This window comes from Phaenicophaeus curvirostris, chromosome 5 (genome assembly GCF_032191515.1).
Source record: "Phaenicophaeus curvirostris isolate KB17595 chromosome 5, BPBGC_Pcur_1.0, whole genome shotgun sequence".
In the NCBI taxonomy this organism is placed as follows: Eukaryota; Metazoa; Chordata; class Aves; order Cuculiformes; family Cuculidae; genus Phaenicophaeus; species Phaenicophaeus curvirostris.
The window spans coordinates 2,377,408-2,444,880 of record NC_091396.1 but is presented as its reverse complement, the minus strand read 5'-3'; the positions used below and the strand labels follow the sequence as shown (position 1 = coordinate 2,444,880).

Below are 67,473 nucleotides of genomic sequence, written 5' to 3'. Positions count from 1 at the left end.
GACTGGAGAACAGGGGTTATGAGGAGAAGCTGAGGGAACTGGGGTTGTTTAGCCTAGAGAGAAAAGGAGGCTAAGGGGAGACCTCATCACCACCTACCTGGAAGGAGGTTGTAGCTCCAAGCCCCATCCAACCTGGCCTTGAACCCCTCCAGGGACGGGGCAGCCACCACTGCTCTGGGCAAGCTGGGTCAGGGCCTCCCCACCCTCACAGCAGAACATTTCTCCCCAAGATCTCATCTCCATCTCCCCTCTTGCAGCTTCAAACTGTCCCCCCTCGTTCTGTCCCTCCCCAGCTTTTCTGGAGCCCCTTTTCAGTCCTGGAAGCTGCTCTAAGGTCTCCCCAGAGCCTTCTCTTCTCTGAGCTGATCAACTCCTTCAGCCTGGCCTCGTGTGGCAGGTGCTCCAGCCCTCAGATCATCTTTGTGGCCTCCTCTGGACCTGCTCCAACAGCTCCGTGTTCTTCCCATGCCGAGGGCCTCAGGGCTGGACACGGGGCTATTTCAGTGCTAGATACACAAGATTTGGTCCTCGTGCCCCCTCTGCTAGTGCTCCTAGCGTAGAAGTGTCTGTAGGCTCAATGCCAGACGGAGGGTCTTAGGGTGGTCCTGGCAATTCTCCTGCCCCAGATGCTCTCATCGTCCTCTCATGAGACCTTTAGACATGGCTGCAAACCCCCCCAATGTTATTTTTCCAAGACCACTGCACTGTCCTCACTTCACCCAAAAGTTGGATGAGTTCTTCGTTCCTTATTGATTTTGTCAGCTGGTATTCAGCAGGTGGCCTCACAGAGGGGAAGGTCATCAGAGGCAACGGGCAAGTCGCCTCTTCCAGCCCCAGCTGCGATTCTGATGCAGAAAGAGCAAAGGTGTCTCTTAACCACGACTGACATACATGTCCCTTGGCACGAAGCACCTTAAATGGACTCTAAGGTGATTAATGGAGCAGAATTAGCACAATGAGCCAGGGCACTTGGGAACAAGAAGCCGTCCTTGAGCCAATACCGTGTCTACACCTGCCAGAAGCAAACCTGCAGTCCCAGAACTCAGCGGGAGCATAAACAGCAAACCCCAAGGAAGTCTCTGGTATTGCACGTTGAGTTAAAAAGCTCATGAGGTTTCCGTGTGTCCGTGGGAACATCACTGAAAGTGCTCTAAGTAGAATCATAGAATCACCAGGTTGGAAGAGACCCACCAGATCATCGAGTCCAGCCATTCCCATCAATCACTAACCCATGTCCCTCAGCACCTCGGCCACCCGGCCCTTAAACCCCTCCAGGGAAGGGGACTCAACCCCCTCCCTGGGCAGCCTCGGACACTGCCCAATCACCCTTTCCATGAAGAATTTGTTCCTAAAGTCCAGCCTGACCCTCCCCTGGTGGAGCTTGAGGCCATTCCCTCTCGTCCTGTCCCCTGTCCCTTGGGAGAAGAGCCCAGCTCCCTCCTCTCCACAACCTCCTCTCAGGGAGTTGCAGAGAGCAATGAGGTCTCCCCTCAGCCTCCTCTTCTCCAGGCTGAACCCCCCCAGCTCTCTCAGCCGCTCCTCTTCTTCTCCAGCCCCTTCCCCAGCTCCGTTCTCTTCTCTGCACTTGCTCCAGAGCCTCAACATCCTTCTTGTGGGGAGGGGCCCAGCACTGACCCCAGGATTCGAGGAGCGCTCTCCCCAGGGCCGAGGCCAGAGGGAGAAGAACCTCCCTGGCCCTGCTGGTCACACCGTGTCTGATCCAAGCCAAGACGCCATTGGCCTTTTTGGCCCCCTGGACCACTGCTGGCTCATGTTCAACAAACATCCCCAGGTCCTTCTCCTCCAGGCAGCTCTCCAGCCAGAGAGAAGCTCTCCAGACTTCTCCTAGTCTGTGGCACTGCTATTCCTTGTTGAGGAGGGAGGGGTTAGTCTCTTTGGACACCTGCTGTCAAGAAGATGCTGAAGTTCCTTTGTTGCTTGGCCAAGCTCCGTGCTGCCCTGGCTTTGCAGCTGCTTTACCACAGTTCCTTGTGGCAAACGTCAACCTTTCTAGAAGCGACCTCACTGTCCGCTAAGCCCTGCCTGCTTGACCACATCACAAAGCAGATGATGGATCACTTTGATCTTCTGCTTGACCTACAGGCATGCAACCAAAGCATTCCACCAGCGACCAAAATGTGAAAGGTGTCATTACAGAGTAAGCAGGGTTAGAAGGCATCTTTTTGTCCAACTCATCTCTTGCAAACGGGAATTACCCCACCGGGGGCCTGATCTGGCTCCTACAATCCCACAAACGTTGTGTAAACCAGCACAAAGTCTACCTGCCTTAACCGGTCCGGTAAAGTCAACCTTTCAGCTCAGCCCAATAATCCTTGCACAAACATGGAAATATCGACATGATAAACAGCAAGAACCTGACCTCTTGGCTCCCAGCAGCAGCGGCACCACGGGGGCTGCGCCTACAAGGGACACGTTGCCTCAGCAGAGCTGACCAGCCCCAGCATTTAGAGTTACACCAGGACATTGACTTCTTCCTGGCAAGACCACGCTCCATGAATTTCTGAAATGACTGGAATTTTCCCCACGGCTGGTGCAGCGCTGCCTATTCTGCGGGAATCCTTGCTGACTGGATAGATTTGTCATAAAGGAAGGTGATCTTGAAAGCTTTGAGGTAGCTGACCCCTTTTCGAGGCCACCTGCTTACCTTCTCCCTTCTCTTTGACCGCACCAGAGGCAAGCAAAATCTTTCATTTGTTGGTTCCTGGAAGCATAGACCTCGGCGCACGTGGGTACAGCCTGACCGATGGTGCAAAGAGCCTGGATTACTTTGAGTAACTGTGAAGAAAGGGCAAAGGACAGGACCTGCTGACCCAGGGAACTGCCATGAGTAACCCAGTCTCCAAGTCCCTTATCCTGCATCCTCTCCTCTTGCCATTCCAAGTGCTATTCGTGCATGGTTAAGTGCAGAATCTAAGGACCTAAAAGCATCTCATTGTGCACAAGGCTAACCTCCACCAGAGATGTAAATCATCCCTTTTCTCCTCCAAACCCAAGCTGCTTTGTGGTCCAGGTTAAGAGCTCTCATTCAGGACCTGAAGATCTCTGTCCCTCCCAGGCACAATTGCTCAGAGCTCCACATACAGATAAGCTTCCACCTCTTATCAGTCTTCCTAGAGCTCTAGATAGAAGCCTCCAGGAAAGCCAATGCTTCTCTTGATCAGGGAGCACAGGGACAGGACGAGGGGGAACAATTTTAAGCTCAGAGAGGGGAGATTGAGATGAGATCTTAGGGAGAAACATTTTCCTGTGAGGATGGTGAAGCCCTGGCCCAGGTTGCCCAGAGAAGTGGTAGCTGCCCCATCCCTGGAGGTGTTTCCTAAGGAGAAGAGCACCCAACACCCGTTCCCATTGCAGTGGGAAAAGGCTGCAGAAATACCCCCGAGAAGCAGGTGAGATGCCTTCAGAGGCAGGAGCAGAAGCGAGGAAGGACCCTGGAGACTCTCCAGGCTCCTAGGATGGACAGAACAGTCTCTACCTGGTCTGCCTGTGCCCTCTTGCGGCTGCCTGACCATCCTGCGCAGGGTGGGAGCAGAGAAAGAGAGGAGATGTTCCTCTCCATTGCAAAGAACCAAGGGTTTTATATCAGTTTACACTACAGACTGCAGGATCCTGAAAACAACCCCAAAATTAGTATCCCAGGCTGAAGGCAGCTCTCAATTCAAACTTAAACTGCTCATCCAGGACAGGTGACAAAAAGCACAGAGCAACTCTACAGTCAACTGAGCGCACACAGTCCACGTGGGAAAGGAACACGCAGACGGAGCTTTAGGTTTGACTCCATTCTGTTTGCTGGTGGCCCTGGCAGCTGCTGACCATCTCCTCCTTGAAGCCCCCGTCCACCCAGGGGAGCCTGTCCCGTCTCTGCTCTCCCCTCGGCTCCCATCCCTGAAGGGATGAGCAGGATGAGCAGACACCACCAGCTGGTTTCCCTCTCCGTGCCCAGACTCGTCCTGTAACATAGAATCATAGAATCACCAGGTTGGAAGAGACCCACTGGATCATCGAGTCCAACCATTCCTGGCAACATGGCAACACCTTTTGAAAAATGGAAACATCATTTTAGAGAAAGGCACAGGACCTTCAGGTAAGCATCACTGCCACCTGCTGGGGTTTCTCCACATCAAAAAAGGTGACACCCCATCCCTGCAGGCACTTGATGGAACCGAGATGCCTCCAGTGCCACCCTTACTGGCAGGCGAGGGAGACAATTCTGCTCTCGTGAGACCTCACCTGGAGTCTTGCATCCAGCTCTGGAGTCCTCATCACGGGAAAGACATGGATCTGCTGGAGTGAGTCCAGAGGAGGCTGCAAGGATGATCCGAGGGCTGGAGCACCTCCTGTACAAGGAGACCTGGGGTTGTTCAGCCTGGAGAAGAGAAGGCTGCAAGGAGAACCTTAGAGCAGCTTCCAGGACTGAAAGGGGCTCCAGGAAAGCTAGGGAGGGGCTCTGGATCAGGGAGTGCAGGGATAGGACGAGGGGAAGGGTTTCAAGCTGAAAGGGGAGATTGAGATGAGCTCTTAGGAAGAAATATTTTGCTGTGAGGGTGGGGAGGCCCTGGCCCAGGCTGCCCAGAGCAGGGGTGGCTGCCCCATCCCTGGAGGTGTTGAAGGCCAGGTTGGATGGGGCTTGGAGCCCCTGATCCAGTGGGAGGTGTCCCTGCCCGTGGCAGAGGGATTAGATCTGGATAGGCTTGAAGGCTTCTGACTCAAATCCTTCTAAGATTCTCTTGGCTCCCAAGCACACACACCCCAACCAACCCAACCCCAGAGCTGCAAGCAGACCTTTTAAAGAGGTTAATAACAAATATTTATTTTCCTTTATAGAAGAGCAGGGTGCAACCATCCTGCTGTTAACGGAGTGACTTCGTATTAATTCCCAAATCGTTCTCTCTGCTTTGTTTTAAAAGTAAGATGACCTTATACAAAGCACTTCTCTAATCCCTTTCATCTCAAAGTGCTTTACAAAGTGACACTGGGCGGGGGGAAGAATCCCACAAACCAAAACAACCCCCTGCACAGAGAAATCACCTCATTCCCAGGGCTGCAATGCAGCAACGTAGCAGCTGATGACACAGGATGACATGTCAGGATGAGGGGGGAACGGATACAAGGAGAAAGAGCCAGGATTAGCATTTACCCAAACTGAAATTTGCAGCTGGGAAAAGATTTCTACTTTCTCCTCTAGAAAAGCAGATGCCAAATTGCCACAAGCCTGCAGACAACACCGAGAGCGATGCGGGTTTATCACCAGCTCAAGACCCAGTCAGGTTCCTACCCAAAGATGTATCTTCCAGGCTTTTACTCCACATTGAAGCACATTGAAGAGTAGCAGATGCGTGCACGCATCGGGTTAAGGTGAGTATGAGTTGGGGCACTTGGTTGTGGGAAGCGAAAACAATGGGGTGTTAACAGCTCAGATTGGGAGGTCAAGCCTTTCTGAGCTGAAGGTAGTAGATTCAAAGCTAGTACGGGTTCTCCCAGCTCTGGGGATGAGGACTCAAGCTCCACAGAGCTACTAAACCTTGGCAAACAATATCAGAATAGCCATAAGGAAAGGAATTTCCTGAGGAGAAAAGCCTCCTGAGGAACAACTCAACGGGACATTGAGTGTGCTCAAGGAAAGCCTTGCTCCTGGGCATCTTCTACAGGAAGGTTCTCAGATCTGCTGTGAAGCCGACCTTGTATTAGGCTCCAAAACAAGATTTTTGCCTTCCCGCTGTATTCCTCCCTCTCCTGGACAAAACCACAGCAGCTCAGTTAGTTTTCTTCCACTGAAGGTGCAGCTTTCCTACTGTGGCATCTCTCAGGAGAGGATGGAACTTAACGGAGCAGGGGATGGTGATTTGGTTCCAGGCACCAGCTTGCTAAGGTGAGAGTTAAGATGATGGCAGAGGTGACAAATCAGTCAAAAGTGCAGAAATGCTACGTGAAATTCCCAAGGTGGGTGGTGGTCAAGTTGATTCCACAGTCAGTGGAAAAAAAGGCTAAATTGGCTAAAAAAAAAAAAAACACTGTCATGGCTTTAACACAATTTTTTACAGACAAACCCAGGCCTGAGTACAAGCTATGGAAAACCTCCACTTTACAACAGCTTTAGTAGCTTCCCAGCACAGTTGAGGCACAGAGGAACCACAGCTACATCCCCCAGGTGCACAGAAGGTGTCTCAGCCTCCTCACTGAGGACGGCAGTCCAGAAGAAGCAGGGCTTCCCAGTGGATGTGCATCTCTAGGTCTGATGCAACACTAGGAAGGAGATTTCGGGGCCTCAAGACTGTCCCCAGCCTGGGCGTGCTCCTTCTGGAAACGAACCCAGCCTGGGACTGTGGTTTTGATCGAAACAGCGAGGCTGGTACTGCCCAAACTACCCTGAGAGAAGGAACAGCCCACAGGCATCAGTCCAGAGTGAGGACTGCATCTATGAGCACCACGGGGAACTTCTGCACCAACGACTGTCACAGGGCACCACCTGCCAAGGTCTGCGTCTGCCCCCGACAACTGCAGCAGCTTCTCTAGACCAGGAGAAATCATCCTGCGCCACCTTGCAGCCAAGCTGCAAGTTAGGCAGCTTTCCTGCTTGCTTTTTTCTCTACCAAAGGCCCCAAGTGCACGGCTCTGGCCTCTGCTCCAGCTGTTCCCCCAGCCTGGATTTCCCAGTGCCAAATCGCAAGCTAAAAACAGCAACAAATCTCTCTTTGTGACTCAGTTAGCAGAAAGTTTCTCTTGGGAACGGGCTGTTCATGGCTCTCCATAAGATTATTGTGCATTGCTGGCATTTACAAGGCTGTTCGGGGAGCAAGCGGTCAGCGGGGCCTTGGTTACAGCTGGGCACAGCATTTTCCACCCCAAAAAGTGGGTGGAACAGACGGACAGACAGCCAGCATCTATCCAGAAAGACTTGAGAAGGTCCAGGTCTCCTGCCTTGCACGGGGCTGGCTTAAAACTACACCAAAACAGACTGCATATAATAAAAACGAGTTTAAAAAAAATGAGTATACACTGCATATAGGAGATTCCATCGAGGACAGTTTGTAGACGGCCACCTCGGAGCAGCCAGGGCCAGCCCAGCTCAGAGAGAGTAGCTCGGCAGCTGCATTCCAGTCACGGTTGGAGAAGTGGGACAGCTGAAGGTGGAACTTGTGCTTCTTGCTTCTTCATGAGCTTCAGGCAGAGCGAGGGTGGAAAGGGAGTACGGCCCATTGCAGGACAGGCACTGCGTTCATCTGCTTGGCAGACTCTGACAAGCTGTTCATACAGGAGCAGTTTCCTTCCACGGTCAGGCCTCTACTTATATCTCACTGCGATAAAACCCAAGTTTGGCTAGAGACATCTCCTTCCGGAGCCGCATGACCTCCCAGTACATCAGCTCCACTGCAAAGCAAAATGAGGGCGGGAAGAGAAGGAAAAAACATCAGAAATCAGTAAGCAGGGCACAGCTGGACACAACCACAGGTTGTGTTGGGCTCTCAGTGCAGCCCAGCCACGATCATCCCCAACGTGAGAGAAGCAGAAATGCAGAAGAGCCCCATCAGTTCACCCCTTACCAGCTCCACCTCAGGGGAAAGCTCCCAGGAAGCTGATGAGCAAGGAATGGATGCATCTATTCCTCCTGCTCATGCCTCTCCTTTGCCATTTAACTGTTTCTCAAGGAAATAGGGAGTTCAGGGTACCCCAAAAGCTGGCCCCATTCCTGTTACGCTGACTAGGACCTCTTAATTCCTCCCGCTGTCCCACAGCCAGCACCCCACCGCAGCCAGCTTCCAGCCCCTCTTACCGTCCTGCCTCACCAAGCCCTGTTGGATATAGCGGATGTATGTGAAGAAGTTGCACACCGCGGTGATCTGAGGGAGAGAGAGAAAAAGGAGTCAGCTCCAGAAATTCTTTGCCTGTCAAGACCTCATAGGTTCAGCACATGAGAAGCAGCACCATATACAACCAGACAGGAAGAAGCTGCCCTATCCATGAGACACACTGTGCAGGGACTCCTGTCTACTGCAGATCTGAGACGTAAGTGATCATTACTTAACGTGGGAGCAAAGTCTGGGATCTTCCTTCAAAGAGCACTGTTCTCTAATGGAACAGAAGTCTTTTGAGTTAAAGCGTGTGTGCAGGGGGGCAGGGGCATTCATGATACATTCAAGTACTTTAGTGCAAGTGACAAATAATTTTTGTCATTAAAGTCCATGCCAAAAGCCAAGTTTTTGTCTCAGAGTTGCAAGGGACCTTAAAGACCATCCAGTTCCAAACCTCCATGGGCAGAGACACTTCCCACTGGATCCGGGGCTCCAAAAGCCCCATCCAGCCTGGCCTTCAACACCTCCAGGGATGGGGCAGCCACAACTTCCCTGGGCAACCTGTGCCAAGGCCTCCTCACCCTCACAGAAAAGCATTTTTTCCCAAGATTTCATCTCTACGTCCCCCTCTTTCAGCTTTAAACCATTCTCCCCCATCCTGTTCCTGCTCTCCCTGATCCAGAGCCCCTCCCAGCTTTCCTGGAGCCCCTTTCAGTCCTGGAAGCTGCTTTGAAGTCTCCCTGGAGCCTTCAATTCTCCAGACTCAACAATCCCAACTCTGTCTGCCTGTCCTTGGATGGGAGGTGCTCCAGCCCTCGGATCATCTCCACGGCCTCCTCTGGCCTCACTCCAACAGCTCCATGTCCTTCCTGTGCTGAGGACTCCACAATTGGATGGAGGTGAAAGGGTCACATGTCTCAGGATCAGCTCTTCTGAGACACAACTCAGGAAAGCATAAACTTCTAAAATGCTCCATTGAATCAGAGCCCCAACAGCAACAGGAACAAACCATTCACCTTCTCCCTTTCCTTTCAAAGAAAGCACAGCTTGTTCTCATAACCATTTGAGTCATTGATCTCTACCGGAACAGTAACAAAAGCCAGCATTTAAAGAGCAGAAAATTACTGTGTTTCACAGAGGAGAATTAAAAGATAATAATAAAGCAGAACAATCAAAGCCTTGTTCTGCAACAAACCATGGAAAGCGAACACACTGAAGACAGGATGCCTGAAGGAACCTGAGCACTGGAGCATGAGGCCAGGCTGGAGATCTGCACCCTAACCACCGACCAAGAGCCATCCCAACTTCAGGAACAAACATTCTTTGTCAGTTTGAGGGTTGACCCTCACGAGCTCCTCCATCTCAGAGCTTGGAACAGTTTTGGAGAGTCTAGGGGCCCCGGGAAGGTGGAAGACTCACCCTGGCCCTGCAGGATGGTGAAATGTAGTAGTAATTCCCAGAATCCCCCAGCATGATGCGGTGCTTGCAGGTCCTGGGAAGGCCGCTCAGAGCACATTTCCTGCAGACAATGAAAAAAACCAATTTGCCTTCAGCAATCCGGTGGCAGAGCAGAACACAGCAATTCAACAACCTCAAGACTATCCCCAAGAGATGGAAGAGGGAGCTCAGAACCCAGACTTGTGTCAGTCATTATGAAGAAATAAAAACTCATGGCTGATACAAGCCTTTTACTCTTAGAAAGATTCCATAAGTGGCAAGTTTAGGAGACCTTAGGCTAAATATCTGGAACTGAGTTATTCCAAGCCCAAGCAAACCAAGGCTGTACCAGTTTCCTGGGAGGAAACCCAAGATAAAACCACAGAAAACATTCAAGTAGTGAGACTTTACACCAGGCACCTGTTAATTCATTTGATCCCGATTTGAAGTTACCCAATTGAAGCTTTGTACTGACTTTAGGAGACGTTGGATAAAGCTTGCAGGTCCTAAGAACAAGCCAATCCCTTCTTATGCAGACAGGGAAGAAGCTCAGCTTCACAATTGTATGAAGATTTCAGACTGAGTGAAGAAAATGGCCTTTTCAAGACAGCTCAGCTCCAAGGGAGACCATCAAAAGGTGTCATCAGCAAGAAGTCTCTATTTTCTTGCCATTTCCTTCTGTTATTTGCAAGACTAATGGTTCCCATCACCCACCAGTTGCCCTTTCTTCACTATCCCTTAAAGCAGTGAAGTAGAATTTTCTGCTGCACAGTCATCACCGCACTCCCTGGATAGTTAGTGCCTGCATGACGGGAAGAGGGACATCACTCCCCAGCTGCAAAAACATCGCTCTGTGGGCCATGGAAGATGACAACACATGAGGGGAAGATGTTTCACAGAGCTTCTGAGCACATCTCTGGGCACAGACAAATACGTCTGGTAGGTCCCTGCTTGAGTAAGAACCCCAGCTTTCTCCTTTCTGGTCCACAGCATATCCAGAGCTGCCGTAAAAATCAGTGTTTTGCATCTGGGAAACAAAGGAGAACAAATTCCTTTTGGGTCCTTCACAGCCTTTTATTCCTTACCATCTCATCTAAGTGGAAATTAAACAGGGTTAAGGAGTTAATTTAGTTCAGCTCTATCCTCCAAGCTGCTAAATTGCACTGTGTTAGTAACTTGTTAATGGATTAGAGATCTTTGATCGCTTACTAAAAAATAAACACTTACGTTACAATTTGTGACCGGAACCCACTGTGAAGACAAAAACAATAAATCAAAAGGAAACGGGTAAGGATAAACACAGGATGGGTTGTTCTTGGAACAGGCCTGACACTTACTCATGGAGTAATTTGCCTAGACATGACAGAAAATGAAGAAGAGAGGTAGGAAACCTCCACAAAAGGAGTATTTACCATTACAGGAACACCTTTGCCTAGAAGGTGCTCTGCTTGAATGTAAGGAGGGGAACAACAAAGAGGGAGAGAACCCTGAATGAACTTGAATTCAACAGCTGAATAAAATCCCCTATCTTAGTCTGGAAGATCACTTCACTCCTGCCAGAGCTCCTCTTCTTCAAGGCAGCCTCAACTTGTCTGTCACACTGGATAATCTCACACCACTCTGGAACAGCCATAACCCCAGTTCTGATAGAATCACAGAACGGTTTTGGTTGGAAGGGACCTTAAAGACCATCCAGTTCTAAACCTCCATGGGCAGAGACACCTCCCACTGGATCAGGGGCTCCAAGCCCCATCCAACCTGGCCTTGAACCCCTCCAGGGATGGGGCAGCCACCACTGCTCTGGGCAACCTGGGCCAGGGCCTCCCCACCCTCACAGCAAAACATTCCTTCCCAAGATCTCATCTCCATCTCCCCTCTTTCAGCAGAAAACCATTTCCCCTCATTCTATCTCTGCAATTTCTGAAAGAGAGCCCCTCCCCAGCTTTCCTGGAGCCCCTTTCAGTCCTGGAAGCTGCTCTAACATCTCCCCAGAGCCTTTTCTTCTCCAGGCTGAAGAACACAAACTCTCTCAGCCTGTCCTTGGACGGGAGGTGCTCCAGCCCTCAGATCATCTCTGTGGCATCCTCTGAACTAGCTCCAACAAATCCATGTCCTTCCTGTGCTGAGGACTCCAGAGCTGAAGGCAGGGAGGGCTCCAGGTGGAGTAGAGGGGGGAGAATCCCCTCCCTCCCTGCTGGTCCCACTGCCCAGGACACGGGTGGTTTCTGGGCTCTAAGTGCACACTGCCAGCTCATGTTGAGCTTATCATCCACCAGCCCCCCCAAGTCCTTTCCTCAGGGCTTCTCTCCCAATCCATTCTCCGCCCAACCTGTATTTGTGCTTGGGATGTGTCAAAGAGTGCCAGGTGAGCTCAAAAGGTACAAGAACATGAGATAACGCGGCTCTGACTTAATCCTTTCATCCAAGGTTGTGCACAAAAACCTTAAACTAGTTGCAACTTTAAGGGGGGGGGGGAAAAAAAATCCACCCTCTCCCAAGCCAAGGGCACTAAGATATCACCAGGTTACCCCCAAAACAGTCAAGTGAGCTGAGCTAATTCCTTTTCTCACGTGAAGAGTTGATCTCAACCACCCCTGGTCACAGGCCAGGAGCCCCTCAACGGAGCCCTTTGAACCGTTCAAATCAACTGACTGAGCAAGGCCAGGCCAAACTCCGTTCGTTAGGACGACAAGACCAGTAACAAGAGGACAAGAGCGCATAAATATTATTCCTTACTTCGGCCCACCGCACTCTTCTGCTGACATCTTCACCACATGCAGTGTCTGCGAAGCAACGGGCTCAATGGTGAGTGTGTTCTCCTCTACAGCCACTCGCACCAACTCCGACAGCTGCAACAAAGAGAAATGAGTCCAGATACGAACGTGCAAACGTCACCTCTGTGAAGGTGCAACTTTGCTGCTGCTAGACCGACCACATGGTTTTTGTCTTCCCTTTCCAGTGCTCACCTCCTGCTTAGTGAAGTCCAGACAAGGTCCTATATCTTCTCGATAAATTCTGTCCAGGAAGGAGGAGGATTTATCCAAAGTTGGAGATTCCTTCCAGGCTTGGAACTCAGCAAATAAAATGGAGTCGACCTGCAGCAAGCGTTCAAGAGGAGTGGGAAGAGGGAAGGTAGGTGGATCAGAAGGTATCTGCTACTACGAAGGTAACCTGACTGCAAAACATCTCCTTTGGCATCTAGAAAGCCTCAGGTATCACAGAAGGGAGGGTCTGCTTAAAGATCTTTCTCCTTCCACGCACTGGCAGTTCTGTGCCAGATTGACACAGCCATACTGGGCTTGTTCTGCGAGAAGCCCACAGGCTCCGCTCTATCTCATCTTCCCCCAGGACAGCACAGCACATCTGCTGCTGGAAAGCCACCACACCAACCACTAAATACATCAAGTGCTCATGTTAGGAATGAGAGCAGCTGAATAGCAAAGCGCAGTGTTGATGGCACCCAGGACACAACGGGGAGAACCCTCCTGTAAGGAAAGGATTGCTATAGTAAAGGATTAATTAGGAAAAGCTATTAATAAACAGCCATCAGTAGCTGTTCAGTGAGCCCAAGTAGGAGCTCACAGGGGATGCCAGCCCTTTAAAAGCAACTCTGAGCCCAGAACTCCATATCTGGGGAGTTGTAGAAGTAATGGGAACACTGGGCAGCCACATAGACTTGCAGAGGCAAGCTGAGAGTGAGAAAGGTCTCTCAAATGGAGCTCAAAGAGTAGGAACATTTCTCCACCTTAATATCTGCTCCTTGCCTTCTATAGATGGGCTTGCAAGCATTGTCACTGCTCAGCACAAAAGGACCCGGGACAGAGCTTGCTTCCATCCCTTGAGCCAGCAGTGAAGTTGCTGCCTCCATCCCTGCTTGGCTGAAAAGACTTCAGGCTCTGGAACCTAATATTTAAACCCCAGATGGATCATTAGCAGAACCACCAACCTGACTGACAAAGCATCTCCTTAAAAGGCCAACAAAAAAGCTGCTGAAAGGAAAAACAAAACTAAAGAAACCCGGCTGAGCAACACAAAGAACAAAGCTGAAACACTTGCTCTACGCTACAGAGACTGCTCACCTGGTACCCGGACACAGCTTCAGAGCCACGAGATGGAAAACAAATGGAGAAAGAACACAAAAAATAAAACAAAAAAAAAAGGATGTTAGCATGAAAGAAAGCTAGGACTGAAAGGCTGGAAGCATGAGAGGTGGATGGGTCCAAAAAGGTTACCTGCCGCAAGGATGAGGAAGATTCTGCCCCCAGGGCCTGCCAGCCTGGTTCGTAGGTGATGTGAAGAGCCTTCCCGGGGATGAGACAAAGAAGCAGAGAGAGGAGAGCAGGTAACCCAGACTTTTAGGGCAGAGGAAGAGACAGATAGTGGAGGAAAAGGTTTAGAGAGACAGTCAAGACAGAGGTAAAAACACAAGACAAAACAGAAGATACAAAGAAAGGCTCCAGCCCTCCTTTCCAGGGAACTGAACGCGCTGCTCAAGACATCACGAGGCCACACGTCACACTTATTGACTTCAGTTTGAGAAATTCTGTCATTTTTAGGTTCAATTTAAGACAGAGCACATCTTTTCCATGAAGCATCAATTCTCTGAGCACCAGATTCCCCTTTCTCACCTCTCACACAGGCCATGAAGGAATTCAAGAGACAGAAATGAACAAGTTAACAAAAAAACCACCTTATCTTTGATACATAGAATTATTACGTCACTTTGGAAGCTACAGCCCCAGGATTTTAAACTCCAGGATAAAGGGTTGGAGGACACCTACACAAAGAAATTGCAGGTCCAAATCTTTAACAAGCAGGTCGTTTACAAGAGCCAGCATTTGTCTAAAGATCAGCAACACAAGCTTTGCTGAGACCGAGTCGAGAACAGGAAAATGAACTCCCCAGTAAGCAAAAGTTATCATAGTATCATAGAAAGGTTTGGGTTGGAAGGGACTTTAAAAATCATCCAGTTCCAACCCCCCTGAGGTGGGTAGGGACAGCTTTCTGTAGGCAGAGGGCAACTTCTACAGGGCAGTCGGTCGTTCACTGAACTAGACTCTCGGTTTGGAGCTCCTCCATTGTGACTGGAAGAATGGTTGACACTGGAAAAGATCTCAGGACCTTCAGAAAATTAAAACCATTCTTCTTAGCGCTCAAAGCAACCTCTAGCTTACTGTGACTCCATCTTCCAGCATATCTGGACTGCTCCCTGCTTGACCAAGGGAAACCAGTGTAGCAGACCTTTACAGTTTCTGAACTGATTACTTCCTTTTGCTTTACTTCTGACACAGCTTTTGTTCCTCTCTGCCTGTGAACAAAGGTAAAGGTCTTCATCCCTCGCTGTGACTGCTGTCTCAGGACAAAGGCTACAGCCAGCGTTGCCTGAAGTGCTTCAGCCGAACTCTAGCAGCAAGAGCGCTGTGCAGAAGCTGATAAAACACATTCATTGAATCCACAGCCAAAAGCAGAAGTTCCCAGTGTCACCAACACAGTCCTGCTTGTGAGAGTATTGATTTCACAAGCAGCCCTTCCTCATACCTTCTCACACAAGCCAAGTGACCAGGTGCCTTTGCATTCCTGCAACAATTCTCCCTGACAGAGGCTGCATTTCCCAAAAACTCCCTAGGGAGACATATTCCACTCTGACATTTGCACTCATTTTGATTCATCCTGCCCAAGCTCCATTTCTAGAGGAAAGCTCCCAGACAGAAAGCTCCTGATAGCAGGAAGAAGAGCTCCTCCCCAGCTTTATAGGCCCCTATAGACACTGAATTAAATATAATTAAATACATGCTTTGCAAAGAAGAGGAAGAACAGTGACGTGCCCAAGAGCACAAGTGACAGAGACAATCTGATGGACGCATCCTGGTGTCCAAGCCAAACTAGGTAGAGAGAAAAAACAACAGTAAACCATGCCAGGACAGGCAGTGGCCTCAACTGCCCAGAGCAACAAACAACTGGATTCTTTTCACCAACTCTTGACATATTCTGTCTCAGCACTGGTAACTCCTGGTCTGTCTGTGCCCTTCAGGGATCCCTCAGCTGCTTCCTCTAGCAGTTGTCCTGACGCAGCCTTCAACGTGCTTCCCAGAAGAGGAAATCTCCACAAACAGGAACCCTCCAGAATCTACCTCAGCACAAATTTAGGGAACAAGCCACATAACTGCTCAATCAGCTTCTCCCAACACAGCAACCACAGAGCTCTCCAGGAAACCAAAGTCAGAAGCCCTGAGCACAGCAATAACAGCGGCTCTGAGGCCAATGCAGTGAACGGCCCTCACCCACCTCTTTGCACTCATGGCTGACTGGCTCTGGAGTCACATTCTGGCTGGCAGCTGACACCATTGCACTGCTGGTGCTTTTGTTTCGTCCGTGGCCCTTCCTGAAACCAGCTTTAGAAGGACTCTGGAGCTGAGGGTGCAGCTCCCGGTTCGGAGAGGAAGGTGTGGATGTGATCACCAGCGTCTTCAGAGCTGTTACCTCTGCCTGCAGCATGTCGATCTGAGGAGACAAAGCTAGAGTCACCAGCACCTTCAGCACCTCCTGAGCTCAAGTTCGCTGCACCCCACCAAGCACTAAAGCCACAGGGAACCAGCTATGAGCCCAGTCACGAAGCCTTCTCCCCATCCTCCCAAATGCCCACCAGCACCTCGAATTTTAAACAGGGCTAAACAGCAGCTCTTTGAGAACCCATCTCTCTGCTCTTCAGTGTGATCACATTTTCCCCCAGGCCCTTTTTTGACCCAATAACAAAGAAGAAATGTCTCTCTCCTCAAGAAGGAACCCATTGAACAGCCCTATGGTACAGCCTTGTCAAGAAATTCCAACCCCCCAGCTCCCTGCTCTAACCATCCCCACCACTGCGGCAATTAAAGAGCGTATCGCTCCTCCGCTGTTCCTCTTTCTCAGAGGGGAGCTGGATCAGCAGCAGACTGCAAGGATGCCTTTCCCCCCTCAATCAGTGTCTGCTGGAAAGGGAACAGAGTAAACACAACATCCCAGGGAGATTGAGCTGCTGGCGCTTTGTTCTTCTCCAGCCAACGAGCCAGCTGGGCATGGATGGCACCAACCTAACACAGAGATCAAGTCACAGAGAGCGTGGTTCTCACCTTGCCCCGTGCCTCCCTCAGCTGTTTCTCCGACGCTGCCTGTTTAGTGTTTGCTTCTCTCACCATCTTGTGCGCTTCCTGGACCAGAGAGAATTTTAGTCTGCCTGTTCCATTCCCAGTTCATAAACTCACCAGGACAAGCCAAAGCTCTGCTGCACCACATCCTCTGGGCCACCAAGCAGGGGGACAGAGATCAGGGCTGTATTTAAGGGTTTTACTGTGGAAGAGCCTTCTCCTAGAGTCCTCCAGAGGTGGCTCTCAGTGCCAGGGCCTGGAGTACACCCCCTTCTAGGAGTCTAGTTGGCTAAATTGAAGTGTTTAGTTGATTAAGTCCAAGGTCACCTTGTTCACTGATACGGGCTGCTGTGAAGGAAGCCAGAAGCAAGGACCTGCCCCTCCTTGCACCTGGGAATTACTTTAGCTGAGGCTTTAACATCAGCACCCATGCAATTGGGTAGCAACTACATTTGTGCTCAGTCCAATATCTCCGCGACTCTGACCTTGTCTCAAACCCACCAGCCCTGCGCTATCACTGCAGACTGTGCTGGTTGATCACTGGTTTTTGACCCCGATGGCTGCCTGCAGCACAGATCCTGATCCAGACTTGCTGCTCCACATCTTGGCTCCTCGCTGGTGAGGTCACTGCTCTTGCCTGACTTGTTACTGCACTTTGCTCCCACTTCTCTTGTGGGAACAGCCAGGCCTCAGCGCTCCAGGCACGGCTGTAGCACAGCGGGAGCTGGAGCTCACGTAGGGGCCACATGGTAGAGCTGAACTTAAAAGCATCTCCCACAGGAAGAGAGGGGCAGTGTGATTTCCAGCTGGGATGGAAGTGCTCTGTCCAAGGCCAAAGGAAAGGGCAGCTATGCTATCTCTAAGCTCCCCCTAAGCAGCCAGATCTCCAAGAAGGGGATGCTCTCCTGGCCCTCACACTCAGCACCAGCCTGCGTTTCAAAAGAGATAGGCTCCGGCTTTTCTTGCTGACCAGTCAGATCCAGACATTAAAGCTGCTGGTAAACGGGATTTTGCCAGGAAAGAGCTTGGCAAGAATCACATTACAATAAAAACAACAACCCAACCAACAGGCCTTCTGAACGCTCACTGGAGCGGAGCATATGAGGACATCCAGCTTGTTCCCGTGCCAAACAAGGGCGGACACGAGCCAGGGACTGATCTCTATTACACAGCAGCTGCCGTCCAGATGACGGAGCAGGCACAGGAGAGGGACAGGGAGCTATCTTGACCTCCAGCTGCAGGCATCCCCACATCTGGTTTACCTACCAGATGTAAAGACCCCTAACTGCGGCGCTCTTTATGCCACCCCAGAGCTGATAGAAAGAGAAAGGAATGCATGGAAATGCTCCCCAGGAGCAGGCACCAGCCCTGCTTGGAGGCTCTGCCTGCAGCACTGCCCAGCTCTGCTCCTCCAAATGGGAAAAAGCAACAGGGAGAAGGAGGAAACTGTGGGAGGAGATGGCTGGAAGTTCAAGCAAAGCCTGTCTGAAAGGAGTTGGATGTAAGCTTAGCTTAAGAAACTGATGGGAAAAGGAAGAGGGTGGTACCTCAAATAGGCTAGCTGTTAACTCCTCCAGCTCCTGCTCCAGTTGTTCTCTGACTTTTGACAGTCTCTCACATTCTTTGTCCTTCAGCTTCAGCTCCTGTTGAGAAAGCGGAGAGGGATGCACAGGCTCATGGCAGGCTCCAGCATCACTGATGCCTTCCCACCCCAACCATCAATCACAACATCTCCTCCCCACTACAGGATGGATCCCCAGCTTAAAACTCTGTCACTTAACTCCATACCATGCATGCCCTGTGTCACCAAAGGCCACCCTCCATGAGCTGCAGCAGGCTCTTCAGGCTGGAATTGCTCATTTTCCATTGCTCAGCAGAAAGCTCAACGAAAAAACCCACTGCTCAAATCTTTGCCACCGTTCCCAGGCCTCCTCACAAACACTGGGCTTTACCTTTTGAGCTCTGTGCAGCTCTTCCTTCAGGAACTCAGACCCTTTTTCACGGATCTCCACTGAAGAGCTGCGTAGCCGTGACACGTTGAGCCGCTCGGTGGACTGGGTCTCATCCACACCTCCACCATCCTGGCATCCAGTCTCTGGCTCCTCCTTGCTGCCTTTGGATGGCATTAGTGTTTTCCAGTGTCCTACAGCTGGTTGTTCCTGGCTGTTTTCCTCAAAATTGGCCTGGCTTTGGGGAAGCAGCACAGAGAAACTTTATAAGGGGGGAATTCACAGCCTCTAACCTCCACCACACGTCCACCTCCAGCCTCTCCCAGGCGCTGAAGTGAGGCAGAGAGGGTGATGGTGCACAAAGACGTCAGGGGTGGCTTAGAGGAACCTGCTTTGCATCCAGCAGCAGCAGTTCCTTTACCCTGCATGCAGGCACCGCCTCCCTATGGACATCCTTCATCTTTTTGGCACGGATTCCTTCCAGATCAGCAACAGAAGAGGAGATGACAGTCTAAAATAAAGACTCTGAGGGAAACCTCCGCTTCTGTTCTGGGATCTTTAAGAATCACAGAATGGTTCAGGTCAGAAGAGACTTTAAAGATCACCCAGTTCTAAACCCCTGCCATGGGCAAGGACACCATCCAACCTGGCCTTGAACACCTCCAGGGATGGGGCAGCCACCACTGCTCTGGGCAACCCAGGGCCTGAGAGCCTCCCCACCCTCACAAGAAAACATTTCTCCCTAAGATCTCATCCCAATCTCCCCTGTTCCAGCTGAAAACCAACCCCCTCATCCTATCCCTGCACTCCCTGATCTAGAGCTTTCCTGGAGCCTCTTTCAGTCCTGGAAGCTGCTCTAAGGTCTCCCTGGAGCCTTCTCTTCTCCAGGCTGAACAACCCCAACTCTCTCAGCCTGGCCTCGTATGGGAGGTGCTCCAGCATTGATTATCTCCATGGCCCAGCCTGCACTCCTTTTAAGAAGGGCTGGTTTCCCAACAGTGAGTACTCCCTCGCAGCTCGTTCTGGACGCACAAAACTTAAGAGGCAAAGCAACACTACCAGTAACTCCTGGTTTGACCCTTGTGAACTGGAATGGACCAAAGGCAATATATTAACTCCAGATGAATAGGAAAACAAAGGCATCTGGTCCAGGAATCCTGTTCTCACCCACTTTTGGAGAGAAATAAGTAGAGACGTACTAGAAGAGGTACCCAAAACACTGTTTCCCTGGTGCTCAATAGGACTTTGTCAACTGTCACCAGACAAACAAACCCTGAAAGAGGCTGATGGATTCAGCTGATGGACTCAATAAGCTCTGCAGCTGCTGGGGGTCTTAGGAGAGGAAAACATAGGCTCGAATGCTCGCATGACAGGGCACTGCAACCAGAGTTTTGCCTGGAGTGCATGCCTCATCCCTTCTCCACGCACTGAGCTGTCCCCATGTGGTCATCAGCCAGTTGAAGCCACCAGGACCATGATCAAGCCCAGCACACATGGAAGCTTTCTATCATGCCCAACAGGAGGCAGGACAGACACAGGACAGACACACCGCTCTGCAGATTAACCCTCTGCCACTTATCTCTGGGTCACATAGCTGAGCTGTGCTGCTCCCCTCTTCCATGCACAGCAGCAATCCCTCCTCCTGCACACTCCTGGCTGCTTCTTCTTGCCTACTTACTTCTCCTGCAGAGAAGCTACCACCTTCTTTTGATCAGGTTCGCTTTCTCATCTTCCCTTTTCCCAGTCTCTGTATTTTCCTCTCCGGAATTTGCCCTACGTCCTGTATTCCAGCCAGGCCACGTTCTCCCCCTATCGCTCCAAATCCATCCCCACAGCATGACAGACAAACAACTGCAGAGGAACCACGAGGCCCAGCTGCTGATAGGCCTCGTTCTCCCCGGTTAGCATGATGCCACCACCTTTTCTCCTCAAATTACCCCTGTCTCGCCTCACAAAGCTGACCATGAGCAACAGTTGTTTGCACTCATCTTCCAAAGAGGAAAAGAAGCTGCAGCCACCAGCTAATTCAGCTCAAGTACCTTAGGAAGGCACAGGGAAAAGCATGGAAAACTCTCCGAAACCTTGGAAGACCAAAGGGACAAGACCAGCCTTGATGTCATGCCAACTGGAGAACATTTTGACTACCAAATTGGGGATGGGGGACATCAGTTGGCATCACAGATTTTGCTGACCTCTCTCTTGAGCAAGAACATTGAATCATAGAATGGTCTGGCTTGGAAAGGACCTTCAAGATCATTCAATTCCACCCCCCCTGCCATGGGCAGGGACACTTTCCATGGGATCAGGGTGCTCAAAGCCTTCTCCAACCAGGTCCTGATCACCTCCAGAGATGGGGCAGCAAAAGCACCAGTAAGGTGGTCACAGAGCAGTGCTAAGAAGGTAGGGAAGAACAAGAACAAACTGGCGTCCCATGGACTTCATCCAGCTTTACTGAGCATCCACTGGGAAGATCCAGAAGGGGAGGCTTATCCTGGTGACGCTGCTGAATTTGGAAGCGTGGGAAACAACATTAAAAGGTGTCTCGGGGAAAGGGCAAGAAAATAAACGAGTTTCGGCCAGAGGAGAAAGGTCACACAGTGCCTCCAAGCAAAGATAATTCATCTTGAGGTACACGGCACCCTGGGACCGCTTGATAAAAAGCAATATGCACAAACACGGAGGGATACGCCTCGCTGAGCGAGCCACAACCAACGGGAACTCGCATGCTGGGTAGGCATCTACAGTTTGAGGTGCTAGAGATCACACAAGTGCAAACTACACAGTGTTTCGAGTGCACAGTGCCTGCTCCATCCAGTTGGGCTGCTCTGTTGGTGTGTTTCATTAATCAGAAGAAAGGCAGAACAGCACAGAAGAAAGAGAATGGTAAAAAAGGTCAAGATTAGCTAATACGGATCATTCACCTAAACAAAGACTTCGCTAATGGGATGAGGAGGTCTCCAAAGGGTTAAACGCTATGGAAGAGGAGGGATCAAGGGTGGACTTGATCTTAAAGCTCTGTTCCAGCCTTCATGATTCTATGAATGAAACCCATTCCAGGATGGCGGGGATGTCATGAGACCAATTCATCCCTGCCACAGAGATCTGGGGAGGTTCTCTGCACTGGATTTGCCACGGAGCAGGAGAAACACACCAAACAGAGGTCTGTTTAACAGTTAAACCTTCTCTCAGGTGGCAGAGTGGAAGTCCTCTGTTGTGGACTTTTGAGATTAGAACATATCTCTCCAGGTTCTCCTACACAAGAGAGGAAATGCATCCAAAGGGCTTCAGCCAGACTGAGCACTTCTAGAAGGAAAAAAAAACCCACAGTGCAGAGGAAAAGCTAGATTCAAACCCAAGCAGTGAGCAAAAGAGCTTCCCAGCCAAACACCTATCTCCTCAAGGCTGGAGCTTTGAAGCCCACCCCATCAGAGACCACCAGGAACAGCTGCACTCTCTGGGACTGACTGATGGTTATCTTCCTTCAAAAAACGCGTCATATCCTAAAGGTCCCATGCTGACACAAAAAATGCCAACTTACACAAAAAAAAGAAGAAAAAAAATCCACATCCCTCTAAAGTTTCTGTAGAAAAAGCACAAAAATGTGCAGGATCTGCACTTTTTCCAGCGGGCCCCGCATGTTTCCTGCCATGTTGCTCCACCAGGGTTATTTCCCGTGTGGTCTCTCCAGGTTCAACTCTTGCCACTGGGTTTGCAAAGCGGTCCTGACTTTTCCATCTCACCCCAAACAGCTGCCCTATCGCAACGTCACAGACCAGCATCGGTCCAGAGCTCGCTCAGCACCCTCCAGCTCTCCAAGGCTTCGACAAAGCACGTGTTCTGCTCTATTATAGCCACATAATTCCTATTTTGTGTCTTTTGGTGCCATCACCCACCTTATGCCTGCGGGTCACCAGTGGACAAGCCACCTCCTTAGTCCATCTCCAGCTCTCCAGAGCTTTGGGAGCTCTGGATATGGAATTGTGGTCAGGAGCACCCCAGCCCTGAGGCTTTCTGCTGCCAAAATGCCAGCAAATAAACTCTCTAAGGCTTGTTTTGGAGTTTTGAAAAGGCAGGGAGCCTTCTCCATCAATGCTGTGACAAGAGCTGCGGACAGAATATATTCCCCATTCCCCTGCATATGTATAATTTGCCCAGAAATCATATGCTTATTCTACTACTTTCCAAGGACTCATTTTAATGGTATTATGAACTTCACAACAGTCAAATCTCTTGGTAATTTGGAGCTTTGGAGCCAGCTCTGTCTGATTTTGCTTTTGAGACAGAAAGACTGCAAACAAACAGAGGGGATTTGAGAAGAAGACACATCTGCTCAGCACAGATCTTGAGCACAAGGCGTAACAGTGTCTGGAAAAACACTGCTTGAAAAAACATGCTATAAAAAAAAACATGTGATCAGAGGGAAATTCTGTCTAGCTTTCAAAAAACACAGTTACTTGGATGAAAACTTCACTCTGCTTTAGCTTAAGTCAAAATATTTTGTACGAGTGACTACTTTTTGTATCACTTTCTCCCCTCAGGCTGCGGTTTGTGGGCACAGACATCTCCAAAGTATGAAAAGTGCCTGGAAAAACACTGTTGGAAATAAAACACGGTGTCAGGGGGCATTCTAGCTTTCAAAAAATACAGTTACTGAGATGAAACTTCACTCTACTTTAGCTTAAATCAAAAATATTCCACTTTCTGCAATAGGAACTACTACTTGAATCATAACAGTGTCCAGAAAAACACTATTTGATCAAAAAACAGCTGTAAAAAATCCATTCAATCAGAGGGACATGCATTCTAAGTCTAAAAAAATACAATTATTGAAATAAAAAGTAACTCTACTTTAGCTTAAATCAAAAATATTTCACTTTTTGTAATAGGAACTGCTTCTTGCATCGTAAGTGTCTGGAAAAACACTATTTGCACATAAAGATGCTGTAAAAAATATGGTATTGCAGGGAAACTCAGTCTAAGCCTTAAAAAAATACAATTATTGAGATGAAACTTCACTCTATTTTATATTAAATAGAAAATACTCCACTTTTTGTAATAGGAACTGCCACTTGTATAATGAAAATGTCTGGAAAATCACTATTTGAACAAAAACAGGCTATAAAATCCCATGGTATCAGAGGGACTGCCAGTCTAACTTTCAAAAAAAATAGGGTTCTTGAGATGAAAGATAAGTTTCATCATTCATAAGTAGTGGGTCTTTTCCAACCTAGTGATTCTGTGATAAATCTACGTTAGCTCAAATCAAAAATATTCCACTTTTTGGAATAGTAAATACTTCTTTTATCCTAAGTGCCTGGAAAAACATTATTGGAACCAAAGCATGCCAGAAAAAGACGTGATATCAGAGGAACATTCAGTCTAAGTCTTAAAAAATAGGATTATTAAAATGAAACTTCACTCTATTTTAGGTTAAATCAAAAATATTCCACTTTTTGGAATAGTAAATACTTCTTTTATCCTAAGTGCCTGGAAAAACATTATTGGAACCAAAGCATGCCAGAAAAAGATGCAATATCAGAGGAACATTCAGTCTAAGTCTTAAAAAATAGGATTATTAAAATGAAACTTCACTCTATTTTAGGTTAAATAAAAAATATTCCACTTTTTGGAATAGTAAATACTTCTTTTATCGTAACAGTGCCTGGAAAAACACTACTGGAACCAAAATACGCCAGAAAAAGACGTGATATCAGAGGACTATTCAGTCTAATCTTAAAAAATAGGATTATTAAAATGAAACTTCACTCTATTTTAGGTTAAATCAAAAATATTCCACTTTTTGGAATAGTAAGTATTTCTTTTATTGTAACAGTGCCCGGAAAAACACTATTTGAACCAAAACAGGCTACAAAAAGACATGATATTAGAGGAATATTCAGTCTAAGTCTTAAAAAATAGGATTATTAAAATAAAACTTCACTCTATTTTAGGTTAAACCAAAAATATTCCACTTTTTGGAGTAGGAAATAATTCTTATATGACGAAAACGTCTGGAAAAACAGTATTTGAACAAAAAAAATATTAAAAAACCCGTGATAGCAGAGAGACAGTCAGCCAAACTCTTAAAAAATACAATTATGGAGATGAAATTTCGCTCTATTTTAGTTTAAATGGAAACTTCAGGACAGTTTCTCCCCGGGAGCATCAATAACCGAGCCCCCCCCCCCCCGCCCCGCTCCGGTTCCTCCGCCTCCCCCCCCGGCAGCCCCGAGCCCCCGCACCTACCCCCGCCGCATGGTGGGCACCGGTGGGCACCAGTGAGGACCAGTGAGCACCAGTGGGGACCGGAGCTCAGCGCGGAGCAGCCCCCGCGACCACCGCCATGCCCGGAGCCGCTCCCCGAGGCGGCGCCCCGGGACACCGGGGACCACGTCATGGCGGCGGGGATCACGTGACGGCGGCGGGGGGCTGGACCACGTGACGGCGGCGGAGGGTTGGGTCACGTGACGGGGCCCGCGCATGCGCGTTGTGGCAATGGGGGGGCCCAGGGGTGGGATAATGGGGGGGGGGGCACAAAGTGGAACTGGGGGTACTGGGGGCTATGGGAGGGGACTTGGGGGTGCTGGGGCAATAGGGGGCACGGGCAGTGGGGGTAATGAGGGGGAATTGAGGGTACTAGGGGGCACAGGCAATGGGGGTGCTGCGGGGAATGGGGAGTTGGAGGCAATGGGAGGGAATTGGGGGTACAGGCACTGGGGGTGCTGGGGGTGGAACTGGGAGTAATGGGGGCAGTGGGGGATTGGAGGCAATGGGGGGAAATTGGGGGTACTGGGGGGAAATTGTGAGTACTGGGGGAAATGGGGAATTGGAGGCAATGAGAGCACTGGGGGGGATTTGAGGGTACTGGGAGCAATGGGGGGAACAGGCAATGGGGTGACTGGGAGCAATGGGGTGACTGGGAGCAATTGGGGGACTGGGGAATTGGAGGCAGTGAGGGCACTGGGGGGAGTTGGGGGGACTGGGGCAATGGGGGGGCACAGGCAATGGGGTGACTGGGGGCAATTGGGGGACTGGGGGGACTGGGGAATTGGAGGCAGTGAGGGCACTGGGGGGACTAGGGGCAATGGGGGGGCACAGGCAATGGGGTGACTGGGGGCAATTGGGGGACTGGGGGGAATAGGGAATTGGAGGCAGTGAGGGCACTGGGGGGGATTTGAGGGTACTGGGAGCAATGGGGGGGCACAGGCAATGGGGTGACTGGGGGCAATTGGGGGACTGGGGGGAATGGGGAATTGGAGGCAGTGAGGGCACTGGGGGGGATTGGGGGGACTGGGGCAATGGGGGGGCACGGGCAATGGGGAAAATTGTGGGTACTTGGGAGAATGGGGAATTGGAGGCAATGGGGAGGAATCTGGGGTACTAGGGGCGGAGGGGGCATAGGCAGTGGGGGGACTGGGGGGAATTGGGGATACTGGGGGCAGCGGGGGGGCACAGGCACTGGGAGTAAGGTGGGGGACAATGGGAGGTGGCACAGGGGACTGGGAGGGAGCATTGAGAGGGGGCACAGGGGACTGGAAGGCAGGGATAGCGGGTTGCCCAGAGCAGTGGTGGCTGCCCCATCCCTGGAGGGGTTCGAGGCCGGGTTGGATGGGGCTTGGAGCCCCTGATCCAGCTGGAGGTGTCCAGGAAGTGGAACTGGATGGGCTTTAAGGTCCCTTCTGACCCAAACCATTCCATGAATCTAAGATCTAACGGATCTAAAACAGCTCTGTGAGCTCTGTGAAGAAGCGTGGGAGGGTGAGGAAATGATATATAGGAATGTGAAAGGAGGGAGGAAACCTCACCCAGGGGAGAAACACTCTGCTCATTAGTGTTGGGCAACAGTGGGACTGGACTAGGAGGTTTAAACCCAGCGTTCAGGGAAAGCACTGGGCTCTTGCACCCGTACATGAATGACAGAGGTTGATCTTGTTACTGAGCTTTGGACTTTGGATGCTGTGGCTCTGCTTTTTAGCTGGCTCGTCCTTGCACTTGCTGTCTCCAGGAGGCTGAGGGAGCAGGGCACCTCTCCCCGTAGCGTCTGCACTGATTTACATCCTCTCTGTTCCCCCATACTCCTTCACCTCTGCCTGGAGGAGCCCCTTTCCCCAGGGCATCCTGAAAGATTTCTCCTCTGCTCTGCTAGAACAGAGCGGGGGGAAAGAAGGATCAGCACCAGGTGGTTCCTGGGGCATTTGGAATTCACACATTCCACCCCGGAAATCTGGAGGAATTGGGGGGTACAAGTTCATCCTCTCACTGGGACATTATCTACAGGCAGAGAGCCTGTGGGGTTCCCACCTCTCCTCCAAGTGTCCCTGTCCTTGGGGCACGTCTGCCTGCTCGGAACCAATGGGACAAACCACTCCTGCTGATCCCACAGCAGATCCCACAACCCCCTCTGGACTGAAAGCACTCGAGTTTTTGGACCATAAACCACACCTGCCTTCGCAGGCAACCCTTGAAGTGTGTTTTCCAGATCGATCCTTCCCCACGTTTCCCATTCCTTCCCCACGTTTCCCATTCCTTCCTACCTCGTCAATGCCCTGGGCGTTCCTCCAGGCAGCAGCATCCCCTCCAAGCCTCCACAAGCAGGATCAGCTCCCACCTTGGTCTCGGCTGCTCCATCCTCTGCCTCGTTGCCGGACACAACGTCAAAGTCAGGCAAGTTGGACGTGGTGATCCTTGAATCCATAGCAAACCGCCGCTGTCGATATTACATGGGAAGCAACTCTTTTTCCCAGCTTCTCCTTGGTGTCCGTGTCATCTCCAGCCCTGCCCTGCTTCATGGCCAGGATCCATGGTGACAATAGTGGTCAAGCCCATGCTCTAAGTTCTCACAGCAGAGCGTCCAAGAGGTTTGTGTGGATGTCTGTAACCTTTGTTATCTTCTAGGAACTTCTGGAAGGAGGGGAAAGATCTTCAGCTTTGCAAGGCAGCACCAGAACTAGTTAGTCTTTGTAATTATTAACTCCCAAGGCCTGGTGGGCAGGGATGGAGGGTCCTCAGATTAGAAAGGTAGAACTTCCAGGATCCAACAAAGGCAGGAAGAACGAGAGCTGATAATGCAGGCAGGAAGCGTTGAGAGAGGATGTGTTGGGACTCCCAGTTATGTGCAAAAATAACTGGTCATGAGGTGAGAGTGGCACAAGCTCCCCTTCAATCCCAGCCCCAAAGGACAAGCAGAGCTGTTGAGGAAGCCTGGACAGGCCTTGGGATTCATCCATAACCAGATGAACAGGAGAACTCGGTGCACACCACTCCTGAGTGAAGGGTTATCAAGCAAGCTGCCTCGGGGCAGGAAAAGTTGCTGCCTTTTCCATGCGCTCCGCACAAGGCTGAAGCATCAAACCCAAAAGCTAGTGAGACACAGACCCAGCTCCCACCTCTGGGTTAAAGAGAAGCCAACACAACCTTAAAGTCTCAGTGCAGCTGGAAGCTCTAACCCAGCACCCTCATCCCACACCATGGAAGAACCTTTCTCTCCCCTGCATTATTTCCCATTTATATTGCATGGAAATCGCTGACCGCTGGGTATTGAAGTGTCATAAAATCCACTTTGTCTCCTGCAAGTCTCCCAGCAAGGCACATACTTGTTGTGGAGGCCCTGATGTGGTACCTCCCTGCTGCCACAGCCGTTCTTAGTTAACCTTTTCCCCCCTCATATCTTCCCAACTCGTACGCACTCACCTCTGCTCCTCTCGCATCCCTCCTGCGGATCCACCTTGCCGAGCTGCTGACCTCCTCCTTGACTCTTCATCTTACGTTTCTCATCCTCCCTCTTCCTCCAGGCAAAGAAGCACCTTGCTAGACCTTTCTGTATCCTCATGAGCCAGTTCCAGTCGAGTTCCTTGTTCCCCACAGCTCTTTAACCAAGGAAAGCTCCCACAAAGTCCTTCTTCTAGGCGCTGAGGGACATGGTTTAGTGATTGATGAGAATGGTTGGACTCGATGATCCAGTGGGTCCTTTCCAACCTAGTGATTCTATGATTTTTAGACACAAGGACATGCTTGTGGTAAACCCATTGGGTCCTGCAGAGGCCACCTAACCCAGCTCTGCATCTTCAGCCTAGACACCTCCTCCAGCACCCTAAGCAGACCCCTGTCACTTCTGGAGACCCTCCACACCATTCCCTGGTGACCTCCTCTCAGCCCAGGCTATGTGAGAATAGATATTAATGTGCATGTACCGAGCAATGAAGGGACCTCCCTGGTCCAACCGGAGAGTCCCATTTAGTGGGATCTGCTTCTGGTGGTCCTATTTGCCTCCTGTAGACAGCAAGCTCTCTGCCTCCACACCACAGAATCAGATCAAAGAATGGTTTAGGTTAGAATGGACCTTTACGAGTCATCCAGACCAACCCCCCTGCAGGAGCAGGAACATCTTTAACCAAATCAGGTTGCTCAAAGCCCCATCCAACCTGACCTTGAATGTGTCCAGGGATGGGACCTCCACTACCTCCCTGGGCAACCTGTTTCAGTGTTTCCCCACCCTCAGCACAAGAAATTTCTTTCTTATATCCACTCTATCATCCTGATCCTTCATATTCCCTCGCGGAGTGCCCACATCTTCCTCTGAATGGGTCACAGATGAAAAGCAGGACTCAAAATCCTGAGTTTGGTTCAAACAAGGTGCAAGAGCAACCCACGGAGCCAAAGCAGCTCTCAGCTAGGAGATGCTTCCCAGCCATGGGAGAGGGCTGAAGCCTCCTCCAGGTTGCCTTGTCTGCTCATGGATTCAGATCCTACTACAATTTAAAAGAAAAATTAAAAAAAGGTGAGGGAAAGCAGATACAGGCTGGGAAGGAAAGGAGAAACAGGGATTATTTTAGAGCTTGGAAAGCAAGACTACACCCCTGACCCAGCAAATCCAGCCCGGATGTTATTGCCTTGAAAAAAGGAATGAAAACAAATGGCCTAACCTCCCGGCTTCATCCACCCACTCCCTCCCCTCCCTCTGTCCTGACCAGCTGGGCAGCGTGTTTGCTCGAAAACTGGCTGGAAGGGCTTCAGCAAGAATCCTCTGGGATCACTGGGTCTGAGATCTCCGATTTCATGGAGAGCATCTGCCTTGACCACCCAATAAAATATAACGCCCGTTCCAGGGCAACAGGGTGAAAGGAGCAGATGGAAGAAACGTCGTGTTTGGATGCTGAGTTCAACCAGAAGAGCACGAGGCAGCAGGGTGGATGCTGCAAAGAGCAGGCACAGTGTGGCACTGAGCAGAGATCCCCCCAAACACGGCTCTTCCTCAGAGAATCACCAGGTTGGAAGAGACCCACCGGATCATCGAGTCCAACCATTCCCATCAATCACTAACCCATGTCCCTCAGCACCTCGTCCACCCGGCCCTTAAACCCCTCCAGGGAAGGGGACTCAACCCCCTCCCTGGGCAGCCTTGGACACTGCCCAATCACCCTTTCCAGGAAATATTTTTTCCTAATGTTCAGCCTGACCCTCCCCTGGTGGAGCTTGAGGCCATTCCCTCTCGTCCTGTCCCCTGTCCCTTGGGAGAAGAGCCCAGCTCCCTCCTCTCCACAACCTCCTCTCAGGGAGTTGCAGAGAGCAAGGAGGTCTCCCCTCAGCCTCCTCTTCTCCAGGCTGAACCCCTCCAGCTCTCTCAGCCGCTCCTCTTCTTCTCCAGCCCCTTCCCCAGCTCCGTTCTCTTCTCTGCACTCGCTCCAGAGCCTCAACATCCTTCTGGTGGGGAGGGGCCCAGCACTGACCCCAGGATTCGAGGAGCGCTCTCCCCAGGGCCGAGGCCAGAGGGAGAAGAACCTCCCTGGCAGAGAGCTCAGCAGCATCCTTTGAAGGAAAGACTCAGCCTGAACCCAGGTGAAGAGACACCAGATGGAAGAGGAAGAAGAGCAGCTGGGAAACTCGGAGAGAAAGGAGGACTGTTCCTCAGCATTTTAGGAAAAGCTGCTTTTCTGTTAGCTGATTTGGTCGTTGTTTATGCAGCCAGAAAGTTCTCAGTCCTGCATCCTGCCTGCATCTGCAAGGGTGTCAGACCATCCCTAGAAGTGATGTCCAGGACCAACACATTTGGTGCATCCTTTGGAACCCAATCCCCACCGTGGTGGCCAAGGCAAGAAAAGAGAGACCTTCCTAAGGTTTCTTCCCTCTTGTCACATCTGAATTATGCAACATCAGAGAGAGATATCACCCTCCAGGCTCCTTAAAGTGGAAATGCAGAGGGTCAGGCAGAGACTGGAGTTAAAGAGAAATGCAGAGATTGGAGTTGAGGGGAGATTCAGAGCTTGGCATCGAAACCTCAAAGCAATAGAGGGCAAAGACACATCTAGATGTGTCAGGGAGGGATAGAAAAATACGGGCTATGAGGAACAGCGAATCTGTCCATGTACCGAGCTGTTGGGCCAGGATCTGGAGGCATCTCCTTAGGTATTTCCCACTTTGTTTTCATTATTATTGGTTTTCATTTCATCAAATTCCAGGGAAGACTGGCAGAGTGAGAGACATCCCAGCCACCTCTGCTGTATCTCAGCACTGAAACTGGAGAAGGGGAAGGGATTTCACCAAGTTTTCGCCCCTGAAGGAAGTACTTTTTATTCTCTAGGAGGACGCCGTGCGTGTTCAGAGACAGCTGAAGCACAGAGAACGGCTTTTTGGATTCCCAAAGCAGGGATGCACCTCCCATCCCTGTAATGCAGCCTCTGCGTGTGTAAAATAGAGAAAATGAGAATGATTCACAGGCTGTGAGGCTCAGGGTGGATCTCAGCACCTTCTTGCTTCTGTGCAAAGCAAACTTTCAGACCCAGATCTTCCTCAAGGCTTGCAAGAACTGAGGCCACAGGGGACATGAATAAAGATCTGAGCAGCGCTGCTACGCTGGTAGCCCCCAAGTTATTGACTTTCATGCTAAATTCCACACATATTTCATGCTGTCCCAACAGCAGCTCTGAACCACGCCAGCTGCCAGCTGAGCTGCTCTCAGAGGAGGGCAGCAGAGTCCCCCAGATGCCAGCACATCCCTCCACAAAGAGGGGGACACTTGAGGTTTTGCTAGTTGGCATCTGAAGAGCTCTGGCGAATGTCTCGTCCAAGCCATATCTGTCCACCTGCCACGTAGGGGAATGAGGGCTCAGACACTGAGACCCTCAAGAACTGTCTCAGCCTGCCTGACCACTAATTCCTTCTCCCTGGATACCTCCCCAAAGGGAGGAGGACTCTTTGGCAGAGCACCTTGCCTTCCGAGAAGGTCCATACCAGCTCTTTCTGCCATTCACAGAGCTCTTTGGTGTCCTGGGAAAAAAATTTTCACGGAAAGGGTGATTGGGCAGTGTCCGAGGCTGCCCAGGGAGGGGGTTGAGTCCCCTTCCCTGGAGGGGTTTAAGGGCCGGGTGGACGAGGTGCTGAGGGACATGGGTTAGTGATTGATGGGAATGGTTGGACTTGATGACCCCGTGGGTCTTTTCCGACCTGGTGATTCTATGATTATCCTGATCCTGAACCACTCGGGGTCCCTGTCCCAACCCTTTGATCCCAGCCAGGAAAGAGCCCTTTGGGAGCAGCCACAACCTAGGAGCAAAGGTTCAGGGACCTCACAGCAAGCCCAGCCCCGTAACAGAGCAGCTAATGAACACAATAAGGTGCAGCTCTGAGGGACAACATTGGTACAGAGCCTCAGAAAGACCAGGGCATCCCACCTCCTGTCTCAGACAGATGCCACTCGCAGGAGGGCAGTCATACCAGGGTCTGAAACGGCAGCCCTGCCTCGCTGCTCACCCAGGGCAAGGCTTCAGGGAGAGGACGGTGTGATGATTTGGTCCTGGTGGATGCTTCTCTTTCCCCATGAGCTTGCAGGTGCTGCTCATGACAGCAAGCACAAAGCTACGTGCTCCTTCAGACGAGTTTGCTGCTATGGGGCCAGGGAGGCAACCCTGTGCTCATGAGCCTCTGGCTGCTGATAAGAGCCCTTATCTAGTTCCACACTTTGAATGCGAGGCTCTCCCAGTGGCCCACAATGTGCTCCTGCTTCTCCTGCCAGGTCTGTATCTCACCCCGCAGAAGAATTGACCTCCCACCTACCCCAGAGCAAGTCACCCCTGGTAGGGGTGCTCCAGGGCCAGGAATCATAGAATCATAGAATCACCAGGTTGGAAGAGACCCACCAGATCATCGAGTCCAACCCTTCCCATCAATCACTAACCCATGTCCCTCAGCACCTCGTCCACCCAGCCCTTAAACCCCTCCAGGGAAGGGGACTCAACCCCCTCCCTGGGCAGCCTCGGACACTGCCCAATCACCCTTTCTGGGAAAAATCTTTTTCCTAATGTTCAGCCTAAGAGCTGCAGCACATTCAGCGATCCAGAGCATTCGTGTAGGAAGATCCTTGGTAAGACCAAGTGCTCCAGGTCCATCCCTTCTCCTTGCAACTACACCCACTCTCCTAACGCGGTGTGGCAGCCTCCCAATTACATGGCCAGTAATTTACACCCAGGAAATGCGTGTCCTTGTCCTTCCACATATCATCCAGAGCAGCTCCTACCCAGACATGAGCAGAAGTCAAGAGATCTCCATGGATTGGGTGCCAGGTAGAAGAAGCAAGAATTATTCCCTTCATTTAATCAAAAAGGAATCGGGACCAGCAATAATCCAACACTCTACAGCCCACATCAGGATTAAAACCTCAGATGCTAAACCTCAGATTAAAACCCCGAGTCCCATATTTTGAACTCTCATCTTCCCACCATTGACAGCAATTCCCAGGACTGCACCAAAATCTCCACCTTAGGCAGATGCTTAAGAGCAGCAGTGAAACACCATCTCCCTCTTTCCAAACACCATCTCCCTCTTTCCTAGGCTCAACACACAGATAGAAGAAACCTACGGTTTGGACAAATTAATCCATGATGACGATGCTAAACAAGTGTCAAAGACACAGGCACGTAAACCAGCATGGGAGAAGGTAGGTTGTTACAAGAACTAGCTCTTCATTTCATTTCACTGGAGACTTTTCTGCCTGCTAGCTCAAAAGAGCAGCTAAAAACCCATAGAACCTCACTGAGGAGCTCAGATCTCCAGCTGCTCTTACCTGCAGGGAGCAGGTCTCCTCCCCGGTGGGTCACAGCTGGATAAATGATGGAGGTCAGGAAGTTCAGAGCTCCCTTAGGAAGCTGAGCCCAGGAGGTGAGACGCAGCTGGGGCTTGGCTTGAGGTTCAGAGGTTCTTCAGGTCACTGGATGTTGTAGCAGCTTGGCCAAAGCTGACTGGAGGAGATATTGGTGTCTAAAGGGCAGGTGCTGTTACCTTGGAGAAGAGCTTCCCAAAGGAGTGAGCAGCGAGGAGGTGGAAAGACATGGAGTTCTCATGAAGAACCGAGGGCTACCCAAAGTCCATCCTATAGGCACACGGTTGCTGCCCAGGAGCCCTCTGACAGTGGAGGAAAACTGATTTGGTAAGAAAGGATCTTGACTCAGAGGCTCGTGGTGGGGGAATGTCTTAAAGGTTTGACTGGAGAGATTGCAGGAGGTGGTGGAAGAAGAGGGTGGTCACAATTGTGAGGGACAGCTTGGGAGCAGAAAAAGGACTGAGGAGCCTGGAGAGACAGAGGCAAGGAGTTCTCTGGCCTGAGGACAAAGACAAGGAGCTGTGTTTCCCAGGGTGGCACTCGGGGAAGAGCAGGGACAACCCCCAAGCGCTGCTGGACAAGCAAGTGGAAAAGAAAGGGAAAACTTGGAAAAAGAGTCTTGGGGAACAAGTGATAAGAGTGGAAACCCCCAGCATCCAAACCACAGCTGGCAGAGATGGGAAACTCATCCAGGGTCACCAGAGACAGCGTGGAGTTAGAGAGGAACATCCTCCGAGAGCCCAGGAGAGCGTGGACCAGGTGTTTCACCAACCTAAGGAGCCAGGAGCTTCCTCGGGGAGGAGAGGGCTGCGCAACGCCAGGGGGGACACATTTTATAGCCTTTATGGAAAATTCCAGCCCTACTTAATCTCCTGGGGCTCCTGTAAGATTGTGACACGGAGAAAGGGACCAAACAGGAAAGAATTAGAGGAAAAATGCCTCTGCTCTGGCAGCCACCATGGCTGTGCCAGGAGTTGGGAGCAGCAGCTGCGGAGCAGCCAGCCCTGGCTCCCCCTCCTCCGGCCGCCTCTATAAACACTCAGGGCTTACTCAGAAGATTAGAAGGGAACGGGGCAAAAGACAACAGAGTCTCTTTTGTAATGAGGAAGGATTACGGCATCAAGTGACCGGCTGCAGCTCCCAAGCGGGTTTCAGGCTCCTTAGCACACCCTGTCTGTCAGGTTCAATCCCCCCACGAGCCAAGGGGGCACGAGGAGGTGGGACGTGGCGTGGGCCACAAAGGACCCAGCAAGGACACGTGCGGGACCAAACCTCGCCAGCCTCCAGCACAGCTCAGGAGCCCATGACTGTAAGTAGCCGGTCCTCCCAAGAGCGGAGAGATTCCTTCAAAGATCTATCTTCCTGCAGCTCCGTGACCTCCTCTTGCTCCATCCCTCCGCTCTACCTGCTTGTTCTTCACCTTTGCGGTCGCGGCCGGAGTCTGTTTGCCATCTCACGTGGTGGGTAGTGCACCTGACACACTCTTGCTTGTGGTGGGATCTTGGTTGCTGTGGAATCCCACCGCTCAGTCGGTGTCGGTTGACTTCTAGGTGCAGTGGTTAGTCCAGAGGGATCGGGGAGGTGGATGCAGGCAGGAGCTCCACGGCGAGCAGGCTGCGTGGGGTTGGTTCTTCTTCCCCACACCGACTTGCTGCCTCAATGAGTCACCTCCCACCACGTACCTCAACCCCAAACGGCACGTTGAGGGTGCCAACCACCAGGTGCAGCCCTCCACGGGCTGGCAGGTGGGCAGGGAAGTGCCTTCACCATTCAGAGCTGGAGGAAAAAGCACTGGGAAAGGCCCCATGTCGCAGCCGAACTGCATAGAGGTGGGTGACATCCATTATTTACATGGTCAAGAGCTGAAGTTTTCCATGTTTGGTAAAAAAAGCGAATCTGTATTTGAATTACGCAACAAAGAGTCTCCCTGAGCACTGTCAAGACCCAAAGCGTAGAGAAAGCAGCCAGCTTTCTGCAAGCAGCCCCCAACAAATTTATGGGTGTTTGCTTCTCTCCCATCCATACAGCCCACGCGTGGGCAGCTAAAAAAACCCGTTCCAAGTCCTGTGCACTGGCCAGGAAATATGGAAATGGCATGGAAGTACACGAGGCTCTGCTGAAAGAGGTGTTTGTGCAGCTGGGAAACCCTCAGCAGGGCAGGGACCAGCTCTGCTCCTCTAATACGACTTGTGAGAGGGGACTCGAGGAGAGTTAGGACAGGGAAACCCAAAGGAGGAGCGGCACCGAAAAGCCAAAGCCAGGACAAAGGTGCTATTTGGTTGAAGTAGCCAACAAAAGAGTTTGCTGGTTTTCTTCACAGCACGAGCCCGCTGGGTCCAGAATTGTCCCCACATAACTGTAGATCTTCCATTGAGATGCTCCAATGAGGAGCGTGGACACAAGCTCACCTGCTTTCAACTGCTGCTGCAGAGCAGTAAGGTCTGAACTGTCCCTTGAAGAGCTTCTTTGTCCCCATCATTCAGGGAAGAGCCTGTAACTATTAACATTAACGCCTCTGCGGAATGTCCTGGTAGCATGTTTTGATTTAGAAATACCACAAGTTTTCACAGTGGATAATTATTTATGAACCGAGGGATCACTGACCAATCCGCTTGGCACGGGTTACACTGCTTTGAGTTTTCTTTTTTTCGACAAATTTAGGTTTATATGAATGTGAGTTTGTTTACTAATTGATGATAAAGAATTATTTATCCAGGGTTAGACTAGCAGTGCAGCGGGGATGCTGCACGGTTGGGAAGCATTTCGTGAGCCTGAATGCCTTTTTTCATCCGGAGTGATTTATTGTGCAATGTATGGTTGAGGGAGAGGGGAGGTGGAGCTGCTGGAATTTGTGCTCCGTGAGCCTGGGCAGACTCCATCCCTCCGTTCTCTAACAGGGAGGGCTGTTCTGACTGCAGGACTGGGACCACCAGAGCCCAGATCTGGCCCTCAGCCCAAATTTAAAGACAGCTTTCCTTGTTGTGCAAGGGCTACAACAACTGTCGGACCTCCTGGGGTGCCTTCACCCGGATCAGTACCAAGAAATCTCTTCTTTCTGGGCTTTTTGCTTTCCTTTCGATTCCTTTTTTTTGCTAGCAGTATTCCAGGAAGATGCTCTCCAACAAGCAGATTTACAGAAACAACATATTTAAAGCAAATACTACAAGAAAAAAACAACTTTGGAGCTTGTGACCCTAGAAATTAATCTTTAACAACTGTTTTGTGGAACAAAGTGGCACGTGGGCTCTGTCCTGTTTGACCATCAGCCGCGCTTGACTGCTGATAATCAAACTCCAGAAACCAAGGCGCCACCAGAAAGTACTTTCCCAATTATCGTAACCAGCTCACGCGCAGCTCAGAGAAAGGAAAAAGATGGCAAGCTCATCAAATTAATTGCCTACCATAAATTTCCTGCTGCTTTTCTATGTCACTGGCTTCATCTTACCTGTCTTTTGATCTCCTCTCATTGTTTCTTTCTCTCTTTCTCCCATCCTTTCATCTTTCTGGGACACCTCTGTCTCCTCCCTCTGTTGCTGGCAGCTTCATCTGCACATTTTCTGTCCCCGCTAGGATCTGCGATGACAGTGACGTACACCAACCGCGTGGCTGACGCCCGCCTAGGCACCTTCTCGCAGCTCCTGCTCCAGTGGAAAGGAAGTATCTACAAACTCCTCTACTCCGAGTTCCTTATTTTCATCTCTCTCTACTTCACCATCAGTCTTGTCTACAGGTAGGAATCCTCACACGCCGACACCAACGCAGCCCCTCAAGCAGCCTTCCCTGGAGCAGGACAACCGAGCATCACAGAGCTCAGCACAGGGAGGACACGGAGCTGTTGGAGCGAGTCCAGAGGAGGCCACAGAGATGATCCAAGGGCTGGAGCACCTCCCGTATGAGGGCAGACTGAGAGAGTTGGGGTTGTTGAGCCTGGAGAAGAGAAGGTTCTGAGGAGACCTTAGAGCAGCTTCCAGGACTGAAAGGGGCTCCAGGAAAGCTGGGGAAGGGCTGCGGATCAGAGAGGGCAGGGATAGGATGAGGGGAAGGGTTTGGAGCTGATAGAGGGGAGATGGAGATGAGATCTTGGAAAGAAACATTCTCCTGTGAGGCCCTGGCCCAGGTTGCCCAGAACAGTGGTGGCTGCCCCAGCCCTGGGGTCGTTCAAGTCCAGGTTGGATGGGGCTTGGAGCAACCTGATCCCATGGGAGGTGTCCCTGCCCATGGCAGTGGGTTGGAACTGGATGATTTTTAAGGTCCCTTCTAACCTAAATCATTCTACGATTCTATGACCGGGACAGTGGTCCTGATGAAGAGGAGCTGGCCAGCCACTCACCAGCCTCTGTCCACAGGAGGAAAGGAAATGTCCTTCCTCACTGCTCTGTTATGGCTTAGAAGCTGATAAATCTTCTGTCCTGGGAAGTAACACAGCTTCTATTCCCTGGGACAAAGAGTTGCATTTGATGATTACCTGCAGAAGAATAATGAGTAGATCAGTAGAGACCAAGGCTGGAGATGTCCCACAGCGGGGAGTTGTAGCAAGAGACTTGCCCTTGTTACACAACAGGCAATAATTTAGGTACATTTGTGAGAGCAGACAGCAGCTCTGGGAGCACAGACGTGTCCTAAGGCTTCTGCACTCTGTGGCTGGTCTGGTTTTGGTGAGGAAAGACAGAGAGTTCCCCTAGCTGGATCAATCACAGATGCAGCGCAGAGGCAAGAAAGCAGGTAGGAGGCAAGAACTCACATGAGAGCAGAGCTTGGATTAAATTTTGTGGGATATTAAGCAAACTGTGGCTCATATTGTTTAGCCTGGAGAAGAGGAGGCTGAGGGGAGACCTCATTGCTCTCTCCAACTCCCTGAGAGGAGGTTGCGGAGAGGAGGGAGCTGGGCTCTTCTCCCAAGGGACAGGGGACAGGACGAGAGGGAATGGCCTCAAGCTCCACCAGGGGAGAGTCAGGCTGGACAGCAGGAAAAAATATTTCCTGGAAAGGGTGATTGGGCAGTGTCCGAGGCTGCCCAGGGAGGGGGTTGAGTCACCTTCCCTGGAGGGGTTTAAGGCACGGGTGGACGAGGTGCTAAGGGGCATGGGTTAGTGTTTGATAGGAATGGTTGGACTCCATGATCCAGTGGGTCTCTTCCAACCTGGTTATCCTATGATTCTATGATTCTATATCTAAGCAAAACCCTGGTTACCAGGTAGCACTGACATCCGAGTGCATCGCGTACCACGCTCGCTGCCAGTGGCCACTTCTGGCCCCCTTGGACTGGCCAGCAGGGTGTTTTAGAGAGATGGGCTGATGTCTCAGGCTCGCGAGGGCTGTCCAGTCACATGTATTAGTAGACATGGTGGTGTTGGGCTGATGGTTGGACTGGATGATCTTAGAGGTCTTTTCCAACCTTAATGACTCTATGATCCTGAGTCCAGCAGGGCAGGGTCATGACTACCCAGCCTTGGCTTCCCCTACCAGGCTCCTATCCCAGCACGCTCGACAAGGCACAGACTCATCTCTATTTCTCCCTTTTAGGCTGATCCTGAATGAGAGCCAAAGGCTGATGTTTGAGAAGCTGGCACTCTACTGCAACAGCTACGCTGAGCTCATCCCTGTGTCCTTTGTGCTGGGTAAGGAGCTCCAGGAAGACACAGGGAGGGGAAAGGGACAGGATTTGTTCTCCTTGGTTTGATGTAGCTCTGCAGGCAGGCAGGATTTGCCCTCCCTTGCCTTTGTAAAACTCCCCAAGCAGAATACATCAGCTGTGACATTTGCCTCCACCATGCAGCTTGCCCTGGCCAGATGTACTGGCACCTTCTAGGTTCTTCCAGGAGGGCCGGCACAAAGGAGCATCAAATATTGTGGAGAGGAGGGAGCTGGGCTCTTCTCCCAAGGGACAGGGGACAGGACGAGAGGGAATGGCCTCAAGCTCCACCAGGGGAGGCTCAGGCTGGACATCAGGAAAAAATATTTCCTGGAAAGGGTGATTGGGCAGTGTGCGAGGCTGCCCAGGGAGGGGGTTGAGTCCCCTTCCCTGGAGGGGTTTAAGGGCCGGGTGGCCGAGGTGCTGAGGGACATGGGTTAGTGATTGATGGGAATGGTTGGACCTGATGATCCGGTGGGTCTCTTCCAACCTGGTGATTCTATGATTCTATGAATAAAATTTATGACTGACAAAGAGTAATCACTTAGAAAACTAATTTCTGAAAAGGTTGACTGTTTGTAGTCTTTTCTTTGGTTTCTCAGCCGTAAAATAGAGAAAATAATATCCCTTAGGAAAGAAATAAGTCTTTGAAGTGTTATGAAGATACCCTGATTTTGCAGACCACTGTGAGTTTCTTGTCTGGAAGGTGTGATATATGGTGAGAACAAGTTATTGTTGCTGTCTCCTATTGAAAAGGGAGGGAGAGTTAATCATGAATCCTATGCTTTCATCTTGCATCCCGGATGCACAAAATATACTTTTTACTTGCCTTCAGCTTAACAAGCAGAATTACTGGTTTCTTAATGAAGTCTATGAGCCTGTGCCTATATCCAGCCTATATACTGGTTCGTAGTACCCCGATAGATGTATGTGGTTCTCTTACATTTACTGTGCATGCATATTCTTAAAAATACCACTGTGAATCTACCCATCAATGAACCTCATAGATTTTTGGTTCTGTCACACTGATCCTGAAGAAAGAAACAAAAAAAACCCGTGAAAACCAAACTCTGTCTTTAACATGGAGACTTGAACTGCCCTCCAGTTGTGGCTGCACCCACCCCCGTACGAGCATTCACATCTCCCACTCCTCTAGGACGGCTAATTTGCTCAGCTCACCTCTAGGTTTCTACGTGGCCCTGGTGGTGTCCCGCTGGTGGGCTCAGTACGAGAGCATCCCCTGGCCCGACCGCATCATGAACTTGGTCTCCTGCAACGTGGATGGAGAAGACGAGTACGGGCGTCTCCTGCGTCGCACCCTCATGCGCTACAGCAACCTGTGCAGCGTGCTGATCTTGCGCTCGGTCAGCACCGCCGTCTACAAGCGCTTCCCCAGCATGGAGCACGTCGTGAGGGCAGGTCAGTACTGGTGCTGCCTCCTGGAAAGCTCTCTCGCTGGGCAGAAAGCAGCATCTTCCTGCTGCGCTTGGGGCAAAGAGCCTTGGAAAGGTCCTTGGCGCATCCAAATTGGAGATTGGATAGCGCTGCAAGGGGCTCAGACGATGCCTGTGGTGGGTACCAAACATCTGCTCACGCCCTAGCTCTGCTCTTCTGAAAGAATCAACCGGTTATGTTTTCCTATTGCATTGAGGGGCATGGTTTAGTGTTTGATAGGAATGGTTGGACTCGATGATCCGGTGGGTCTCTTCCAACCTGGTTATTCTATGATTCTATGATTGTGGCTGGAAGGCTTCTTTGAAAGGTCTCTGTCTGCAGGGTGTGGAGATTTGGTTTAGGAAGGCAGATAAGCTGCAAGACAGCACCGGCTGATCAGATCAGGGTGACCGCAGGGCAGTGGCTTCACTGGGAGCTGCTCCCCCTGCACTGGAAGGGTAGATGGGAAGAGAAGAGCTCCCTGCAGCAGAGGCACAGATCCAGAGCAGACCCTCCCAAGAGGTGTTTATCCTCCCTCAGGGTGATGGGTGGGAAGTGGAGCCTCAGAACTCTGACCGTAACTGCTGGGCTCCCTGAATCCTCTCTGAAGATGCTCCCCAAAGGGAAATGTCTGCATCGACTCCTTTTGCCCTCTATGGCCATCCCTCTCTCATCTGCTCTTTTCCACTCAGGCCTCATGACACCAGAAGAGCACAAGAAGTTCGAGAGCTTGAATTCCCCCCACAACAAGTTTTGGATCCCGTGTGTGTGGTTCTCCAATCTGGCTGTGAAGGCAAGAAACGAGGGGAGGATCCGGGACAGTGTGTTGCTCCAAGGCATCCTGAACGTGAGTGACAGAGACGATAGGCAACTCTTTGAGAACCTCATCCAATCCTCTGGGTGGAATTACAGGGATTTCCAGAGGTCAGGCAAGGAACAGAATCATAGAATGGTTTGGGTTAGAAGGGACCTTAAAGATCATCCAGTTCCAGGTTGCTCAAAGCCTCATCCAATCTCATGAGTTGGATGAGTTGATCAAAGCTCCAACCAATCTCATGAGTTGGATGAGTTGATCAAAGCCCCATCAACCAATAGAATGGTGATGTAAAGCAGTGAGCCAAGCCTGTCCCTGGGGACTTTGGTGGGAAATACCCCCACTGCCGCTCTCCGGCTCATGACAGGACTGAGCTTTTCATGGCCTACTGACCATGAAATGTCACATACACCCGAGGTGTGACACCTTTCTCCAGTGTGGGACTGAGAGGAACAATGGGACTCACATCTAGGTGTGGTAATGGAAGACACACGGGCAGCAGGTTCTTCATCGGCTTTCCTCCAGCCTTCACCCACTCCAGAGCAGCCACCAACAGTGGCCAGAGGAGGTCCCTAGAATCCAGATTGAAAGTCACCAGGAAGCACAAGAAAGCACGTGTCTGGAAGAGACCAGGAAAGGTCAAAAGCAACCCCAACAACAAAGGTCCCTGTAGAAAACTTCACTATTGAAAGCTCTTAGATAGTTTTGGGAAGCAGGCCATGCTCCACAGGCAAGACCTGGCAAGGATTCCTGCCCAGCTGCAAAGAACAAAAGGTCCAGAGCAGCTCATCCTTCCTGGTATTCAGGTGCAGAGAAAGTCACATTGTTCCTGTTGCCTGGAGTGAGATTCATGTGTCCAGAGAGAGAGACGTCCCTCTGGGCTATTTATCTAGACTCACTATGTAGTCAGGAGAGAGAAATAGATGCTCGTGAGACCTTCTTGGCCTAACCTGTTGGCTGCTCATTTTGAGAGGAGAAAAACTCTGCTATGAAGTGAGCAAGGGAGGGATCTTGAGTTCCGATGGAGACACCCAGGCAGCAAGAGTTCCACCCTGCTGGTGGTTTGCTGGGGTGAAGCTGGGCACCGAGGGCACAGCAGTTCTGGGTGAGCCAGAGGAGGCCTGGGAGGAAGGAAAAGGGCTGGAGCAATGAAGAGCAAAGGGGTTGGAGAAGCTCAGTGTCCCCAGCAAGGAGACGCATAGTTTGTGCTGACAGGCCGTTCCTTTTCTGCACCGCAGGAGCTCAACACCTTGCGCAGCCAGTGCGGGCGGCTCTACGGGTACGACTGGATCAGCATCCCCCTGGTCTACACTCAGGTGAGAAGGGAGCCCCCGCCTGGGCTCCCTGCCCCACGCTGCAAGGGGAACCCCGTTTTCACCTACGTTTTCACGACGCGAGACACGCTTAGACCCCTCATCTCCACCTTCACACGTTGGCTTTCACCTCCATAGCTCAGCAGCTCACATCCAGCCTGACTCCCATAACTCCAACGCAGCCACCTCTACGGAAACACACGCTCTCCAGAGGGAACCCATTTTTTCCCAGGTTCAAAGTCTCTCATTCCAAGTGCTCTCCTGCTCGTTGTGAAACAGCTCTGCGCTGCTCACTGCCAGGAACTCTGTGCTTCGCTCTCGGGACGCTGGGTATTGCTTTTGAACCTCCTTGCGTCAAGAAACGACGCAAGAGGCTGCTTTTAATCTGAAAAGGGGAAGTTTCCAGTCTTGTGATTACAGAGAGGAGCACAAAGCTCATCGGAGCCTGAAACCTGGGCAAGCCAGCAGGCAAATATTAAAAAGGCGCGGTGTGAGGAAAGAAGGAGCTTGTCCAGAGCTGGCAGCACTGCCAGGGTTCTCCTCTGTGACTTGGAGGTGGCCTGCCAGCACTGCCTGAGCCACAAGGAGCTTCCAGGAGAGGCAAGGACAAGAATGAAAAGAGCTCACAACACCCCTTACTTCAGCAGCACAACCACCATGCAGCCCTGTGCCTGGTGTTTAAGCTCTTTCCATTCAGGATGCCACCTGCTTTCTTCTGCCACCACCTTCCTGTGATTCCCACACAGATGGTGCTGGATGAGAATCTCAGCGTGAGCCAGCAGTGTGTGCTTGCAGCCCAGAAAGCCAACTGTATTCTGGGTTGCATCCAAAACAGCGGGACCAGCAGGGTGAGGGAGGGGATTCTCCACCTCTACTCCGTTTTTGTGAGGGCTTACCTGGAGTCCCATGTCCAGCTCTGGAGTTCTCAGCACGGGATGGACAAGGAGCTGTCAGAGAGAGTGGAGAGGAGGCCACAAAGGTGATCCAAGGGCTGGAGGACCTCCCATACGACGCCAGGCTGAGAGTTGGAGTTGTTTAGCCTGGAGAAGAGAAGGCGCCAGGGAGCAGCTTCCAGCACTGAAAGGGGCTCTAGAAAAGCTGGGAAGGGGTTCTGGATCAGAGAGTACAGGGAGAGGATGAGGGGAATGGTTTTCACTGAAAGAAGGGAGATGGAGATGAGATCTTGGGAAGAAATGTTTTCCTGTGAGGGTGGGGAGGCCCTGGCTGCCCAGAGCGCTGGTGGCTGCCCCATCCCTGGAGGGGTTCAAGGCCAGGTTGGATGGGGCTTGGAGCCCCTGATCCAGTGGGAGGTGTCCCTGCCCATGGCAGGGGTGGGACTGGATGGGCTTGGAGGTCCCTTCCAACTCCTATGATAGTGATTCTATGTCATCCCAGGCACAGCGTGGAATGAGCTCCACTGTATGTAACATCCGAAGGGCAAAGGGTGTATTTAAAGCTTCCTTAAGCAGAAATACATTTTCCTGCAAAAAGTAGGGGAGAAACCTGTCATAACTGAATCCAAGGCTTTCCGAAGGCTACAGAGCCAGCAGCTTTGCTGCTCTTTGGAGTTGTGTAGGGTGGAACTGAAGAGAGATGCTGGGAAAGCAAGCTGGGAACTCAAGCTGCTCTGCTGTGTCCCCTGGCATCTTCCTCAGGTGGTGACCGTGGCTGTTTACAGCTTCTTCCTGGCCTGTCTGATCGGACGGCAGTTCCTGGATCCAGAAAAAGCATATCCTGGCCATGAACTAGATCTCTTCGTGCCTGTCTTTACATTTTTGCAGTTCTTCTTCTACGCTGGCTGGTTAAAGGTAAGCCCAAGAAAACATGCCTGGAGCTGGAATGTGACCCAGCTGAGGGTTTTTCCCTAGTGTGTGCTCACCAGGGACCCAGTTGTGATCTTTGGCCTGTGGGAATCATGCCAGGCACTGGCAGACAAAAAAAAAACAACAGGGGCCAAGGGTGCTGCCGAGACCTCTGTTTCTGAGTGTCTCACCCCGGGACATCAGCTCCACTCTTCCCAAGCTTTGATCCTGACTAGTCTGGGGACAGAGAGAGGCGGCTACGTGAGAAAGGGGCAGTTATCGGTGTGTTCCAATGTCTCCCAGCCTGTATTAACTCATTCCATTTTTGGTGGAACATGGTTGCTCCAAATTCCAGGGACATCACGCTTTGACTCTGCCCTGCAGGCCTTCCCCCTGCAGGGAAAGGGGCAGGTACGACCACAGTGACCTTCGCTATGTGCTCTCCACATGCAGGTGGCCGAACAACTCATCAACCCTTTTGGGGAGGATGACGATGACTTCGAAACCAACTGGCTCATCGACAGGAACCTGCAGGTAAGGTGAAGGCAGGAGCCTCCAGCTGAGGAACGCTGAGGCAGGACTGCACCTGAAAGCTTAGCAAGCCCCATCGGTGCAGTCACGAAGTTCTCCTGCAACCCCTCTGGTGGTTACCCACGTCTGCAATGGGGCAGAGAAGCAGACCCCATCACCCTTGTTCTTTCCTGAGGTGCTGGTGGGTGCACGCTAAGAAGAGGCCCAGGATTTCCAGATGGAGATGGCTAGGAGAGCAGGAGAACCACCCCTCTCCAGGGAAAAGATGGCTTTGAACACAGAGACTGAGCAGCTTTAATTCACGCTCTGGCAGACGTGATGGATCCAGGCTGTTCATTTCACATCCTCACTACCTTTCAATGACCCAACATTCCTGCTTCTCCCTAGCTTTTTCCACCGTGTATTTGTATCCAAAACAGTCTCTGAACTCTCTCTCTCTTCCATGCATTTCTTCCCCACCCTCAGCCCTTCTGTCCCACCAAGCATGTTGTTCTCCCATCTGCTTCGGCATCGCTTTCCTTCCAATTAGCTAAAACTCTCTGCGTAAGAGGCAACCAAAGTGACAGGAAACCACAAAGCAAACCCAGCCACTTGTCTCGCTTCCGTGTGACATTGCTTCTCCCTGCCCTGCCTTGTGTCCATCAATAATAGGCAGACGTAACGCTGCTCACCCCGTACGATGTTTCTGCTCTCCCCTGCAGGTCTCCCTTATGGCAGTGGATGAGATGCATCAGGATTTACCCATTTTGGAGAAGGACCTGTACTGGAATGAGCCTGATCCCCAGCCACCCTACACTGCAGCCACCGCCGAGTACAAGCGCCCATCGTTCCTTGGCTCAACTTTTGATATCAGGTGAGGGCAACCACAGGGTACAAGAAAACACCTTGGATCAGGCGTTGTGTCCTGCTTGAGGAGTAAGAGCAAGCGGTAACATCTTCCTCCAGTCTCAAATCTTGCTTTAAAGGTACTTTTAAGCTCAGAGACAAGAGCCAACATCCTCCACTGAAGAGGATACCTCTGACCTATTACTCTCCCCTATTGTGGAGGGCCTAGCATTTCTAAAGGCAATATAGGAAGAGAACCTAGTGGTTCCTGGTGGAATCACCACCTTTAGGGACTCTGTAACAGCCCATTTTGCCTTTCCCCAGCATGCAGAAAGAAGAGATGGAGTTCCAGCCTCTGGAGCAAATTAAAGAGAATGAGGAGGCAAACCACTCCACGCCGTTACTGGGACACCTGAGCCGCCTCCTTGGTGTCCAGTCCCCAAGCTTCTCCAGGTCCTCTTCCCGGATGAACCTGCTGCGCAGGCGAGGAGACCCCACATCCCCCTTCTCCCATTATACCTACCACGATGTGGGCAAGTCTGGAAGTCCTTGCAGCATCAACCAGCCAAGGAGAGACTCCAGCTTACAGGAACAGTGGGACAGCGAAGACGGAAAACTAAGGGAGTTTGATGCCTTCATGTCAACCCCATTTTATGAGAGACCAGGTTTCTACAGTGCTCCGCAGACACCCATCAGCTCCATCCCCATGATTTTCCCATCGAGACGCCAAGGCCGCAAGAAGCCTCCTGCACTCTCCAGCATTGCTGCATGCTCGACCTCTCTTAGGGACGTCATTGTCAACTCCTCACCTTCCAGAGCCAGCGATACGTATAAAAGCCAGAGCTCCCTTGGCTCGGGGCCGAAGGAAACATTTATTTGGCCAACAGATCGGAGCAAAGGTCCGGACTCACAGGTTGTAACAGTAGAAGAAAAGAGCAACAGTAAAAGCAGAGAAGCTGCTACCACAGGAAGTCCAGGAGCTCAGTCCGCAGCATCAGACAGCCCTAAATTCCCCTTCTTGGCAGAATCCCCAGACCATGAGAAGCAGGGTAGCTTCAAGAGTCTGAAAAGCTTGAAAGCTTCCCACCCGCCCTGGCTAACCCTGGAGAACACAGCATCAGCCACTCCCAATTCTGAGCATTCAAGCACCTTTCACACCCCCAGTAACAAAACCCCTGGAGGCAGCGCCTCCTTCTGCTTCTCATTCACTCCCGTGACATCTCCGGTGCTGCAGAGATCCCACATGGGCAACACGGGCCCCGATGCTCACAGCCCAAGTTTAGAAGATACAGCCAGCGCTCCAGATCAGCATTCAGCAGAGGTTTCCAGGACCACAAGAGATCCTGGAAATGGAAGCACTAACACTCTCTCTACGAAAGAGCCAAGGCGAGCAGAGAGTCCATCTCCCAATGACTCTGGCATCTCTCTAGCTGAAGGTGACTACGTGGGGGTGATGGAGGTGATCATGGAGACCAGTGAAAGCACATGTGAAGAGCAGATAGACCAGTACAGCTAGAGGAGACCAAGAGGGACACACTGTTCTGGTGAGATACCTGCTACATTAGTGATATTGCAGTGTCTTTATGCCTGGTCACGCTGGCACTTGCCCAGATGGAAGAGCAGTGCAGCCAAACCACCTCCTGGAACTCACAGCCGGAGCCCAGCCTAGGCTGAAGCCAGCACCAGTTACACACCGCTACCAGCCTCAGGTACAGCAGCAGGCACAACTTCAGAGTCACAGCAATAACTGAACAAAAACCCCTCTACATCTGCAGCAGAAGAACAAACAAGACTGTCAGGTATTGCAGATACTCAACAGCAGCTCAGCAGACATCAGCCTGAAGAACCTGGCAGATAGGTGCAGCCTAAAACAAAGAGGAAAGTAGTTCAAGGTATCTCCCTCATCACAGCAGGAATTGGACCTGGAGCTCTCTCTTAACGCTTCTCACAAGATCCATCACAAGTTTCAGGAAGAACTTTCCTGCAGGGAAAGGAAGGGACTGAAGGAAGTCGCATCACTTGCAATGCAGACCCACAGCACTTCCCCAAGTCACATCTAGCTGGTGTTTTCCATTACTGAAGTCATGGAATAAGGCAGGATAAGTGTCCACCAGGACAGGTGGCTGAAGTCAGTGGTGTTTGCCCAGTGCACTGCTTCCTTTTGAAGCTCCCCAGCACATCTGCCATTGACAGCACTCAGAAGTCATCCCAATGGTAGCAGACACCACAGCTCTGCATTTTACTCTCTTCCCTAGGAAAATAAAAGCAAGGCTCAAGTCCAGGACCATCCATTTTGTTTCCTCATTTTAGTTTCCACACAGCAACAGGAATTTATAGAAGCCACAGATATCCTACTTCTCTCTTCAGAAGCAGCTGTAAATCTCTCATATCACACTTAGTCTGCCTCCCACACTCCTCACAGCAGCCACCTACCCTCTCTGCCTGCCAACCTGCTGGAGTTGGGCAGACATCACCACCCTTCCTAGATCCCAACAGCATCCTGGAGGCAGCTACTCCAGCACTGCTGCTCCAGCCCAGCCTGGTTACAGCACAGAGCTCTCCAGTCTCCATTCACAGTCCATTTTCTCCATACACAAGCATGGTGCCCAAACTGTCACAGTTTAGCACCAGCCTGGCCTAAATTAGCAGCTAAAAACAAAGCAGTTACAGCAACAAGGTGCTACCCACCCCAGGCCTCTAGACTCACCTGAGCTCAAAAGCAGCAATTCAGCAAGCTCAGACACTCAAACCTCCCCTTCCTTGTGCATTTATTACAGCAACAGCTTTGGTGGCAAAGGTATTTGGCAACACAGCTGCAGACAGTGGGTAAATCCTGTGCTAATCCTACTGGATTGGAAAAGAGAATCATTTTTATAATGAAATCACTATGCAAGTAAAACCCAATCCCTCTGCGACCTCTCTAATGTTATTCCTTCCTCCATGCCAAATTTAAGTGGCCCTCACATTGTGGAGCACAATCCTGCAAGTACAGGCCTCTGACTCCCAAGAGAAACAGAAAAAGCCAACTTGAACCAAGTCACTTTATTGGATGGAGGGCAATACACAAAACACAAAAGAGGGGCGATATTTGGTACACAGTATGAGAACTGGTTATCTAAGTAGCTGAAGATGCATGCATGGCTGGACAGTAAGGTAGGAGTCCCACTGAAACCCACAGGGTGCCTCGTGGCCAGACTTCAGCTCTCATTGTCACTGTCCCCAAGGGTGTGCTTGTCAAAGAGATACTCTGCCATGCCGGATTTTGGTGCCCCCATCTTCCGCAGGTTGGTCACATGGTCACCCAGCTCTTTGATGGCTTTCACCTGCTCATCCAGGTAGTGAGTCTCAATGAAGTCACACAACTGAAAGGGAGACAAGAGGTTGAATTTACACCTGAATGCAGCTTATCCCGCGGAGGTGGCATCTGAAATCCTACCCCTCCTCTCTAGCGCTAGGAAAAGATACAGGGAATGACAATATTAAAGCTGCAGAAGATTCCCAAGAGGGAAGAAGCCTTTAGGTTTTGCAGAATAAAAGCAAAATGAGGCAGGTTCATCCAGGCACACTTGCTCCAGAACCCCACAGCGCCAACATCAACTCAAAGACCTCCCTCTTCCTCACTACAAGAAGCAACAGGAAAGTTTGATCGCATTCAGAAGCCCTCACTGCACAGCACTTGCAATTGAAATCACAACCACAAAGACTCACACCTCTATAAGGGTCCAGAGCTGTGTTCTTTAAGAGCCCCTCTAACACATGCAAGACATTTCCATAAATACTTCAATTCAAACACACATCAATCTCTTCCCAACACTAAAACCTCATGCCAGCTTTGCCAGTAACTTCACAGAGAAGAAACCTGTATTTTCAGACTATATTCTGAAGTGTCAGGGCTTTTAACTTTAAAAGTGACTCAAAAATCTTATGACAGAATAGCTTAACACATTTCCATAGAGCTCTACAGATATTAACACATTTCTTCTCCTCAAAATGTTGTTCTGTTGCAGAGAGCGCAGAAGGGTTTGAGCAAAGCAGTGCATTCACTGCTCCATAAGGAAGGCCTCAGCCACCTTAACAGTGCAACTGCTCCTCCTGGAAACAGAGAGTAATAACTCCACCAGAAAACTAAGGCACAGGCTAACAAGCTGGGCCCTTCCCTTTGGAAAGGCTGCACCACTACCTCACATCCCTTTTTTCAGCTGTAGTAAGGCCAGGGGGACACAGCTCACCCCCAAACCCACACAGGCACATACCAGCCCCTCCATTACACAGCTACATTCTCAGCATCAGAATCTATTACACTTACATGTGGGTCATTCTTTTCAGTTGCCAATTTGTGCAGTTCTAGCAGTGACTGGTTCACATTCTTCTCCAGATGCAGGGCGCACTCCATTGCAGTCAGTCCATTCTCCCAGTCATCACGATCTGGTTTCTAGCAGGGGAAAGCACATGACCATGTTTTCTCTAAGTACCCACAGACCATTAGGGAGCAAAGTCTTTTGGAACAGTCCCAGAGATTGTCTAAAAGTTCAACCATTTAGGTATCTTTAACAATTTGGCACTCTGAACAGAACTGAACGCATGGTGCAAGTCCCAGACCTGTCCCTATTCCCTAGGTTCTCTTCAGGTGATGTTCCGTGCTCTTGTAGGCAAGAGATCAAGCAAAGCTACTGTCATTATAGCCCAATGGCTTAAACAATCACCCACATACATAGGTAATGGGCACAGTCTGAAAAACAAAGCAGCTAAGACACCAGCACAGCTTAAGTCTTCAGCTCAGTGCTGCCTCGTGTACAGTCTGGTGTCTACAAGTACTCAGACTCACTGGTAAGCAAGGGAATTCTCTTTAAGTGCCCATAGTTTTCTTCATTTGCCATTGCAAGCTGTCGTGAATTAACCAGCCCTATGATATTGCCTATTTCCTGCTGCTCTAAATCATCTAATTCAAGCGACTTCCAAGAAAACGGTGCAATGGCATCTTGCAGTAAACCATAACAAGCAAACAAACTTGAGATTTCTTTCCCACAGCAAGGAAGTCAGCAGTTCTCCACAAACAATGCAGAGAACACTTTCCACTAAATTTAAGGTGCATGAATCAGTTTTGTTCAGTTACTCTCAGCCCACAGTAAACCACCTACGGCCAGGCACCCTCCCCTTACAGAAGTACTGTTTTATTACTCAGTCAGCATGTCTTATCGACTTACAAAGCATCTCTAGATTTTGGGCTAAGTGCCATGCACAGATCACAGCAATTCAGCACATGCACCTACTGCCGGCTGCTGCTCCTTCTGGAAGAGGATCCACAGCAAAATGACTCTCCTTACAGCCTGGAGACAAGACTAGAAGCCTAGTTCTGCATTAGAGAGGACACCTCACAGCTCTATTCCTCACCTTGATGTCCTGCAAGAAGATACGTCCACCCCTCTGATTCTGTAGCTTCATCAGTTTCTCAGCGTGTTCGCGTTCCTCATGGGACTGGTGCAGGAAGTACTTGGCAAAGTTCTTCAAAGCCACATCATCCCGGTCAAAATAGTAGGACTGAAAAACAAGAATTCATACACTCAAACCTCTAATCCTCAAAGCCAAGTCTGTAGGGTGGCTTCAGCATCTCCTACCAGCCTACAAATCTAAGCTGAGGCCAGCAGTGGCACTGGTGACAGCAAGGCAGTGTGACAACACTCTTGCCTCACCACCAAGTTCGATTTTTCTTACTAGGATTAAATTTTAACCTGTATCCCCTACCATGAACGCAGAAGTGGTATTCGTGGTTCCGTTCTGAAGGTACAAAAATCCCCACGCTCCAAAGAATGTTCTTCTCAACACCATTCAAACACCCCAAACAGAGCAGAACTGAAAAGGCTTTTTTTTCCAAGGAGAAAGCTTCCCTGTTCTGTTTGCCTGAGTTTGTTTACAATGACCAGAAGTCAAGGTTCTGCCTCGGAAATGCCAGTTAAGGGGGGGCAGGAACTTCCAGGTACTTCTCAAAGCTCCCAGCTTTACTAGGCTTATCAGGAATTAGAAGAAGCTCCTTGCAAAACAAAAGTTAGCGTCATATTAGCAAGACAAAAGGTTAACTGAACTAAAATACATATTCAACAACAAATACAGGATCACCTTTTCCAAAAGCCCAGCCATCAGGCAGGATTCAATGGAAAGCTTTGTACCAATTGCCAGTCGTTTACCAAACAACTACAGAGATCCCTGCTCTTAAACCAGCAGCTTGGAGGCTCAGGGCAGGACACCAGTGCTCCTGTACCACTATCATCCAGCAACAACATTTAGCTTTCAGGTCCAGACAGGAACAGAAGCAAGCTGTGAGGTTTTACACCACATCACACCACGACGTCAAAGTCTCAAGTTACCCTCACAGCTGCTGAAGCGCAAAGATCGCAGCACAGAGGTCAGAGCTGCTCTTTGGACCAAAGTTACCCATCTCAGCTCCGGCTAAAATCAACCTCATGCCAAGGGAGACGTGTAAGCACAGCGCCAGGGGAAACCACGGCTTCCAAACAATTCACTTCGAAGCTTATGAGCCAAAAGACCTTGCCTGGGAGACAGGAGCGGCTGTGGGAAAGGTGCCAATCGCTTCGTTACTCAACTCCTGCTATCCAAGCCCAGCCCCGAGGGCAGAGCCGCTTGGAAGCTGCTGAGCTGCGCTGATAAGGAGCGGCGACGCGGAGCGGTTAACGTGTAACTGGGGGAGATAAAAGCCTCACCTACCCCCAGGGGAAGGCTGAGACTTCCCAGAAGCGGGGAGGGGGTTGTGGTGCCTGCAGGCACCCGGGAACCCCCCCCCAACCACTCCTGCCCGCACCCCCTCAAGGACAACCATCCCATTTTATCCCATTCCCACTCTTTTATCCCACCCAAGCCCCTTCCTCAGGCAGGTGGCACTCTCCTCGACATCGAAAATACCAGCAAATAAACTCTTTAAGACTCGTTTTGGAGTTTTAAAAAGCAAGCACCCTTCATCAGGGTACACGAGGCAGCGACCTCCATCAATCCTGCGCAGCCAGACAAGAGGTGGGACAGAATGTTTCCCACTTCCATGCAGATGGATAGATTTTCCCAGAAACCTTACGCATATTCTATTATTTTCCATTATTTTAATGTTATCGCGAACTTCACAACCGCCAAATCTCTTGCTAATTTGGAGCTGGCTCCAGCTCTGTCTGACCTTGCACTTGAGATAGAGTAAAACCAGAGGTGATTAGAGAAAAAAAACCACATCTGTTCAGCACAGATCATACTGAACACGTTATTCTTTTGGAAATGATAAACAGTGTCCGAAAAAGCACTATTTGAAAAAAAAAAACACGCTATAAAAAAAGCACGCTATCAGAAAGACATGGTTTAACTCTCAAAAAATACAATTATTTAGATGAAAACTTAACTCCCCAACAGCTTAAATCAAGATATTTCACTTTTTGTAACAGTCCCTACTTATTGTATGACAATAATACCTGGAAAAACACTATTGGAGAAAACTTGCTATACAGAAACACGCTGGCAGATGGAGGCTCTGCTTAACTTTCAAAAAAACCACGATTACTCGGATGAAAACTTAAATCCTGCTTGAGAATCAATCCAAAAATTCCACTTTTTGGAATAGAAATTACTTTTTTGGCCCACCCCTCCCCCAGGGAAGCGCCCCCCCCCCCAACTCCCCCACCAGCAGGCCCCACGCCCCTCCTCTCCCTTTCTGCCCCCCCCAACAAGCCCCTGAGGGGGAAGGCAGACGGACAGACAGACACTCACCATGCTGAGATAAACGTAGGAAGCGTAGAGCTCCAGGTTGATCTGCCGGTTGATGGCGGCTTCGCAGTCCTGGTGGTAGTTCTGGCGCACCTGGGAAGGAGGGGCTGCCATGGCGTCGCCTGAAGGGGTTGTTAGATGAGATGGTGGAGGAGGAGGAGGTGGTGGTGGTGGTGGGGGTGAATGAGAAGGAGGAGAAGGCCGAGCGCGGCCGGTTCCGTCCAAGCACTGTTGACGCAGGAACCCGCTCCGCCCCGCCTCGCCGACGCGCTCTAAGGGTCGCGGGCCGCGCCACGCGCCTTTTATAGCGGCGCCGCGTGGCCACGCCCCCTCCCCGCCCCGACGTGCTCACGTCGAGGGGCGGGGCCCCGGGGGGGGCCCGCGCGTTCTGCTGAGCCCAGAGTGACTCAGCACCTCCCCCGAGTCACGTGACGGCGCCTGCCTGCCCCCCCCCCCCCCCCCCCCCCCGCTCACTGTCCCGTCCCCGCCCCCCCCAAGGTTTCATTCCCAAACTGGGAACCAGGGCTGCATCCAAAACAGTTCTACTGGGTGGACTGGTCGAGTTGAAGATGACCCTGCTCGCCGCAGGGAGGATTGTCCTGGAGTGGTTTAAGGGCCGGGTGGCCGAGGTGCTGAGGGACATGGGTTAGTGATTGATGGGGATGGTTGGACTCCATGATCTGATGGGTCTTTTCCAACCTGGTGATTCTATGACCCGATGAAGTTCATAGTCCTTTCCAATCCAAACCGTTCTATGGTGAGCGATTCTGCCCCTCTGCTCGGCTCATCTGGAGCCCCGAGTCCAGTTCTGGATCCTCAGAGAGATGATCCAAGGGCTGGAGAACCTCCTGTACCATGCCAGGCGGAGAGTTGGGGTTGTTGAGCCTGGAGAAGAGAAGGCTGCAGGGAGACCTTAGAGCAGCTTCCAGGGCTGAAAAGGGCTCCAGGAAAGCTGGGGAGGGGCTCTGGATCAGGGAGTGCAAGGAGATGACAAGGGGGAACGGTTTTCAGCTGAAAGAGGGGAGATGGAGATGAGATCTTGGGAAGAAATGTTTTGCTGTGAGGGTGGTGAAGCCCTGGCCCAGGTTGCCCAGAGCAGTGGTGGCTGCCCCATCCCTGGAGGGATTCAAGGCCAGGTTGGATGGGGCTTGGAGCCCCTGATCCAGTGGGAGGTGTCCCTGCCCATGGCAGGGGGTCGGAACTGGATCATTTTTGAAGTCTCTTCCAAGCCAAACCACTCTATGATGGTTCTATGATGATGAGACCGCCCTCAGCACAGGAAAGACATTGAGCTGGTGGATCATGTCCAGAGAGGGGGAATTGCTGGGGAAGGGGCTGGAGAACAGGGGTTCTGGGAGCAGCTGAGGGACCTGGGGGTGTTCAGCCTGGAGAAAAGGAGGCTGAGGGGAGACCTCATGGCTCTCTGCAGCTCCTGAAAGGAGGTTGTGGTGAGGTGGATGCTGGGCTCTTCTCCCAGGTACCAAGGGACAAGACAAGGGGAAATGGCCTCAAGTTGTGCCGGGGGAGGTTTAGACTGGATCTTAGGAGAAAATACATTACTGTCAGAGTGGTGAAGCATTGGAATAGGCTGCCAAAGGGCAGTGGTGGAGTCTCCATCCCTGGAGGGGTTCAATAAACATGTTAACGTGGCGCTTCAGGACATGGTTTAGTAGGCACGGTGGTGTTGGACTGACGGTTGGACTCAATGAGCTTAGAGGGCTATGCCAACATCAATTATTCCACAATTTTATTACCCCCTTCCCAGCCTCAACCTGGAGGCTGGGGTGGAGCCTGGGGCTCCTGACCCTATGGCAGGAAGCAGGCCTGCCTAATTCTACAGCTACAGGAGATAAAGGTGAAAATCCTTGGTGATGATTGCGGGCGCCAGACACGAGAAAGGTGGTGAGGAATGAAGATTTATCACCCTCAGATGCTGGATTTTCTTGCTGGTGTGATTTAGGCAAGGAGCCTACAGTCAGTTCAAACATAACACCGAATAATAGAGGTTATCCAGAAATCAAAGGTCAATGGAAAAAACTGAGCTGTCTGATAACAAGATGATTATTTCAGCTGCTTTTAGTACCACCACAGGCATTATGTTGGTGCAATCATTTATTTTCAATAAACATTGTATTTTACTTTCTGGTTTCTGAATTTTCAGCAGATTCTAAGTGCAACCTTGAGGGCTGGAAACAACCTCCTTAAACCAAGACCATCCTGTAATGTGCTCCTAAAATCTTGGTGTTTTCTAAGGCAATGTTGATGCTGAAAATTCCTCAGAGCCTGTAAACTCAGATTAAATGGGGCCTTGGGCAGCCTGATCTAGTGGAACAGGGAGATTGGAACTAGATGATCTTTAAGGTCCCTTCCAACCCAAACAATTCCATGATTCTGTGATTCTATGATTCTAAACCAATTTTCCCCTAACAGTTTCTTGCTACAAAGTTTAACTCAGTCTTTGAACCTTCTCAGTAATGTGTGATTTCCCACGTGTGACTGCATGTAAATGGCAGCACAAGGCTTGGCCCTGACCGCCCGAAGGGAACAAGCAGCCTGTGGCTTCCTTTGTTTTACTGCTCTCTGTTGCTTCTGTCGGTTAACCATCAGAAGTAATTAAGATCTCAAAGTTAACGTGGGTCATACCTATCGCTTCAGCAGGCAGCCAGGTACATTTGAAATCTCCTGTTCTCCTCCCACGCAAATGCTTATGTAAAACAAAACCCACAGTTGTAACTGCTGGGTGAACTCGCATGACTGTTTTCATACTGCGGTGCTCTCACCACCTTGCAGGTACCTCAAACAAACCTTGCGTTCATCTGGAGAGGCTTCCCAAGAGGCAGGGGTTGTTCTCCTGAAGCACAGACTCCTGCATGACTTGACACTCTACTCTAGGCGTTCATTGCAGAGCGTGTTTCAGTCTTTCACGAAGACAAACCTGGAGCCTGCAAAACACCAAACCGACGTGCGCTTGTAGCTCAGAAACCAACCGTGTCTTGGGCTGCATCAAAAGAAGTGTGGCCAGCAGGGCGAGGGAGGGGATTGTCCCCCTCTGCTCTCATCAGATCCCATTTGGGGTCCTGTGTCCAGTTCTGAAATCCCTGATATAAGAAGGAGATGGAACTGCTGAATGGGATCCAGAGGAGACCATGAAGATGACCCTAGGGCTGGAGCACCTCTACTGTGAGGAAAGGCTGAGAGAGTTGGAGTTGTTCAGCCTGGAGAAGAAAAGGCTCTGGGGAGACCTTAGGGCAGCTTCCAGGACTGAAAGGGGCTCCAGGAAAGCTGGGGAGGGACTGTTTTCAAGGGCCTGTAGTGACAGGACAAGGGGGAATGGCTTTAAATTGGAAGGGGTCGACTCAGATGATATTTTAGGAGGAAATTCTTCATGATGGGGGGAGGGAAGGCCCTGGCCCAGGGTGCTCAGAGCACTAGTGGCTGCCCCATCCCTGGGGGTGTTCAAGGCCAGATTGGATGGAGCTTGGAGCCCCTGATCCAGTGGGAGGTGTCCCTGCTCATGGCAGGGGGTTGGAACTGGATGGACTTTGAGGTCCCTTCCAACCCAAACCATTTTCTGATTCTTTTACATTGTGTTTGCTGTTCGTGCTCCCTTTCCACCTCACCTTTTTGCACACTTAGAACTATCAGAAGAAAGCTGCCCAGCAGCTTATAGGCTGCAAGCAATTGCTCTTTTTATTTTTTCCAGCTCCCATGAGAAGCCTGGGCAACAGCACAGTTTGTAAACAATTGAGCTGAAAGTCCATTATTTATAGAAATATTTCCTCTGTAGTTTGGACAGGCTGTGCCACCCGTGATGAGATGTCAGGAAGTTTAGGGAAGTCCCACATTCTGCTCTCTGGATCAACTGCAAGTTGCACAATACCCGTTATCTTTGATGACAGCAGATGTTCGTGACCAGCATAGGACTCAGTGGGTTGCACAGCCACACATCGTGATACCTCGGTGACCAGCATGAACGGTGTTTATGCTCTGGTCTTACAAGAGCTAAGGTTCAGCCCTACCCAGACATCTCCTAATGATTTTGTGATTGACTTTCAAACTACTGTCACATTTTGATTTAATTTTGGCTTTATTCCATACTGTTTCCCTAGGGCTTGCGTTAAGCATTCTTTTATCCTGTGCTTTTCTTCCCAAAGAATGGATTTACAAGGATTCTTGGGAAGGAGCCTGCTAAAGCATTACTGTACTCAGGCCAGACTTTTGGGGTGACATTCATGTTCCATAACTGCAAGCTCATTCTTTTTTGCATCTGCAAATACTTCACACACTACTTTCTATCAGATTATTTTCAGTAGCTAATAGTGAACTGCACACCTGACCATTATTCATGAAACCATTCAAATAAGAGGGGAGATCCTGACCTTTCTCATTCAAATCCTGTAGATTAAAGATGTCACCATCTGCAGGAAAAAGAGCCTGGTAAGTGACTTCAAGACTGCAAGTGACTCCTTTCAGTCCACTTTTACAGAGACACATCCCCGCTGCCCAGGGATTGATCCATCCTCTCAGCAGAGTGTACGCGTGGTGTTACTTTGAATTCTCATTTTCTCTTAGCTGCTTTGTTGCTGTGAAGTAGAGGCGCCCTTCACACCGCCCACAGGGGAAGGTTCTGTGTATTGTCTGCCTGCACCAGCTTCGAATTGTTGAAGACCATCTCTGTTTTCCCTTGGACAAGATCCCATCAGAAACAATGGAGCAAGTTCTCTTGTTGTTTACAGCTGAGCTATTACACACAGAGCACAAACCCGACCATCAGCCAATTTAGGGACAGGAATGCTGGAAAGACGTGGGTCTGTTGGAGCAGTCCTGAGGAGGCACTGGAGATGATCGGAGGGCTGGAGAACCCCCTGTACAAAGACAGGCTAGGAGAGGTGGGGTTGTTCAGCCTGGAGAAGAGAAGGCTGCGGGGAGACCTTAGAGCGGCTTCCAGGGGCTCCAGGAGAGCTGGGGCAGGGCTCTTGATCAGGGAGAGCAGGGGTAGGATGAGGAGGAATGGTTTGAAGCTGAAAGAGGGGAGATGGAGATGAGATCTTGGGAAGAAATGTTCTCCTGTGAGGCTCTGGCCCAGGTTGCCCAGAGCAGTGGTGGTTTCTCCATCCCTGGAGGGGTTCAAGGCCAGGTTGGATGGGGCTTGGAGCCCCTGATCCAGTGGGAGGTGTCCCTTCCCATGGCAGTGGGGTGGAACTGGGTGATCTTTAGGGTCCCTTCCAACCCAACCCATTCAATGATTCTATGAAAGGACAAATTAAGCATTCAAAAATAATCAGAGCATCTTTGAGGAATGTTTCCGTATGGATACAGATGATGATTAAGTCAGAACAGGTGGACAGTGGTCAGGACATACCCAGAGGCACAAAATCCCACTGAGACTCTGTTTGCACACACCTCAAAGCAGCTCAGCAGGGGATGCACCATATGTATGCTTATGTGTGCATGCATGTGTCTGTCTGTCTGTCTGGGAGTCTCAGCATGGGCAGAAGGTAAATAGCTGTTAGTTTGGGAGCCCAGAATAGGTTTTAAGAGGGCATGACACATGGCTACAGCAGGTTTGTGAAGAGAGCACCGTGCTGCAAGGTTTGATGTCAGCAAAGACATTCTGGGGTCCTAAAACCAAGGAATGTTACTCTCACACCCATTGGAATATCATTTGTACTGACTCTACCCCTGCCCTTCTGGTGCCTGATCTTTCAAAACGATGGCAGCAATCTCGCTGCGAGCTGAAAATGTGACTTGTAAACAGAAGCCAGATTTCTGCTGATAAGACCCTGAGCAAAAATTTAGTGCGTGACTCAGGCAAGCAGCTAGACCTTCAGCAAGAGGGCTCCCTGAGTGTAAGCACAGAGCTCACTGTAGTTGGACAAGTCCAGGAATACACAATATTTCATTTATCATCTGTAAAAAAAGGTTCCCCTCAGCTTTAAAAAGCCTGGGTTTTCCCCTGCTGGTTTAATGGCTGGAATAGGAACAGCTCTAAAAAGCAACAACTGTTCCAAAGCCAGCGAGCAAGAGAGAGCTGAATATGCCTCAAACATTACATCGATCAAAATACAGTAACCTTTTCTTCAAAGCTCAAAGTCCTGTAAATAAGATAAACCGTGCATCCTGACAAATATTTGTTATGGAGAACTTTCATTCCACCCCCAAACTTCAATGTCATTCAGCTCACAGACTGTATGTAAACACAAAAGCAACCCTGAACTTGGCTCCAAGGTCGGTCACGTGGCTGGAAACTTGTCACTGATCTCAACTGTGAGTTTTGAAAGCTGTTTACCGAAAACATCTGGGCTCCACTTGTTCTGTAAGATATCCTAAAAATGGAAGTACAATTAACAGCAAACTCTTCCTCTCGCTCCTTGGGCAAAATATTATGCAAATGCTTCAGTCATTTCCTTTAGGTGCCCCAATTTCTACACGTGGGAAACTCAGGTTTTAGGCAACAGGTTTTCACCGAGTACTTACAGCACAGAATAAAAGTGACTGGGCTACGCAGAACTGTCAGTTCCTGGAGACGCAGTCCTGAGGCAGAAAGACAGGATACGTGACGTTACTCTAGGAAACATGCTTAGGAGATTGAATTTGAAGTTGTTCTGCTGTAGGGAAAATCCCTAAAATAAAATAATCTGTCACGGTCTCTCCTACAGGATTTTGTGGCAAAGTAATTTAAACCTTCTTTCTAAATTGTGTTACATTTTTTCTCTCTCTCTGGAATATTTTTGCTGCGCAGTCAGTGTAAATAAAATGCCCAAAGAAATTAGAGTTCTCTGGTTTGCCCAGAGCAGGGGTGGCTGCCCCATCCCTGGAGGGGTTCAAGGCCAGGTTGGATGGGACTTGGAGCCCCTGATCCAGTGGGAGGTGTCCCTGCCCATGGCAGGGGGTGGGACTGGATGGGCTTTGAGGTCCATTCCAACCTAAATCCTTCTATGAATTTGTTTAGAATACCCCATTAATTTAATTTTTCTTCTTTGACGTGCCTCTCAAAGCATGCTTAGAGTCAAGAAAGTGAGGAAGAGCAATGTTTGTAACAGCAATTCTGCCCAGCACAGCCAGAAGAAAGATTTGATGAATTCACTAGCATCTACCAGCCACATTTAACCTAAATTCAAGACTGACCCCACTGTCTGGGACTGAAAAGTTAGAGCTCTAATCGTGATTACAGCCTGTGCACTAAGTGGCCGTGCTGCAGCTTTCACAAGACAGATTTGCCAAGTTGCAAAAGCCACTTAGTTGAGTGTTGCCATTCCAACCCAGGCCACAATCCACAATGTTTGCCATATATTCATCATCCTCTCTTAGCACTTTCCACTTTTTTTCCCCTCTCAGATTCATAAAATCTTAACAACAAGGGGTCAGGGGCGGGTATCATTCTCATTTCCTATTTCTGATGTGCTTAACTTTTCCCTCAGATACTGAAAAGCTGGGAAAAACACACGCAAATAGAACCACAGGGTTAAAGTCAACAACCAGAGGGAAATTTCTCAATACATCAAAAATTACCTCCTTCCTATCATGAATTTCCCTGTAAAACACTGGTAAGTAGTGAAGCCTTCATGAATGGTCAGGCAGCTTTTGTTCTGAGTAGGATACACAGGCAAAATTTTGTAGTTTAAAGGCGAGGTTTCATTTGGGAATCTGTCGAAGAGATAAACTTTAAGCAGATGTCTGTCCCCCCCATCCCTCAGGCTGGTGGCCGAGGCCATCGGTTCATTTAGTGAGGATGCACAAGAGTGTGTCTCAGCCTCTCACACTGGAGCTGGGACACAAACACCCCCGTGTGTGATGCAGGGAGCCCACACCCTCCCAGCACAGCTCCACAGCGCTGTTATTGAGAAGAAATCAGCGGTCAGTGAGAGACAGAGGCTGGGGGGGGAAGTAAAAGCTTCCCTGTCCCATAAACCAGGCTTTCCATCTGCCAGTGCGTGTGCCTATTTGTAATTATTGCTCAACCCCACAATGCTGTTTCGATAGCTTGTGTAGCAAAGATTTTACACAGTGTTAAGCCTTTCCAGAGTAGGTGGTGGTTGCTTTTATATTTAGCCACCTCAAAAAGGGGCAGGCGGACAAATGCTTTCAAGTCTGATGAGAAGAAAGAAGCTTTTACAAGGAACTGGCAGTTAAACAGCAGCTTAAGGAACATGCACCAACCCGATAAAGCACCGGCTCCACCACAAAAACACGCAGTGACCCATGTCACGATCCCTCTCGGTCAGGACATGCTGGGGGTGGGCATCTCCAAACGGCTGCTGCCAAGCAAGGCTCTTCAGGAACCTGTTTCCTGGCTTATTTAGAGGAAGCAAAGAGATTAGATCACCTCAGTGGCTTAGATGAACTGGAGAGGTTTTCCTTGTTGGGGTGAGGCATAGGTTGGCAAGGGCAAGCAGAAAGTAGAGGGAGTTCGCTGTGAGTAAAGCTGGTTCCTGCTTCACTGTACAGGGATGCTGAAACCACCCATGTAGTTTATGCAGCTGAGATGCAGCCACTCTGCAAGCTCCACACCCACTCACACACCTCTTCTGCTGGGCCTAAGTCCCTCTAAGCCACGTCCAACCCCTCACCATCAGGGTAGAATCATACAATCATAGAATCACCAGGTTGGAAAAGGCCCATTGGACCCATTTACACCTTAAATGTTTTACACCTTAAACGTATGAGGAATGCCTGAGAGAGCTGGGGGGGTTTAGCCTGGAGAGGAGGAGGCTGAGGGGAGACCTCATTGCTCTCTCCTACTCCCTGAGAGGAGGTTGTGGAGAGGAGGGAGCTGGGCTCTTCTCCCAAGTGACAGGGGACACGATGAGAGGAAATGGCCTCAAGCTCCACCAGGGGAGGTTTAGGCTGGAAATTAGGAAAAAAAATGTGTCCGAGGCTGCCCAGGGAGGGGGTTGAGTCCCCTTCCCTGGAGGTGTTTAAGGGACGGGTGGACGAGGTGCTGAGGGACATGGTTTGTGTTTGATAGGAATGGTTGGATTCAATGATCTGGTGGGTTCTAGAGCCCTAGAACCTCGCTCATCCTTTTCCAACCTATCCCCCTGCCGCCCAGCATTTGTGGGGGAAAAAAGTGCTGAAACTGGACAGAAGGAGATGAAAAATGGGGAAAATAGCCTCACTGGGGCATGGCCTGACCTTGATGTTAATACATGGGACCATAGAATCATAGAATCATAGAATAACCAGGTTGGGAGAGACCCACTGGATCATCGAGTCCAACCATTAATCAGATACAAGGACCACGTGTAATTTGTTGTCTTCAGCCCAGCAGATGTTGGACCATGCCCACAGAGAGCAACATTCCAGCAGCCACTCAGACAGTTAGAGAGCAGCCACCTGCTCCAAGCAGCCAGCGTGATAACACAGAAGGGCAGCTACAGGGGCACACGCTGCTCTAGATGGGCACGTGTAAACTTAGCATTCACATCGATTTGTCTCAGACTGTAGCGCTACCTGTGGTGGCAGAAGCTCTGCTGAACAAAGAAGAATCATTAAACACAGGGAAACCACCAGCCTCTTAAACTGTTGCCATCAGCTAATGCTGCCCTGTGGTTTTGGTCAGCGTGCTAGAACGATGCTCCCACTAAAAGCTGTTATTAGCAGCCTCATGTGGTCATGAATTATGGCTGTCTACGAGGCTCCTGGACTGCAGGACAGCAGCCAGCTTCATTTCAGGTTTAAGACAGCCAGAGGAATGCTCTGCCTGGTCTAAGGAATCAGTCCCTCCCCTCGGTTGCTCCGTCACGCACGGCTGCGCTGCTCAAAACCTGTCTAAATAAGCAGTGATGACCAAGACTGAAACCAGTCAAATCAGAAACTTTCCAGTTTGACAAGGAAAAAAAAAAAGGTTTCCTGCTCTACATTTCCTTTGCACAAGCTGGATTCCTTGCCTTTGAGACTTCTGGTTGCTTCTAAAAGGCACTGGGAAGGAACACAACTCACAGGATGGCAGTAAGCTTGGAGTAAAGCTATGCGAGCCGCTAAAACATTCACACAGCCAGCGGCTGTCAAAAAGCAGAGACTGCTTTCCTCACACACCCCTTATGTGCCTCTTCTCCTTTTCTCCAGCCACCCTGCTTACCCCACACTAGTTTCAGTGTTCATCAGGGTCTCCACAGACTAGCAGAGCTCATGAACCCAGCACGAATCAGAAGAGGAAAAATAAACCAGTTTTGGTCAGCTTCGAGGGTCGGTTTGGATAGATGGTTGGACTCGATGATCCTGTGGGTTTCTTCCAACCTGGTGATTCTATGATTCAACAAGAATCAGGGGCAGGGTGGGAGGACAGCAGGCTGCTAGATCAGCTCAAGCAGCCAGGTTATGCCTTCATGCTGAGGGGTGAAGATCTGTAGCAACAAGAAGTAGAAGAGTGGAGGTGGGGACAGCCAGATCTTTGCAAGCTAGGCTATGCCCACCTGAAAGCAGAGGGTGCTTCCTCACACCTGCTGTGGCCAAGATATTTGTTCCCAAAACTACATGAACTATAAATCCTGTGCCTAATTTGGTCCGTGTAACTTCCTCTTCTGACAAGCCATCTGAATTTCTGCTGGCTCTCAAGATCCCACCAGAACACCTCCAAAAAATGAACTGAAAGTTTGTGTGCGTGTGTGTGCACAAGCTGAGAAAGGAAAAAAGCACTAACAAAGCGGGAGGCAACCGTAGCCTCGCTCCCAGGAGTGAATTGGGGCCAGTTTGGGATCTGCTCCGATGGCTCCGAGCACACAGCGAGAGCAGGTTAGGACCTACAGTGCTGCAGGGCAGATGGAGATGAGACACTCAGAGGAGCTGGCTCCCCGCCAGCCATTCCTCAGGTGCTCAAACAGCATAAGCTGAATACTTAGAATTTGGCCAAGACGCCAGGACGCTACGAAGCAGCAGAGATGTTAAATCAGGCCCAAAAGGAAGTGGCTGGAAAGAGTTCTCTTGCAAAGCATTTCTCCAGTCAGGAGGTGCAGATTGAGCAATGGGCTCATTGCTGAAAGAACAGGATGGTGGAGGGAGTGACTCAGACGCTAAACCATGTGGATGTTCCTTAGGTCACCATGTAAAACATACTTTCTGATTGGGAAGGAAAAATTAGCCAGAATTGCAGCATTGTTACTTAATCCAGGAAACTTTGGCACTGAAATTCAGCCGCGCGAACTGTCTCAGCATGACCACACAAAAAGCTACCAACCTTTTACTGGAATTGGTAAGAGAATGCATCCCTGCCACAGCCGGGCTCACCCAGCAGAGGAGATTGTCTGACATTCATAGAATCAGAACGGTTTGGGCTGGAAGGGGCTTCAAAGATCATCCAGTTCTAACCCCCTGCCGTGGGCAGGGACACCTCCCGCTGGATCAGGGGCTCCAAGCCCCATCCAACCTGGCCTTGAACCCCTCCAGGGATGGGGCAGCCACCACTGCTCTGGGCAACCTGGGCCAGGGCCTTCCCACCGTCACAGGAAAACGTTTCTTCCCATGATCTCCTCTCTATCTCCTCTTTTTCAGCTCAAAATAATTACCCCTCATCCTGTCCCTGCACTCCCTAATTAAGAGCCCGTTCCCAGCATTTCTGGAACCCCTTTGAGTACTGGAAGCTGCTCTAAGGTCTCCCTGAAGCCTTCGCTTCACCAGGCTCAACAAGCCCAACTCTCTCAGCCTGGCCTCGTACAGGAGGTGCTCCCACCCTCAGATCATCTTTGTGGCCTCCTCTGGACTCGCTCTGACAGCTCCATGTCCCCCCTGTGCTGAGGACTCCAGAACTGGACGCTGAACTCCAGTTGGGTTCCCACCAGAGCAGAGCAGAGGGACAGAATCCCCTCCCTCACACTGCTGGTCAGACCATTTCTGTGACCTACTTTTTTTTCCCAGCCCCTATGGCCCCACTATAGGAGAGCTTCCCAGGAGAAGACGGTGTGCTCGGTCCAGCAAGGAGCACACACCCAGCCCTGGCTCACCCATCATCCCAAAAGCCTCACAATCAGAAGCAAGTACTTGCCATCAAACTTTGCACTTAATTCAACTCCCACTCTCATCACACACCTCTTTGATCAGTCAGTTCAGAGCTGCAGAGAAGGAAAAGGCTGTCTCGCTGCCCTGTTAAAGAACAATTTTGGATATAAGATACCCAGAACCACCCCTATAAACTTTACCAGCAATTATGACTCGTCTAAACACCAGACAAGTGCTATTTGCTCTTCCTTCTATCGAACCATAAAGTGGCATCAGGGTAGCACGCGACTCCCTACAAAAGATCTCTGCTACTTCTCTACCTTTGATATTTGCCCAGAACTCCACTTGTTTAGAAAAGCCTGTGTTTACTCTCTGCTTTCATCTTTTAATATATTTTGGACTTGTTAGTATCTACCTCCCTCCCTGTAAATGTGAACATTTCAACTGGGTCAGCAATGGTTGTCAGCCTAGTAAAGGAAAGAACGTCCATTTCTCGTGTTTCCTACTGAAAATCCTTCTCCTTGGCATGGTTGGCCCACAAGGCCCTGTCCCATCACCAGCTTCCTCAGGTGGGAAGGGTTCAATAGCTTCTTGCTCTACTCTAGAGGCCAGAAAAGCAGCTCCGTCCAGAAGTGGCTCCATACAGGAGAAAGGAGCTCTGCCCAAATGACTTCAATGAACACTGGCCCACAGTCCCATCACACCAACACAATCACACCGAGGCCTACAATAAAAAGCTGACAATCTAGGAAAAAAAGCTGGAAATGGAGGGGGAACGAAAAGGAAGGAGAAAGGAGACTGAGAATATATCTGTTTCCACAGCGACATCCAGCACAAGAAACACCAGGGCATGGAGAGACTGAGGAATGGGAAGAGAAAGTGACACCATCATACTTCAGATCAACTGGAAACTCTCTCTTCTTGTACTGAGTCCCTCAGAAGTGGCTTCTTCCAGAAGCAGCTGGTAAGAGACAGCTCTGCCCCTTTCCCCAACCATCATCAGACAGAACTCCTCTTGTTCCAGTCAGCTCCTGCTTTTCTATTAGGTAGGACAGAGCAACAGCACCTATGGAAGCAACCAAGCAACTGAATGCGAAGGGCTAGGAATTAGGAAGTAGCCACAATCTCTTCCTGACCAGCACATGATCTTTATTCATTTTCCTCCATGAGAACAAGACAGCATTTCATTTTCGGGGAATGTATTTTGTCTGAGGTCTGCAGTAACCAAAAAAAAAAAGAAAGGCAAAGATCGCCAATAGGAAACTTTAAAAAGCATCTCTTTTTACCTTCAAAACTGAGCCGACGGCCCTGGTGTTACACTGGAGGTCAGAGGGGATACATGAAGGTTCCAGTGCTTGGCTTTAACTTCAGAGTTCAGCTGTCTTGTGGAGAAGGCTGTCCTTTACGACTCCTCCTAAGAAGATTGCAGACCCTTTGTTAACATCTCCACCTTGCTTACAGCCCCAGGATTAGTCAACAACCAGCACGCTGAGTTGATCACAAATCCCAGTACCCCTCCTCCTCCTCCTCCTCCTAGAATCATAGAAAGCTTTGGATTGGAAGGGACCTTTACAGGTCACCCAGTCCAACTCCCCTGCAGGAGCAGGGACACCTTAAAATCAGGTTGCTCAGAGCCCCATCCAACCTGACCTTGAATGTTTCTAGGGTTGGGGCCTCCGCTACCTCCTTGGGCAACCTGTGCCAGTGCTTTATCACCCCCATAGTAACAAAATTCTTCCTTATAGCCAGTCTAATTCTCCCCTCACTTAGTTTAAAACCATTGCTCCTTCTTCTGTCATGACAGGCCCTGCTAAAAAGTGTGTCCCCATATTTTCCGTAGGCCCCCTCTCAGCACTAGAAGCTGCTCTAAGGTCTCTCTGGAGCCTTCTCTTCTCCAGGCTGAACAACCCCAACTCTCTCAGCCTGTCCTTGTACAGGAGGTGCTCCAGCCCTCGGATCATCCCCGTGGCGTCCTCTGAGGCTCCCACAGATCCATGTCCTTCTTGTCCTCCTCCTGTTTC

The 67,473-nt window shown here is 50.4% G+C and overlaps 3 protein-coding genes and 1 long non-coding RNA gene across 10 annotated transcripts; 1 reads left to right on the top strand and 3 right to left on the bottom strand.

Moving 5' to 3' along the window:
* Positions 1 to 6,981: 6,981 nt before the first annotated feature.
* RAB3IL1 (RAB3A interacting protein like 1) lies at positions 6,982 to 27,258 on the bottom strand. 5 transcript variants are annotated; one of them, XM_069857352.1, is made up of 12 exons: positions 26,856 to 27,250; positions 18,325 to 18,559; positions 17,920 to 18,015; positions 16,358 to 16,435; positions 15,534 to 15,749; positions 13,481 to 13,600; positions 12,215 to 12,343; positions 11,985 to 12,097; positions 10,476 to 10,499; positions 9,231 to 9,330; positions 7,793 to 7,859; positions 6,982 to 7,389 (listed from the first exon to the last, which is right to left on the bottom strand). In XM_069857352.1, the coding sequence occupies exons 1-12, from the start codon at positions 27,014 to 27,016 to the stop codon at positions 7,307 to 7,309; spliced, it is 1,422 nt and encodes a 473-aa protein (XP_069713453.1). In that variant the 5' UTR covers positions 27,017 to 27,250; the 3' UTR covers positions 6,982 to 7,306. The 5 variants fall into 5 exon arrangements, with proteins under 5 accessions (XP_069713453.1, XP_069713458.1, XP_069713454.1 ...); XM_069857357.1 differs by lacking the exon at positions 26,856 to 27,250 and adding an exon at positions 22,835 to 22,854; XM_069857353.1 differs by lacking the exon at positions 10,476 to 10,499 and having other exon boundaries at positions 26,856 to 27,258.
* A 7,178-nt stretch (positions 27,259 to 34,436) lies between these two features.
* LOC138720918 (bestrophin-1-like) lies at positions 34,437 to 47,950 on the top strand. 2 transcript variants are annotated; one of them, XM_069857345.1, is made up of 10 exons: positions 34,437 to 34,721; positions 36,983 to 37,142; positions 38,936 to 39,030; positions 40,230 to 40,463; positions 41,171 to 41,325; positions 42,531 to 42,608; positions 44,261 to 44,413; positions 44,861 to 44,941; positions 45,640 to 45,791; positions 46,088 to 47,950. In XM_069857345.1, the coding sequence occupies exons 2-10, from the start codon at positions 36,991 to 36,993 to the stop codon at positions 47,277 to 47,279; spliced, it is 2,292 nt and encodes a 763-aa protein (XP_069713446.1). In that variant the 5' UTR covers positions 34,437 to 34,721; positions 36,983 to 36,990; the 3' UTR covers positions 47,280 to 47,950. The 2 variants fall into 2 exon arrangements, with proteins under 2 accessions (XP_069713446.1, XP_069713447.1); XM_069857346.1 differs by lacking the exon at positions 40,230 to 40,463.
* LOC138720924 (uncharacterized) lies at positions 40,644 to 42,873 on the bottom strand. 2 transcript variants are annotated; one of them, XR_011337486.1, is made up of 3 exons: positions 42,675 to 42,873; positions 41,759 to 41,864; positions 40,644 to 41,374 (listed from the first exon to the last, which is right to left on the bottom strand). It is a non-coding gene; the product is annotated as an uncharacterized lncRNA (long non-coding RNA). The 2 variants fall into 2 exon arrangements; XR_011337487.1 differs by having other exon boundaries at positions 40,644 to 40,928.
* An 840-nt stretch (positions 47,951 to 48,790) lies between the features above and the next one.
* FTH1 (ferritin heavy chain 1) lies at positions 48,791 to 53,787 on the bottom strand. Its single transcript, XM_069857358.1, has 4 exons — positions 53,522 to 53,787; positions 51,155 to 51,301; positions 50,070 to 50,195; positions 48,791 to 49,125 (listed from the first exon to the last, which is right to left on the bottom strand). The coding sequence occupies exons 1-4, from the start codon at positions 53,630 to 53,632 to the stop codon at positions 48,961 to 48,963; spliced, it is 549 nt and encodes a 182-aa protein (XP_069713459.1). The 5' UTR covers positions 53,633 to 53,787; the 3' UTR covers positions 48,791 to 48,960.
* Between the last annotated feature and the right edge of the window lie 13,686 nt (positions 53,788 to 67,473).

Excerpts from the sequence above, each read along its gene's own strand:
- FTH1 (XM_069857358.1), bottom strand. The coding sequence starts at position 53,632 with ATGGCAGCCCCTCCTTCCCAGGTGCGCCAGAACTACCACCAGGACTGC. Across the intron at positions 50,196-51,154 it reads TCTTCTTGCAGGACATCAAG|AAACCAGATCGTGATGACTG; the intron begins GTGAGGAATAGA and ends TTCCCCTGCTAG. Across the intron at positions 49,126-50,069 it reads CTGAAAAGAATGACCCACAT|TTGTGTGACTTCATTGAGAC; the intron begins GTAAGTGTAATA and ends TCTCCCTTTCAG.
- LOC138720918 (XM_069857345.1), top strand. The coding sequence starts at position 36,991 with ATGACAGTGACGTACACCAACCGCGTGGCTGACGCCCGCCTAGGCACC. Across the intron at positions 41,326-42,530 it reads TGCTCCAAGGCATCCTGAAC|GAGCTCAACACCTTGCGCAG; the intron begins GTGAGTGACAGA and ends TCTGCACCGCAG. Across the intron at positions 44,414-44,860 it reads TCTACGCTGGCTGGTTAAAG|GTGGCCGAACAACTCATCAA; the intron begins GTAAGCCCAAGA and ends CTCCACATGCAG.
- RAB3IL1 (XM_069857352.1), bottom strand. The coding sequence starts at position 27,016 with ATGGATTCAAGGATCACCACGTCCAACTTGCCTGACTTTGACGTTGTG. Across the intron at positions 15,750-16,357 it reads TGAGGGAGGCACGGGGCAAG|ATCGACATGCTGCAGGCAGA; the intron begins GTGAGAACCACG and ends TTGTCTCCTCAG. Across the intron at positions 7,860-9,230 it reads CACCATCCTGCAGGGCCAGG|ATCACCGCGGTGTGCAACTT; the intron begins GTGAGTCTTCCA and ends TCTCTCCCTCAG.